Consider the following 72,089-nt stretch of genomic DNA (forward strand, 5'->3'; position numbering starts at 1 on the left):
CGGCCGGCGCTCAGGGGTTCCTGCTGGCTGTGCACTCGAGGATCATTCCTGGTGGATGCCAGGGATCAAATCGGGGTAGGTGCGTGCAAGATAGCGCCCTCCCGGCTGGACTGTCGATAGCCCCCACAACTTCGGAGGGTCAGCGATGGCACTTGCCTGCGGCCGCTTCATCGCGGTGCCCGGGGCGTGCTGGAGTTCGGAAGAACTGCTGGTGTGTGTCTGTGTGTTCCTTTTTTGCCCTTGGTGGTGTTCCCAGGGTGCCATCTTTGGGGCGCTGTAGGGGGTGCGAGGTCCCTCCAGACACACCTCTCACTGGTGGCCTTGTGTTTTGCTCCTCCTTAGGTGCAGCCAGTGACGGACCATCTAGATATCCCCCAGCAGCCGAAAATGAGTGGATCTCAGGTGTGTCTCCCTGCGGTGTAGCTGCCCCTTGGTTCCGTGATGCAGAATAGATTATGTGGATTGCGCTGTATTTATATTTTATTGTTTGGTTTTTTTTTTTTTTTTTGGTTTTGGGTCTCTGCCTGGCCTTACTTGTACTGTTGCTCTGGCCTCCTTTTAGGCGGTTCTTTTTTTCCTTTGTGTTTTGTTTTTCGGGCGCCACCTCTGGTGGTGCTTAGGGCTGACTCCTGACTCTGTGCTCAGGAGGAGTCTCTCCTTTGGGAACCAAGGGTAGTTTTGGGAGTCAAGTTCAGGTCAGCTGGGTGGGTGCAAGCAGCACTTTCCCCGCTGCCCTGTCCTGCCCGTGGAGTGGGGGTGCTGTTGGTGAAGGAGGGAGTGGGCATGGGAAAGCCAGTGTGAGGGCAGCTCAGCCCAAGTGTCTCCGTCACGGGTGTTTCCACATTCAGGGCTCATGCTGGCATCCGGGGTGTCACTTGGAGGCTGGTTTGTTATTGTAAGAAGTAATGGGAACTGCCCCCTGGAAAAAATGCCTGTTGTCAATAAGAGCTACCTGTGGGTTTTGGCATCTTTGGATTTGGGAGATTTCTTGGGGCTCAGAACCTTAAAAATTGCTAGGCCTGGGCTGACTTCTCTGATAATTGTTGGACCGTCTGGTCGGTACACAGAGCAGCCCAGGCCTGTGGTGTTACTAGAACTAAGGTGTGTTTTCCTGGTACCCGGACAGTCATTTAGACAGACGGACACGTTTCCAGATTCACTCTGGTAATGAAAATCCAGGCCTATATACAAGAGTACAGGATGTTTGGAGGCCCTGTGATAATTTGCATTACATTCGTCCCCATTTTTTAGCAGTTTTTCACAGATCCCCCAGCACATCAAGTGTTTCTCTGCAGGAGGTGGGAGGTGGCTATTCCCAGTGCCCAAGCCTTGCAGCTTGAAACTGGCACCAAATGTGCCAGGGGCTACCATGCTTCCCCCTTCGGTGCTCAGGCATCCGTGCAGTGATGGTGTTGAGGGTCATACTCAGGCCTTCCGCGTGTTAAGCAACTGCTCTATCACTTAAGGTACCGCGTAGGCCCCTGTTAGCATCTTTCTCAACATATTATTTTGAAAGAACGACAGATTTTCAGGAAAGTTGCAAGGATTTGAGGGGGAAATATTCTCTTTTTCCCCCCCTCCTTTTGGTTTTGGGGCCACACCAGATAGTGCTCAGAGTCCTCGCTCTGGGCTCAAGAGTGACCCCTGGTGGTCCTCGGAGGACCATGTTCAGTCAGGTGATTGATTGATTTTGCTCTTTGGGTCACACCTGATGATGCACAGGGGTTACTCCTCGCTCTGCACTCAGAAATGACTCCTGGCGGTGCTCAGGGGACCACATGGGATGCTGGGTATCGAACTCGGGTGGGCCACGTGCAAGGCAAACGCCCTACCCGCTGTGCTGTCGCCCCAGCCCCTGCGGTCAGGTGATTTCAATCGGGCTGGGATGGATGCAAGTAACTCCTCCACTGCCTCTCCAGTCCCCTTTGCTTTTTCTCATCCCACACTTGCTTGATCATGGTCAGTCTGTGAGTAATTTTTTCTTTCTCCTTCAGTTATTTCAGAGCCGATGTGGTAAGTCAGGTCCTTTGAGACTGGAGTGTTTCAGATCAGATTGCATTTCCTGAGAGTAAGGATTCCGGTTCGTATTCATGGTACAGCTTCTTATGTTCTTGCAGTAGTTGAATCTGCAATTCATCTACAAGGTTGCTTGTAGTCTTGGTACTTCTCTTTCTGTTTCTCTTGTGGGTTTGGGGTAAGGATGCATACAGTGCTTCTTGAGTCCTGTAGTGCTGGGCATTCCCTGGGGTACCCTGATAGTGGGGTCGAAGGGGCCTTTTTGGCTGCCCCTGTTGTGTGGGGGTCATGAAGTTGCAGGGATTGAGCTGAGGTGACCATAAGCAAGGCAGACTCTTTGACCCCATTAACATCTTTTCCCTGGCCGTGAGTGCTGTCTCTGGCCTCAGAATAACAAAGTACGTCTAGGAGGCCTCCCTTGCAGTGTTTTTGCTGTGGGTTTTGGTTCGTATTTTTCATTTTTAGGCCCCACCAGGGCTTGGGGGAATCCAATGGGGTGCCAGGGGTTGAATTGGGGTCAGCACGTGCAAGGGAAGTGTTGTACCGCTGGCCTGGTGCCTTCCTCTTGTGGTGCTTTAGTGCCTAGGGCTCTGACGGTTTGATGCTCAGGTGGGTGGGATGGTTCTCCTTGGTCCAGCAGTTCCGGGGCCTTCCGTCCTAGATTGCATTCTACCCTCTCGGCTCTCTCTGGGAGTAACTGTGTTTAGTCCTGTTAAAGGATCTTTCCTGACAAAAGGGCATTTCTCTTGCAAACTTTCAGTTGGTAAAAGGCAGAATCCTTTCTCAGTGTCCTCACAGGCATTTCACAGACTGTTCAGGAGAACACAGGCCAGTTCTTCACAGGAGCCTGTGGATCACGGCCTCTCGGGGTTCTTTGTGACTCGTGCACAGCAGATGCACAAATCAAGAGCCCCTCAACTGTGGCCGGGAGTATCCTCTCTGGGGGAAAGGGGGGTGCACGGGGAGTACCAGCTGCTCTGCTGCGGGTGTGGCGTGTTCTAGAAATGTGCATCGGGGAGTGTGGTTGAGGGCTGCTCTAGCCTTCCCATTTCCTCCTGCGTGGGCACTTGTCTCAACTGTTGGAAGAGCAGGTCAGGCAGATTGGAATCTTCTGCAGTTGTGGTTTTGTCTGTGTTTTGAAGCTCACGCCACTTTTTTCTTCACACCTCTATGGTCCTTGCCTGTGGCCAGAGCAGTGGGCAAAAAAGCCTTTTGGTGACAGAGGTGAACTCTGGTGCCTCCTGTGCTCTCCTGCAGTCCCCACTGTTCTCTCTTCCTGTTCTCTCTGTCAGTGTTTTGGGGTCACACCCACCTCAGTACTTCTGGTCATTCCTGGCAGTGCTGGAGGACCATGAGATGCCTGAGGTCATGAGAGCATGGGCGTGTCGTGGCGCATATGAAATGGCAAGGCAGATGCCTCACAGGCAGGGCATGGCCAAGGCCATGTGGGACAGGACCAGCCTGGGGCTCCATCTCCTCCTGTCTGTCCCCAGACCTCCAAGTGCCCAAGTCTGTCGCCGGGAGCCAGGGACAGATTCTGCCTTCAGAGGCACAGGCTGTGAGTGTGTGTGTGTGTGTGTGTGTGTGTGTGTGTGTGAGAGAGAGAGAGAGAGAGAGAGACTGGGAGGGGGGGCGGGGGGTTCCTAGCAAGGAAGGTGATGTCCCTTGGGAAGGGAAATGATTTGCTCCCTGGCTCCCTGCCTGTCCAGACCAGTTGGGAATAGCCTGCTGAGGCTGGAGAAGGGGGTTCTGTCTGGGGAATCACCCCACAGCACTCCCACGGGGCCTGAGTCCCCAGACCTTCCAGCTGGTGGTCACAGATCATCTGGGGACAGGGCATGGGAGGAGGTTATAGGAGTTTGGAGTCAGTTGAAAGACAGAAACCCCCAAGAACCCACCCGGGGAAGACAGGCTCGGCCCTGTTGGTGCTTTTAAAGGTGCGTGCTGCTGGGGTTGAGCCATAGGCTGACCCGGCTTGATCCCCAGTATCCCATTTAGTACCCCTAGGACTAATTCCTGAGTGCAGAGCCAGAAATACATGTGTGTGTGTGTGTGTGTGTGTGTGTGTGTTTAAGCCTGTCTCGAGTCTAGAGTGTGTCCAGTCCTCCTGTCATGATACCATCTCATACAAAAGAACCTATTTTACTCCCAAAGAAATGTTTGTCTTGGAGCTGGAGCTGTGATACAGCTCATAGGGTGTTTGCCTTGCACACAATCAGGGTTTGATCACTGGCACCCCATAAGTCCTCTGAGCACTGCCAGAAGTGATTCCTAAGTAGAGAACCAGAAGGACACCCTGAAAAACGCTGGGTATGATCCTTGTTTCTCGTTTTTTGGCCGTGCTGGGGATCAAATCCAGGAGTTTCACACGCGCTAATGAACTTTGCAGTGTACTAGCACAATTACTTAAAATACTAATTTTTTAATTTTATACACCTCTACAAAAAGGATTTTGAACTTTTTTTGGTTTTTGTCACACCTAGTGGTGCTCAGGACTCATTCCTGACTGCACTCAGGGATGCTCCTGGCCGGGCTTGGGGTACCATATGGGATGCAGGGTTCTAGGGATCCAACCTGGGTCAGTTTTGTGCAAGGAAGGTATCCTACCCACTACTGTACTATTTATCTGACTCTTCAAAAGGTAGTTTCTGGGGCTGGAGATGTAGTGCAGTGGGTAAGGTTCCTGCCATACTGGTGGCCAATCCCAGTTTGATCCCTGGCATCCTGCATGCTCCCCAGAACACCACGGGGAATAATTTCTAAATGAAGAGCCAGGAATAGCATTGCTGGGTATGGCCCCCAAGTAAACAAACGACAACAACAAAACTGAATAAAAACAAATACAAACAAAAAGCAAAGGGCTGTGTACTGACTGGGCCTCCTCCTGTGGGTACTGGGATGGTGCTGCACACGATTCCAAAGACAGCTGCCGACTCATGAGCATTGGCAGAATTTCACGATTAGTTCTCCACAATTCTCAAATCTGCCCTCTCCTTGTGATTGGGGGCGAGGAGATGGGACACTGCCTCCGTGTATGTGTGTGTGACACAGATAAGAGACGTCCACTCTAGGTGGCATTTCTGCAGTGGGCCTGGTGTGTGTATGTCCGATTTTGAAATATAGACTAGGATTCTGCCCAATTGTGTTCTGGACTAGAACCCACAGCCCTTGTACTGCAGCTCCCACCAAAACACTCGTGCAATGAATGTGTGTGTGTATGTGTGTACTAGTGTACTGAGTTCTTCATGTGCATCCTAGACCCCTCTCCGCCCTGTTCTGCAGGGTTTGAGACAGATGCCTGCATTTCAATCGGCAGTTTTGCCTAAACGATGTTGCTGTTGTTCCAAAATTCCTAACGGGGTCAGACCACCGTCTTCTTCGTGCAAAATTCTACCTCACAGAACGAGGAGAAAAGAATGCAAGGTTTAAGAAGATGACTCCCCGAACGACCACCAACTGGGAGCTCTTTGGCTCTGTTGCGGCAACATGGGAAGATGCAGTCATTGACAACATTGATGAGGAATACGATTGAATGATTCAACACCTCCATGATTGTGCGAGGAATGCCAAGAGAGAGATAACCACAAAAAACCGCCTTTCTTCGAACACTCTTGAACTTATTCACCAACGTGGCTTGGCACATGCCTCAGGCAACCACAAGCGAACATCCGAACTGGCAAAACAGTGCAGAGAAGCCATCAAGGATGACCTCAAAAGCAGGAGAGTGGCAGTACTGGTAGATGCGGCAGAAGCTGGGAAAAGCATTTGTAAAGCCCGCCTGTCCTTCACCAACTACAAAACCAAGATGACTGCCCTCCGACATCATGATGGATCTATCACATCTTCCAGAAGGGCAATGGAGAAGATTATTCATGACTTCTTCTCAGATCTCTTTAATAACCACGTTCACTTGCCCACATACCACATACCACATGATGGATATGTCGTTCCCAATGTTCTCCCTTCTGAAATCCAACATGCCATCTCGTCGGTAAAGAAACAAAGAGCACCTGGCCCGACAAGATCAGACCTGAACACCTGAAGAACTTACCATCAGTACTCATCAATACATTGGCTCGGCTCTTCACACGCTTCCTGTCTGAATGCAAGGTTCCATCCCAATGGAAAACCAGCAGGACTATACTACTATACAAGAAGGGAGACATCCACGACATTGGCAACTATCGCCCAATCTGCCTATTGTCTGTCGTCTACAAACCATTCACTCGAGTCATCCTGAATAGGATTAGCAGAACACTAGATGAAGGACAACCATGTGAACAAGCCGGATTCCGAAAAGAATTCAGTACCATCGACCATATCCACACGATTACTAAGCTCATTGAGGTTTCTCGGGAGTTCAAGATGCCGCTCTGTCTAACGTTCATTGATTTAAAGAAGGCCTTTGATTCTGTTGAGACGGAAGCGGTCATGGAAGCCCTAGCCAATCAGGGCATACAAACTCAATACATCAGGATCCTTCGTGAGCTCTATTGCGGATTCACTACCAAGATCTCACCATTCTACAAAGAAATAATCATCCATATCAAGAGAGGGGTTTGGCAGGGTGATACCATTTCACCAAAACTCTTCAGTGCCACCCTCGAGAACATCATGCGACGACTGGAATGGGAAAGCATAGGAGTGAAGATAGATGGTCGGCAACTACACCACCTCCGCTTTGCTGATGACATCTTTCTAATAACACCAAACATCAGCCAAGCGGCACAAATGCTGAACGACTTTAACCATGAATGTGAAAAGGTCGGACTACAGCTGAATCTTACGAAGACAATGTTTATGAGAAACAGCTTTGTTCCTGACGCTCCATTCGCTCTCAACGGAACCACCATCTCCGAATGCGGCAGTTATATATACCTAGGTCGAGAAATCAACATGATGAATGACCTGGCACCTGAGTTGCACAGGAGGAAGAGAGCGGCTTGGAATGCCTTCAAGAACATTGAAGAAATAACTAAAAGGACAAAGAACCTCCAGCTACACGCACATCTCTTTGATTCTACTGTTCTTCCTGCATTAACATATGCCTCAGAGACCTGGACCCTACGAAAACAGGATGAGAATGCTATTCGGGTCTCTCAAAGAGGAATCGAAAGAGCTATGCTTGGAATATCACGATTCACTCAAATGAGAGATAGAATCCGGAGTTCTCATCTTCGTCAACCCTCAAGAATCAGGGACGCTGTCTCATTTGCCAAGGCATCAAAAATCAAATGGGCTGGACACGTAATGAGGTTTACAGACAACCGCTGGACTAGAGCCATTACTGATTGGATTCCACGGGACATCAAAAGATCACGTGGACGCCCACCTACAAGATGGTCAGACTTCTTCGTTAAGACCCTGAATGATCGGTTTGAGGCTCTGCATGTTCCTAGAACGAACAGATACCATTGGGCTACGCTAGCACGCAACCGGGATGAATGGAGACGTTACTGGCACCCGCTCGAGTAAATCGATGAATAACGGGGATTAAGTGATTAAGTGATGATCCCTTCTACGCAAAGACTTCTATTTGAGAAATATTCTCTCTGCTCAGAGAACAGAACACATTTGATATATGGTTTGGGCTCCACCTGGTAGTGCTCTGGGCTTACTCCTGACTCTGTGTTCCGGGATCACTTTATGAGGGAGAATGATATGCAGTACTGAGACTTCAACCTGAGTCAGCCACATCCAAGGCTTGTCCGCTGTGCTATATCTCCAGTCCATATTTGTAATTGCACTGTAAACACTGTAGCACTATCCTCCCATTGTTCATCGATTGGCTCGAGTGAGCCAATTGTGAGACTTGTTGTTACTGTTTTTGGCATATCGAATACAGCACAGAGAACTTGTCAGGCTTTGCCATGCGGGTGGAATACTCTTGGTAGCTTGCCAGGCTCTCCAAGGGGCGGAAAAATCAAACCTGGGTCAGCCACGTGCAAGGGAAATGCCCTACTTGCTGTGCTATCACTCCAGCCCATATTTGCAATTATTTAAAATATTTTGAAACTCAGTTTGTCTGATAAAATAAACTTTTATTATTTCTTCATCTATGAAGTAGAGATAAAAATAAAATTGACTTTCTAGGATTGTCTGTGTTAGGGATTCAGTGGGAAAAGTTACATAGAAATCCCTAATAGGAACACAAAGTATATGGTTAAAAATTTAGTGAATATATCATTATTATTTTAACATTGTACAACAAAGTTCCACAGGCAAATATTTGGAGGCAATAGGGACCAATATAGAAAATAATCTGTTGTTCTCATTACATAAGGCTAGCTAGTTTTCTCCTGTGAACATGCCCCAGGATATTAGATATTACTTTGCGTTGAAAATGGTCACAAGATGTACAGAAATATTTCTCTTTCTTTTTACTCTTTTAACTTTGTAAGGGCTGGAGCGATAGCACAGCGGGTAGGGTGTTCGCCTTACACGCGGCCAACATGGCCGACCCGAGTTCAATTCCTCCGCCCCTCTCGGAGAGCCCGGCAAGCTACCGAGAGTATTCGATATGCCAGACACAGTAACAACAAAGTCTCCAATGGAGACGTTACTGGGCCCGCTCGAGCAAATCGACGATCAACGGGAGGGCCTTTACCTTTACCTTTACCTAACTTTGTAAACACATTTCACAGAACTTCCAAGCATAATGGATGGTGAGTGTCAGCCCCATGAGTTTGTAATAAAAATAAAATTATTGGTTGGAATACAATCATAAACCAGGAGCTAAAGCAATCAGTATAAGTAATTTAAGCTATTATTTACATGTATGGATTATTCTAAATCTATTAACGATATTAACTGCAGTGATTGTAGTGTGTGATTATTATAATATATATTATATTTCCATTTTACATGCAAGAAAATTGAGGCAAATATATAACAGTTTCAAGGTGACACTGATAATTAAATTTTACTTGAACATAAGTGATCTGATTCTGGAAGCCTCTTTGTTAACTGCACAGATTATTTTTATTATTATTTTTATTTATTATTATTATTATGCACAGATTATTATTTCACAAAACCAATGCATTTTAGTAAGAAGTTTAAAAATTACTTTATCTCAGACTTATTTTTGTGAGGGAGAGGTTATTTTTTTAGGGCTTTGACTAGATAAGAATGCAATAATTATAAAAATAAGGAAGAAAATGGTTCACATTTATATTTACTTGACTTACTGCTATTTTGCAATGCAAAATTGATTAAATATTTAGAAATTTTCTCTTCAGGATACTGAAAGATACAATAGGACAATAGGAATCAGGACCAAACTTCATACTTAAATAGCTCAGTGCATTATCTAACAAATTTGTATCTCATTTCTGAATAAAAAGATTTTTTTATGATTCATATGTGTAACTACTGTGCCTAGCAGAGTCCCTTGGAAAGAAAGCATTGGATGAAATGAGACTAACATGAAGGTTTTTATTATTTTAAATAAAACTTTTAAGTTGCCAAACGGAAGTAAAACGGAGCTTTTTTTTTCATACACATTGTATTGAGTTTGCAATGAACGTATATTTCTCTTAAAATTTTATTTTTAGCTCACAGCCAGTAGTGCTCAGGATTACTCCTGACTCTGTGCTCAAGGATCTCTCCTGGTGTTACTTGAACCATATGGGATGCCAGGCTCAAAACCATTCTGGATACATGTAAGGCTAGCACCAACTGTACTAACCTGCGGCGTCTAATAAGAAAAAGTCTATTTCTTAGCAGAAGTGGTAGTTCAGTGTGTAGAGTGCTTTACTTGTATGTGGCTGACCTGGGTTTGATGCCGCCACAGCACTACCTATTGTTCCCTGAGGCCCACCAAATAATCCCTGAGCAAAGAGGTGGACGTAATCCTGGAACACCAACAAGTGTGGCCAAAAAAGAAGATATGTCTTAAACCCAATGAAAACTTGATTGTCAAACAAACAAAAAATTAGAGTCACTGATAAGTGAAACAAATTCTGAATATCTGAGTAGGTGTACTTAAAGTGAGCTATTTTCAATATATTATTTTCATAGTTACAAAATATTATTCAAATATGATTTTTATGGTATGTAAATAATACCTCACTGTAAGCTTCTTAGAGGGATATATTTCATCATTATGGTGTGATAATATTTACATTTTCTATACCTTTTGAAATCCAAGAACTTCAATGTTTGATTCTCAATGCTTTTATTGAATTTATTATATCTAACATCAAATATTTAATAAACAAAAAAGCATCGTTGAATCTCTAGTTTGCAATCACCCACTCAACTTTCTCTTACTAAAGTCAATATCTCTTAGGTCTGTAACCAACACCCAGTCAAGTTAATTCAGATCATCAGAGAGAAAACCACAAGGTTTATTTTTTCTGTGATCCATAGAAAGAAGCAAAACATTAATCTTACTTATTTACACTATGCCACTGTAAGATGAACTCTGGTGTGACTAAAATAGCAGCAACATCTACACATCCAAATCTACTATACCCTAAGCTTATTAGATCAATGACCAGTGTTCAAAATTCAAGACATTTAGGGAAATTTCAAAGCTTATAATAGTTATCAAAAGAATTGAGTAGTTGGGCTGGAGTGATAGCATAGCGGGTACGATGTTTGCCTTGCATGCGGCCAAATCTGGGTTCCATTCCCAGCATCCTATAGGGTCCCCCGAGCACCACCAGGAGTAACTCCTGAGGGCATGTGCCAGGAGTCACCTCTGTGCATCACTGGGTGTAACCCAAAAGGCAAAAAAAAAAAAAAAATAGAATTGAGTAGTGGTTTTAGGAAAATCAACCTAAGCAAACAGTGCTGCTTATCAGGACTCAGAGGAGATGAAGACAGAGAACTAGAACATGGTCACAAAAATGTGTTTGTCTCTCTCTCTCTCTCTTTCTCTCTCTCTCTCTCTCTCTCTCTCTCTCTCTATATATATATATATATATATATATATACTTTTGTATATGGGCTGGAGCAATAGCACAGCAGGTAAGGTATTTGCCTTGCTTGCGTCTGACCTGGGTGACCGGGTTTGATTCCTCTGCCCCTCTTGAAGAGCCGGGTAAGCTACTGAGAGTATCCTGCCTGCATGGCAAAGCCTGGCAAGCTACCCATGATGTATTCGATATGCCAAAAACAGTAACCACAAGTCTCTCAATGAAGACTTACTGGGCCTGCTCAAGCAAATCGATGAACAATGGGAGGACAGTGATACAGTGCTACTTTTGTATATATTCATGTTTGAGGTCAATCTTTTGTTCCTGCTAACAGTCAGTCCCAAGCACTTATATTTTAATATCTGTACTTGACATATTAAATTGATCTGAAACAATTAGACATGACTGATATTAGTATCACTTTTACAATGGTGGAATATGGAATTCGTTGAAAATAAATATTATCTTCTGTTATATGTTCTTCTTTCCTCCCTTCACTGCTTCTCTCCTGTGTCTTTTCACTCTTGCCTTACTACCATCATCTTCTTCCACATCTTTATCTTTTCTCATAGTTCAGTAGTCTCACAGCTCTTTAAAGAAATTTTACCCTTAAGTATTTTTAAATGTAATTCTCTGACTTTAAAAATATATGTACAACATATACTCAGACCCTAAATATCTAGTTGTGACCTATAAGTTACTGACTTAACAAGTCTATAAAAAATTCAAACCCTTGGTAAATTTTTACTCATTTTAATAGCAATTGTTAGATTCTAACAATAATGATTTGTTCTATATTTATATCATGAATGGCTCAGAAAAAAAGCAAGTCTATTCTAAATGCAACCTTTTTGCTTAGTAAAGACACTAGCTATTTGAGATTCTTCTTCTTCTTCTTCTTTTTTAGTAAAACCTTTCAGAACATACATCCCATGTACTCTTACACAGAAAAGAATTAGAAGTCAAAATAAAATGATAGAGCCAAATTGAACATACAGTGGTTTATATAAGAGTCGCTGTTTATTCAGCTCACCTTTGGAATTCTGAGATACACATATCAAAAAATAAAAGTCCATAAATCAGAGTAAATTTTACTTTTATTTATGAATCTAATTAATTTTATTTTGAAGGTAAAAGAAACACAAAAGCAAAAACTTAGACATTGTTAGTTTTTGAAATTTCAGATATCTTGTCAGAATTAACAGGAAATCAAAGCAAGCAAGATTAAATAGCTAAAAAATCTAGGAATAAACATAGATCCATACAAGACAAAGATATTTGAGTAATGAGGTATGCACATTAAAATAATTAATATTGATTTGTTCTGCAAATTGTAGGAAATGTTGAGAAAATAAAGTTGTCTGTTAAAAATTAATTTGAAAGACTATATGGAAAATATAATGTAAATTGAGAGATTCATTATGACAACAAATTGGAACCCATTGAAGACAACAACAGGACATCATGAAACAGCAATAAAGAGGGGGTGAAAAAGGATAAAAATTGGGCAAGTAATGAGTGGTGCATGCCTAAAATTTTAATCTGAATATAATTAAAATTACAGACAGTGAAGAAAAAGGGAAATGAAGACAGAGTAAAATTCAAAAATAAAAAGTAGTCGAGAAATTTCTAAAACCAATTAAAGACAGATCCTGTTGAGTTAATATGATTTAAAGTTTTCTCTGAACAGAAGAAGGGTGATTATCATAAAAAGTCTAATTTAAAACAAGAAAATTTGAAAACCTAAAAAGTAACAAAGACACATTACTTTCAAGGAAGTATCAATGAGACTGACAGCTGACTCATGGATAGAATGATAAAGCTAGAATCTACACCTTGCATTGTTGAAGTGCTGAAAAGAAGGAGCCAACCTCAGATTCCACAGGGAGAAAAATGGATTCATTAGTAAGAAAAATGCAAAATAAAGCATTTTTAGACAAAGACAATTTCTTGTCAGCAGACACACACTTCAGAAATGACGAAAAGATTTCTCTTTAGACAGAAAGTCAAATGATCTTAGAACTACAGAAATGCAGAGAGTGAAAAAAAGTACCAGAAATAATAAATAATGGAAAATACTACTCGAATTCTGGGAATATTAGTCAATATCTTGCCAGGAGGGGAAAAACGGCTTATTATAGCAGAGAAAATTTAACGTAAAGATTTGTTCATTGGTTAAAAATAGCTAACTATAGAAAGTGTTGTAAAAGACTCCAAGGATCCGTAAGCAGCATGTGCAAACAAAACAAAACAAACAGATGGACAGAAACCAGCTGTTATTCCTCGGTGGAGGGAGAATAAAAAATAAAGTGAAAATTCAAGAGATAAAATCTCCCTATCCCTACCCTGCTTCATCCCAAAACTGAGATGGAAATTTCTGTTAATAGTGGTTACCATAGGGACCAGCTACCTCATTGTCCTAAGGAGAAACATCACAGGGCACAGAAAAGAGGAGGGGATTTAGAATTTATCTATGTTGAGGGGATAGCATGAGCAGACTGGAAATTAATAGAAAAAAATAACTAAGATGAAAAACACTGGCCTGAATATATGACCTGAGTTGTACAGATGCAGTCAGTAATGGAGTGAGGAAGAACATTTCCATCCTGACTGCCTAAACACAAACAGAGCTCTCAGAAACTGGGGAATATAAAGCCCAAGAAATAAAAATTTAAAAAAAGAGAACAAGAAAGTAGTTGAATGGTCTATGAGATCTGGAGACAAGTTTGCTCGTGGCTGCGTATCTCAATAGTCACTATATCTCAATTGTCACTATAATGTCCTCTACTGACAACGACTAACATTGTTCCAGAAGGCAAGAGGAAACTTTCAGAGGATAGAGTTTGAGTGTTACATAGCGAGCAAAGAGCAGATTGGAATTTGGAACCATAATTTGATAGTTGACCCACTGGTGATAAGTCCTGTGTAGTTGAATAATAAATATAACCACAGTGAATAGTAATTAGAAATGAAAACTGAGCATGGAATCAAAAGCTATTTTTAAGCTCTTTAGCATATCTCCCAAATGGAGAATGCATTTCTTTCAGGTCGAACGTATCCAATTGAAGATGTCCAATAGTTTCCCTATGGAACTGCTAGAAGAATAATAAAAGTCTAATAAGTTTAATAGGGGAAATGTTAAATCGAGCAAAGCATACTTATAGAATATAAAAAGAAAATGAAAAAAGTGTTGAACCAAAGAACAAAAATAGTACAGCAGATACAAACCCAAAGAAATGAGCATTTTTATTATGGGTATCAACTATCTATCATATTCACTGTAACGCTGTATCACTGTCATCCACTGTTCATCAATTTACTGGAGTGGGTGCCAGCAATGTCTCCATTAGTCCCAGACCTGAAATTTTAGCAGTCTCTCCTTACCTTTCCAAATGATTGGAGGCTCTTTCAGGGTCAAGGAAAAGAGACCCGTTATTGTTACTGTTTTTGTCATATTGATACACCACGGGTAGCTTCCCAGGCTCTGCCATGTGATATATATATCTCTCCACCACCTCCACTACCCAGCCGCCACCATGGTCTTGGACGCTTTCCGGACGCTCAGGCTGAGACTCACGCACGACTGAAGCCCCGCAGAACAAGATAAGCGAAACTCTGAGACTTTGAACTCCAAGCTCAACAGACCTGGGGACAGAGAAATTCTGCTTGCTCCCACCAACCACAGGTGATGAAGGGATTAAAACCTGGAGCCCCATCCTACCCTGCCCTGTCAGCTTCCACCAACAACCAGAGACCCAGGGATTGGATTGCACACAGAAGACTCACCCTACCCTTACCGGTACCAGATAAAAACATCAATGGCAGACCTCTACTACCCAGCCCATTCCTCAGAACATGCGATAAAAGAGGCATTGGAGGCGTCAGTGTCCTTGTCAACATAAACTTGGCCATGAGCATTGATTCATTTGAATGCCTAACAACCTGAATTGGACGTTTACACTTTAATAGATGTGGCTCACTGCCGGAAGTTTGGCAGTTTCTATCTTCGTTGTCTACTCATCAACATCCAATTATTATGAAGGAGAAATTGAGAAGTTCTACATGGAGCTGGAGAAGTTCTATAAAGAAGACCACACCTTCTACAAGATCATTGTTGGTGATTTTAATGCCAAGATAAGACCGTGAAGATCAGCTGAAGAACTCCACATCCGGACCCATGGCCTAGAATGGAACGAACAGGGTGAGAGACTGTCTGAGTTCATCATGTCAACCGAGACTATCCATGGTAACTCACAGTTCCAGAAGACCGAATCTAAATGTTGGACCTGGGAGTCTCCCGGACAGTTCCACAACGAAACTGACCACATCGGATTCAATCGATGGTTTTGCCTGACCAATGCTGCTGTTGTCACAAAATTCCAAACGGCATCAGACCACTGTCTCCTTCATGCAAAATTCTACTTCACAGAGCGGGGAGAAAGGGCTGCAAAGTTCAAGAAGAGAACTCCCAGAACAACCACCAACTGGGAGCTCTTTGGCACTATTGGTGCAACATGGGAAGATGCCATTGTTGACAACATTGACGAGGAATACGATTGACTGGTTCAGTACCTCCATGATTGTGTAAGGAACACCAAGAGAGAGATAGCCACAAAAAATGCCTGTCTTCGAAAACTCTCGAGCTCATTTGCCAACGTGGCTTGGCCCAAGCCTCAGGAAACTGCAAGCGAATGTCCGAGCTCACAAAACAGTGCAGAGAAGTGATAAAGGAAGACCTCAAAGAGAGAAAAGCAGCAGTGCTGGCAGTTTTGGCAGAAGCCAGGAAAAGCATTCTCAATGCCCACCTGTCCTTTGCCAACTACAAGACCAAAATGACTGCCCTCTGACATCCTGATGGCTCTATCACACCTTCTAGAAGGGCAATAGAGAAGATTATCCATGACTTCTACCCGGATCTCTTCAATAGCCACGTCCACCTTCCCACATACCAAATTCCGCAGGACAGATATGTTGTTTCTAACATTCTCCCTTCCAAAATCAGACATGCCATTTCGTCGGTACAGAAGTGAAAAACACCCGGCCCAGACAAGGTCAGACCCAAACACCTGAAGAATCTTCTGTCAGTACTCATCAATACACTGGCTCGGCTCTTCACACTCTACCTGTCTGAATGCAAGGTTCCCAATGGTAAACCAGCAGGACTGTAATACTGTATAAGAAGGGAGATATCCACGACATTGGAAAACTATCGCCCAATCTGCCTATTGTCTGTCATCTACAAGCTGTTCACTCGTGTCATCCTGAATAGGATCGGCAGAACACTCAATGAAGGACAACCATGCAAGCAAGCCGGTTTCCGAAAAGGATTCAGCACCATCGACCATATCCACACGATAACCAAGCTCATTGAGGTTTCTCGGGAGTTCAAGATGCTGCTCTGTCTAATGTTTATTGATTTAAAGAAGGCCTTTGATTCTGTTGAGATGAAAGCAGTCATTGAAGCCCTAGCCAATCAGGGCATTCAAACTCAATACATCAGGATTCTCCGTGAGCTGTATTACGAATTCACTACCAGGATCTCACCATTCTACAAAGAAATAATCTTCGATGTCAAGAGAGGGGTTCGCAAGGTGATACTATTTCACCGAAACTCTTCAGTTCCACCCTTGAGAACATCATGCAACGACTGGAATGGAAAGAAATGGGAGTGAAGATAGATGGTCAGCAACTACATCACCTTCGCTTTGCTGATGACATTGTAGTAATAACACCAAACATTAGCCAAGCAGCACAAATGCTGGCTGACTTTGACCGTGAGTGTGGAAAGGTCAGACTACAGCTGAATCTTACAAAGACAAAGTTTATAAGAAACAGCCTCATTCCTGTTGCTTCATTTGCTCTCAATGGACTGACCATCTTCGAATGCAACAGTTATGTGTACCTAGGTCGAGAAGTCAACATGATGAATGACTGGGCACCTGACTTACACAGGAGGAAGAGAACGGCTTGGAACGCCTTCAAGAGCATCGAAGAAATAGCTAAGAGGACAACGAATAAAAGAGATATGCTGGCTGTGGGCAGATCTCTTTGATTCCACTGTTCTTCCTGCATTAACATACGCCTCAGATCTGGGCCCTAAGCAAACAGGATGAGAGTACTATTCGGGTCTACCAAAGAAGAATCGAAAGAGCTATGCTTGGAGTATCACGTTTCACTCAAATGAGAGAAAGAATCCGGATTTCCAACCTCCGTCGACAATCAAGAATCAGGAACAATGTCTCGTTTGCCAAGGTGTCAAAAATCAGATGGGCTAGACACGTAATGAGATTTGGAGATGACCACTGGACTAGAGCTGTTACTGACTGGATTCCACGGGACATCAAAAGGCCGCATGGCAGCCCACCTACCAGATGGTCAGACTTCTTCATCAAGATCAAGAACAATCGGTTTGAGGCTCTTCATGTTCCTAGAATGAACAGATGCTATTGGGCTACACTAATTCACGACAGGGACAAATGGAGACATTACTGGTGCCCGCTCAAGCAAATTGCCGATTAACATATGTCAAGTGATTAAGTTATATATATATATATTATATCAGATATATATCAAATTGGCTAGTCACACCTGGTGATGCTCAGGAGTTTCTCCTGGCTCTGTATTTAGGAATCACTACTGGCAGCAGTGCTGAAGGGTTGTAGCATAACATTGTTTTGTCCTTCCTGCGTAGCCTCAGGGAGTTTAGGTTTATTAGGTGACTCCCATCACAGTACTCCCATTCCTCTGTGTGTATTTATAACTTCTTTCTTTGTGCTTTGTTGGCTTGTAAATGTTTTTTCTCTTCTCCCTAAGTCCTTTGCATAGTTTATTCAGAGCAATGTCCTTTTTGTATAAACACAGGAAGACAGTATATGCTATGTTTTTGTAATGTGACTCTCAGTATTATTTTCCTCCTGGGCATCTGTTCTCTCTACCTAAGCTTCAGCTGCCCTTACCTTCTAGCACCCCCAAAAGAAGGGTCTTGACAAGTGGCTGGATGGAACCAGGGCAAGCGATAAGCTATGTGCTACCTTGGCATGGAGATGGGCCTGGCCAAAATGCCATAATGCTTAACTATAAGTTAAGAGCTTGGTCATTGACAAATGCTGTCATGATCCAAAAAGGAATAACTAGACTCAGACCCTGCTAGTATTAGGAAAGACTAATTTGGCCTGAGCTCTCTAGTCTGAGTCTGTGGCACGATGTTCCCAGGAAAGCTGCCCTACAATCCTCAATGTATCTCTTATTTTGTCCATACAAAAATAACTAGTATTGAGATGTTGATAGTTATTGGACTGAGGAAAGGAGAAAAACACCTTAAGAGGTATTTTGCCCTTGGAGAGGCAGGAAGGGCTTTGGAATACTCCTAGGTATTCCACCCTTGAGTCTGGCAGTCAGGAAGGGCTTTCTTACAGTTGAATTGGCTACCTGACTGGGTGTGCATCAGCCCAGAGTGCAGGAGGGGTTAGAGAGAAGAAGTGTGGGAGAGAGAAGAGAGCTGGTGAGAGAGAGGAGACAGTGCAGGGCAGCAAGATGGAGTGCAGAGACAAGCAAGGGGAACAGAGTGAGAAGAATGTATAAGAAGAATACAGGAGCAGGCATGCGGAAAGAAAGAGAACCCAGGCTGCGAGATGGAGCACTGAAAGATGAGCAGGAGAGATGGGAGGAGACAGGAATGAGGGGAGTATGAGACTAGAATGGGAGACTCAGAGAGACTGAGGCAGCCGTGTGGGGAGAATGGAACAAACTGGCATCTGGTCAATTAGCCGGCTCGGCCCTTGTTTCCTCCTTCTGTCTGCCCCATGACCCAGGCTGTCCCGGGTGGGCAGTGTCCCTGGACCCATCTCAAATACGAGTGGCCAGGGGGAGAGCCAGTAGGCCCCTCCCCGGCTATCCCCTGAGATATTACACAAAGGATCATATGGAATTCCAGAGATTGAACCTAGTCAGTCACCTGCAAGGCAAGCACCTTACCTGCTGTACTTCTTCTGTGACCCCAGATAAAAATACATTTTTAAAAAGAAAGAAAACATCCGTTTATACTTGGAAATATCAGGAAAAGATCCAGGAAGGAAACAAGCATAAAGCAAAATTTGAAGAAATGGAGCAAAGTGGGGAGACAGAAAATGAAAAGACACATCTCTCAAGTTATATTGCACACTTTCCAAGAAAAATATAAATATATATACCCATGTTTCTGGAAGATACTTTAGTACAACAATGACATGAGGAGAAACCATGTGTCAGAAAAGAATATGAACTTTAATGGAGGAAAAATCTGCAAATATTCTATGTAGACTAGAATTCCGGCCAAAATAGGAGACAACATAAGTTAGAGAAGAACCAGGAAAGGAAAAGACACACTAGAAATGTTTTACATACAAGGAGAGTCCCAATTAAGAAACTGGCAAGTACATAGCTAAGAGTAATCATATTGATGACTAAAGAAAAAGTAGTTCCCAACTAACATATGCTACTTTTCAAGAACAAAGCTGTAGAGAAAACAGGTACAAATACATGGCTGGGGAGACAAGAGTTTAAAGGGTTGAGTACACGTACTGAGTGGCGAGTTTGATTCCTGGTGCACCCATTCAGAGTAATCTCAGAACACTGAGTCAGAAGCAGCCCCTGAACATTGCTGCCTGTGACCAAAAACAAGAGAAATACAATACAGTGAAAGAAAAGACAAATGCTGTATCAGAGACAGTTCAAGGGGTTGTGCATGATCAGAGCCTGGGCTGCATGCAGGAGGCCCTGGTACAAACCGCAATACTGCCTGATCCCAGAGCAATGCTGTCCAAGCTCAAACAACAACAAAAGTACAAGTTTTACTGATGAATTATCTCAACATCTCAAATCAAAATATGGAAATGTGTCTTGCATACATGTTTTCTTATCTATCATATTAGAAAGAACTATACTAAAACTGGAATAAAAATACTTAAAATGAAGTTTCAAAGTAAATTGATGAAGAAAAGAGATATGCTATAAGAATATAAAAGAAAGTGAAAAAAACTGCAAATAGACAAAATTGAAGTGTGGCTAGAGACAAAGCTAATTTTTCACAGTAATAAAAAGGTTAATTTTACAGAAACATAACATTCCATAATTTATTAAATTTGTCTCTAACCCTCCCGTTGATCATCGATTTGCTCGAGCGGGCCTAGTAACGTCTCCATTGGAGACTTTGTTGTTACTGTGTGTGGCATATCAAATACTCTCGGTAGCTTGCCGGGCTCTCCGAGAGGGGCAGAGGAATCGAACTCGGGTCGGCCATGTTGGCTGCGTGCAAGGCAAACGCCCTACCCGCTGTGCTATCGCTCCAGCCCATTAAGAGCATGGATCTAAAACACCCCATAGAAAATCTTTTAGGATTATAGAAGAAATAGGAAAATCATTATAGCTGAAGATTTTATCATACATCTATTAAATAAGAGAAAAAGAAAAGATAATAAAACTCAGTAGGAAATAGCTTAGACATCATGATTAATACAATATCTTAATTTACATGTTAAAAAGGAACATCAACCAATGCAGAATACACTTTATATTCAAGTATACATGGAACATTTACCAAAATTGACCAATTATTATGCCTCAAAGCAAGTCTCATCGTTAATTCATAGGATTTGGTCAGCACAGAGAATTTAAGCTAGTACTCAATAATAAAAGACAGCTAGAAAATCCCCTAAATCTTTGAAGTTAAGCCACACACTTATAAATAACCTGCGGGTTATTTCAGAATGAATTTTAGAATATATTTTTAATAAACCATATTTAAATGCTACTTATCAAAATATGGGCACAGCTAAAGGAACATGTTTAGCTATACATTATGTAAATTGGAAAATAAGAAAAGCTAAAATTAATTATTATAAGCAAGTAGGGCGTTTGCCTTGCACACAGCCAACCTGTGTTCAATTCCTTGGCCTCTCTTGGAGAGACTGGCAAGCTACCAAGAGTATCCCTCCCACATGGCAGAGCTAGGCAAGCTCCCAGCGTATTTGATATGCCAAAATCAGTAACAACAAGTCTCACAAAGAAGATGTTACTAGTGCCAGCTCGAGCAAATCGATGAACAACAGGACAACAGTGAATCTATCTCAAAAATCTACAAAAAAACACCTATTTCCAAAATGTGAAAAGGATATAATTGCTATTATATCTCATAAGAAAAATTGAATGAGATTAAAACAGACATACAATGAAGAGAGTCAAAAAAACTTCAAGGTGATTCTTCATAAAAGCACATCAATTATTCACCCCTAAATAGGACTAACCAAGGAAAAGAAGAAAATGAAGAAAATAATACACAATTTCAGAGATAAAAAAATCACAAGTATTAAGAATACAAAACCCAATATGTAACAAAAAGGTTTTGCAAGAAATTAAAATGTAAGTAAAATGGATATTTGATTAAGTCAATAAATAAAAAATTAAAGTCTTTCATAATCATGGTTCATTATAGTTTAATTTATAGTTAAAAACTTCCCTCTAAGAAGATGCAAGTGCCTCAATAGTGAATGAAACCATCTCTTTCATGTATGATAAACTTACACTTCTGAAGGAGCTTTATGACATCAGCATTGTGTTGGAAAGAAAATTTCAAAAGAGTGTTATTAGAGAAAGACAAATTACAGAACAGTTGACAAATTCTAAACAAAATATCCACAATGTGACCTGAGTAAACTGAGTTAGCTCAAGATTAATGTTTAATTTAACATTAGACAATCAAGGCACTGTGCCACATTAGCAAGATAAAGGAGAAATACACATGTTCATCTTACTAGGAAGAGCAAAAGTAATTGCTAGATTTAAAATCCATTCAAGTTAAACAGCATTAACTGTTTAACTAAGAATAGATGGGAATTTCCTTCATCATCTTAAATAGTATACAAAAAGTTTTGGAAATGGTATTATGAGCTGGGTGGAGGAGATGATAGTACAACAGGTAGGGTGTTTACCCTGCACATGGCCAACCCAAGTTAGATCTCCAGTATCCCATATGGTCCCCTGAAAACTGCCATGAGTGATTCCTGAATGCAGAGCCAGAAGTAACTCCTGAGCATCGCCATGTGACCCAAAAAAGCAAAAAATACAGAATTGGAGTTCTGAATTTCGAGCCTAGGCCACAGATTCTGTCACTGAGCTACATCCCTGTTTCCTGCGAAAACTAGATTTAATGGCCAATACACAGGCTTTTGTCTAAAGAAAAATATAAGGATTTATACTATCATATATTTCACTGGACTTGAAACTGAAACAAGCCATTCTGATATCCTAAGAAAAAACAATAGACCTCTCACAGCACTGGCCATGTTGACTCACCCATCAGCCCTGCACTACTGATTCAGGTCAAACGCTCTGAGGAAACACAAACCAAGAAAACTCAGTACACACAGGTCTTTTGGCTGACAACCTTGGAATACCCTCGGAACGGGGGCTGGCAAGTCCCTTGTACTGCCCAAACTCCAGCAACTGCACACATACCCCACCTCTGCAGCCACATCAAGGGCTCAACTCCCTATCTTCACTAATAATCCTTACAGAGACACCAAACCGGAAACAAACAACAACAAAAAAAGAGCTTCAGACTCAGGGATCTTCTCCAGTGGGAGCGTGCAGCCTCCCCAAAACCCCATACTTCCAAAACCCCAGCAGCAATGCCCACCTATAGATTCTGAAGTCTGTACTGCTCAAACACCCGTCTCCATTCCACGGTACTAAAATTCCAGTAGGAGCACAGGAAATTAGATGGGGAAAGTAACCCAGAAGCCAAGCAAACTAAACAAACAAAAACAATGACACACAAGGTTCAACTGGCATAAAATAGCTTAGTAAATCCTCAGACAAGTATTTAGTAAATCCTCACATTTAGTAAATCCTCACACTACCTTGGTGAGATGTAACAATTTTATTTTATTGAAGTTTTTTTAAATAATTTCTTTACCCATTTAGTTATAACAAGCAACATAAAATACATTCTCATATGTGTACTGCCACAGTGGGTAGGGCGTTTGCCTTGCAAGCGGTCAACATGGCTGACCCGAGTTCGATTCCTCTGCCCCTCTCGGAGAGCCCGGCAAGCTACTGAGCGTATCTCTCCCGCATGGCAAAGCCTGGCAAGCTACCTGTGGCATATTTGATATGCCAAACACAGTAACAATTGTCACAATGGAGACGTTACTGGGCCCGCTCGAGCAAATCGATGAACAATGGGAGGACAGTGACAGTGTCAGTATGGTGCTAAGGGATCAGGGTTGGATAATGGGGACAGTGGGGGAAAGAAGGTCACTCTGCCCTTGGGATTCTGTTGGATTATTGAAATCCTGTAAGAATTGCACTATGAACAACTTTGTAAACCACAGCATTTAAGTAAAGTGTTTTATTATTTTTTTAAGAAAATCAAATCTAAATGTCTATGATGATGAAAAGAAGAAAAATCAGTAAATGCAAAGAGGATAAATTTTTAATTATTCATTTTAAGTCTGCATTGTGGATAAAGAAAATGCAAAATAAACTCCAAATAAACAATTCAATCTATTGAATGGATTTACAAAGTCACTGGACACAAGGAAAGCATTAAAATAAAATATTTACGTTCTAATCACTACCAGAAAGAGAGTAGGGTTGGAAAGTATCTGCCCATTGATCAATTTAACAATACACATCATTGTCATTAAAAGGAAACATTAAGAATCAGCCCACATGTGAAGAAATAATTCTTTCAAAATTATTTATCCAAAGAGAACTAGGTAATTAATAATTCAATTAATGTCAGGTTAGGGTCTTTCTTCTACTCTGGGGCTCATACCTAAGCAGCAAACAGTTTATCAATTATGCCTGCTATCAGATGGTCCTGGCTGAATTTTCAGCTCCGTAACTTACTGGCTATGTAACTTTTGGGAAATGACGTAATTTGGGTACCTCTGCTCTCTCAGTTTCCCTATTATTAGGTGAGTGAGCAATTATAGTGAATGATCTACCATCGGGCTAGAGCAATAGCACAGCGGTAGGGCGTTCGCCTTGCACGCAGCCAACATGGCCGACCCGAGTTCGATTCCTCCGCCCCTCTCGGAGAGCCTGGCAAGCTACCGAGAGTATCTCGCCCGCACGGCAGAGCCTGGCAAGCTACCTGTGATGTATTCAATATGCCAAACACAGTAACAACAAAGTTTCCAATGGAGATGTTACTGGGCCCGCTCGAGCGAACCAATGATCAACGGGAGGGCCTTTACCTTACCTTTACCGATCTACCATCAGTCTAAAGTGAATACTGGTCACACACATTACTTTGTCGCTTTATCAGTTTAAATTTTGTGTCTGCACACTTTTTAGTGGAATGTGGCTAGAAAAATACATTTTTATTTTCTCATTCCTCATTTTCTTCATATGATTGTTCTAAGGATCAACTATGTATCATATTAGTGTAGTACATTTGTGTACGAGAAATGGGGTGGGGTTTATTCATATGAGATATGTCATGAGAGAGAGATCAACCTAAATTTAAGTCTAGGGCATGTTTCTTAAACTTTATAAGCCTTTCTAGGAAAGAACAAAATCATGCAATCTACAGTAATGTAGAGGAAACTAAATAATATAATGATCAGTGAAGTCAATAAGAAGGAAAGGGATAGACACAGGATGGTCTCTCTCATATGTGGGACTTAAAGATGCACAGTATGGGAGCAACAAATGACCAACTGAAACAGAACAGGAGATCTGACCCACACAATTGAGTTGGTTGGTGGGTGGATGGATGGGGGAGTGTTGTGAGGGACGGGCAATGGGGTCTGTGAGGGAGGGAAGTAGTTACACTGGTGATGAGTATAGTATTGGAATTATGTGCTCAAGAAACTATAAGTAACAGTATTGTTTATCACAGAATCTTGATTTTAATTTCAAAATTTTCTGAGCCTCAATTTCCTCTTTGGAAAATAGGGGTACTGAGGCAATATTATTAGATCAATGAACAATTACAGTGAACGACCTAGCATCAGTATAAAGTGAATGTTACCCACACACATTACTTTATGGCTTTATTAGTCTAAATTTTGTGAGGCTGCACACTTTTTAGTGGAATGTGACTGGCAATGTAATGATGGGCTGGACATGTAATGAGGTTTACAGACAACCGCTGGACTAGAGCCATTACTGATTGGATTCCACGAGACATCAAAAGATCACGTGGACGCCCACCTATAAGATGGTCAGACTTCTTCGTCAAGACCCTAAATGATCGGTTTGAGGCTCTACATGTTCCTAGAACGAACAGATACCATTGGGCTACGCTAGCACGCAACCGGGATGAATGGAGACGTTACTGGCACCCGCTCGAATAAATCGATGAATAACGGGGATTAAGTGATTAAGTGATTAAGTGAAGTGACTGGCAAAATACATTTTTATTCTATTATTGATTATATGTAATTAGTGTTCTCTTAACATACTCTAGACTCAGCAGTGAGTGAACATGTGTCCATTACCTCCTTCTGCCAGTACAGTAGCAGATTAGTCTTCATTCAATGGAAAGAGCTCTGGGGATCTGGTGTTGGAACTTGTTCCCTACGAGACTGAGGATGCACCGCATGAATTGAATCATAACAATAGTCATGAACGAGAGAAAGCTGAATATAGTTGAGTGGCCTCACAGAACATAAAGGGGAAATTTTCATCCGACTTAGAGAATAGAAAATGTTTCTATGGAAAATAGCAATTAAATAAATTAGGTTAAATTAGATTAAATAGCCTTGGAAGTTTAGCAGAATTGCAAAGAACAGTGAAAACAGATAAATTGAAAGTGATGAGAAGACAACATGAGTTGACACAAAAGGAGCTACAGGGTATGATTGAGAATACAGAGCTTCTACCCAGAGAGAAACTGTCTTCAGGAATCTTCCAATGATTCTAGCTCAGTTTCGTACTCAATTTTGTTTGAGTGTTTGTGATTGTTTAAAAGAAAACCAAAAATTATAAAGTAAATTTAGTGAAAAACTGAGGTCTTACTGCACAACTGTCACCGTCACTGTCACTGTCCTCCCATTGTTCATTGACTTGCTTGAGCAGGCCCAGTAATGTCTCCATTGTGACAATTGTTACTGTGTTTGGCATATCAAACATGTCATGGGTAGCTTGCCAGGCTTTGCGCTGTGGGCGAGATACTCTCGGTAGCTTGCCGGGCTCTCCGAGAGGGGTGGAGGAATCGTACTCGGGTTGGCCATGTTGGCTGCTTTCAAGGAAAATGCCCTACTCGCTGTGCTATTGCTCCATCCCCCTGCACAACTAAGGGATTTTATATATATATTTAAATTGGTAACAAGGTATTTAGGGAGAAAAGAAAGCAAAATGATGGCAAAAAAGACTTTAACAAGAGATGGGAAATATGAACAATGTTTGTAATATGCACCATAAAGTGTGTGCATATTACACACAACCACTGAAATTATAAGTATCGTGAAACATCTTGATTGTGGTATATTAGAGAATCATCTATAATTTTAACTTTGTAGGCAGTATAGCATCTTGGTTAGGGGAAAGCCCTCTGAAGTCAGATTACCTAGGTTGACAAATCTAGATCTAATATTTATGAACTTGGTGCCCTTAACTAACTTAATTGACATTTTGTTTATCTCATTTTCTATCTATAAAAATAGTATCTGCTTCATACAGTACACATGAAGATTAATGAATTGATACTTTTAAAGCAGTTCATCCAACATTGTTTCATAAAAATAAGATACTTGTATTTGAATACAAAACTTTCCTGTTGGTAGGATAAGAGATATTGGCTGTGTTTTACTCAGCAATATCGACCTATCTATTAAAAAAACTGGACATATAATTAATGGTCAGCAAAGACATGGTGATTACTAACAAGTTGACAGAATCTCAGGAAAGGAAGAATTAATGTAGTCCACTCTAAAACAGAAATCTATTTTAGATGTCTTAAAAATTTCTCTATACTATTACTTTCACAAGCATATCTCTAATTAAAAGAGTTTTGTTGGAAATATAAGAAAATTCTCTCTAAAATAAAAATGGGGGGGGGGTGGAGCGATAGCACAGCCGGTAGGACTTGCACGCAGCTGACCTGGGTTCAATTCCCAGTATCCCATATGGTCCTCCAAGCATCACCAGGGGTAATTCCTGAGTGCATGATCCATGAGTAATCCCTGTGTATTGCTGACTGTGACCCAAAAAAAACCCCAAAAATAAATAAATAAATAAAAAGCAGTGGCTGAAGAGATCTAGTACAGTGGTAGAACATTTGTCTTGTACGCAATCAACACAGGTTTTGTCCCTGCTGTCCTATCTGGTCTCTGAGTCAGTCAAGAGTGATCTCTGCAAAAAGAACCAGGACTAATCCCTAAGCATAGCTGAGTAGCACTGTAGTACTGTTGTCCCATTGTTCATGGATTTGCTGGGGCGCGGGCACCAGTAAAGTTTCCACTGTGAGACTTGTTGTTACTGTATTTGGCACATCGAATATGTCACAGGGAGCTTGCCAGGCTCTGCCATGCGGGCAGGATACTCTCAGTATCTTGTCAGGCTCCCTGAGAGGGACCGAGGAATCGAACCCAGGTCGGCCGCATGCCCCTAAATGAAAATAGCACTGTAGCACTGTAGCACTGTCCTCCTATTGTTCATCGATTTGTTCGAGCAGGTCCAGTAATGTCTCCATTGTGAGACTTGTTGTTACTGTGTTTGGCATATCGAATACGTCAGGGGTAGCTTGCCAGGCTTTGCCGTGCAGGTGAGATATTCTCGGTAGCTTGCCGGGCTCTCCAAGAGGGGCGGAGGAATCGAACCTGGGTTGGCCGGGTCAGCCAGGTCAGCTGCATACAAGGCAAATGCCCTACCACTGTGCTATAGCTCCAGCCCAAAACAAAAATAAATTAAATTAATAGAAAAAGCATTATAGAAGAGGATATCTAGAAACTATATCCACTGAGATTAGATGGGAGGAAGTAGGTAACCATTCTTCATCCAAACTGGCAGTGACAATAGTTCCAGCAAAGCCTTCTTACTGAGTTTTAAGTAGAGACTATAGAAAGGCTAAAGGCCATTCACTTCCTGCTAAAAAGTAGAGGTGGTAGCTGCTGGAATCTCCCTGATGTAATCTTCTTTGTGTGAGTTCTTGGGCTTCTGTGGAATGATGATGACTTATCATGGCGTTTAAGCTAATGGCAGTAACACAATCTGATTTTCTTCTAGCTCTCCAACATTTTGTGATCTAATACCTGCATAAAATTCAAATCTACTTAAGAAACTCTTGAGTTATTTCAGTTTTTCTTTTTATATAATTTTATTTTATAAAATTTTGCACAATAATTTATTACATTCAATATCCCAACACCAATCCCACCACCATTACACCTCCTCACCACCATTATTTCAAATTTTCCCAACCACCACCAAAGCCTGCCCCAATAGCTGACCCTAAATAATTTATTTTGTATTTCTTCCTATGAATAATCTCCTTAAAAAATGATCAAAAAAGTATGTGAATGTTGTTGTATCTCACCCTGAAATCACTGATCCCTTGTATAAGAAATTACTTACATGTTGTTACTTACAGGTTGAGCCTTGTGTGCTAATGTATTTTTCCTTTGATTGAGATAGATTGCCTTCTATTTTATACTCCATTCAATGTGATATGCTACTCCTTGTATATCAATGGTATTGTATGAGACGTCTTGTGCTCCAGGAATTCTAAAGTTATAAACAGGGTGATAAAGCTGGGGTTAAATGTTTAACTGGATGGTGACTCTGGGGCTTGGAGGCATCTCTGCAGCATGTTGATCTCTTTTCTAATTCTCTTTTTCTTAGTCAACATTTTATCTAAGACCAATATTCTTAGGCTTTTTAATTGCCAGTTATTTTGTCCCTTATCTCCATCTCTTAAGCAGTGACTGTGATGAACGATTTCATGAGAGAAGGAAGTGCTAGCATACAGGATGCATCGAAGATTTTCATGTGAATTATCAGAAAATTTGTTAGTTTTTTTGGTTTTGTTTTTCTGTTTTATTTTATTTTGGGGCCACAACTTGCAAGGCTCAGGGGTTACTCCTGCTTCTGCACTCAGGAATCACTCCTGATGGTGCTCAGGAGACAAAAGAGATAACAGGGATCAAATGTGTGTCTGCTGTGTGCAAGACAAATGTCCAACTCACTGTACTTTCTCTGGCCTGAGAATTATGGATAATTTGCATTAAGTTTTGCTTTGTCTTTTATATTAATGCAATGTTTGTTAATTAGTGGGGCATTGACGATCAGAATGTGTACATATGGGTGGATTCAGATAAATATGAGATCTTTTAACCACCCTATTACCAAGAGCAGTCTCTAATTTAGTTCCTTTGGTTAGTCTAAAATTGATTACAGACATAATGCAGTTCTCATTTGGTTATTTTAAAATCTTATAGTTGACTAAAATTCATGACTAGAAATTGCCTGATAAAGTAAAATAGAGCACACAAGAGTTCAAATAAAAGTCATGCAAAGGCTTATAACACAGATGATTAACTCCACTATCCAAAATCTGTCTTGATAAGTCAATATTGAAAAAGAAATTTTTTAATTTTTAACAACTTTCCAAATGATGTTAAGAATATTGGTACAGAGGACATAATTTAAGAACTGCCTTGGTAAAAAACAAAACAACAACAACAAAAACCCCCAACAACAACAACAACAACAACAACAAACCCCAACAACAAAAAAACATGGATATTCTTCTCATTAAAGAATTTTTCAACTCAAGAGAGGTACCTGGTGGGGTGGAGAGACTAGAAGGTGGGGTGGGGAAAAGAGAAACTGGAGACATTGGACTGGGAAATATCTACTGGTAGGGGGATGGGTGTTGGAACGTTGTATGACTAAAACCAAATCATAAACAGTTTTGCAATGTTCTAGCTCACGGTGATTCAGTTTTTTAAAAAAGTGCATCACATAACTGTATTGAAAACCATAACGTCCAAAAGAACTCGGGGAAAGAGGAAAGGTAACTGCCATAGAGGCAGTCTGGGGGTGGAGGTGGTAGTGGGAGGGACTCTGGGGACATTGGTGGTGGGAAATGTACACTAGTGGGGGGATAAATAGTGGAACATTGTATGACAGAAACCCAATCATGAACAGCTTTGTGACAGTGTATCTCATAGTGATTAAATAAAAAAAAATAAAATAAGTAAAGAGAATAAAAGAATTTCTCAACTCTCTGGGAAAGGGAGAATTTGAATGCAATAAAAGTTTTAGAGTAGATTTCTTCTGCAGATGAGATGAGCAGGAGACAATGAGAAGAATAGGATGCTGGTGCAATAAATGTCTGGAGGCGATGCTACAAAAGATTCATAGAAAATGGGATAGCTAACACAACAGGCAGCACATTCAGAGAAAAATCAGAATGCTTCAGCTACAGGAGTTTCAGCAGTGCTTAACCAATCACATTGTTCCTAGAAATAGATGTGATGCACAGTTTACTCAAATATTGCTTGATAAAAATAACATAGATACAAAAATTCTGGTTCTGGTAAACAGAGTTGTCACAAAGTGGTTTTGCAAGCTCCAATTGATGGATCAAAGCCAATTTCTTGATCAAGTTATTTTATTGAAGGGGGATCTGGTTCCCTTGCACAAGTAATATTGTACATTTTCAAAATATTTAAATCAATGGAATATCAGCAGAAATACCTATATTTTGGTATAATTATTAAATAATAGCTCAGGTTTGGTACTAATAGCATGGTCTTAAAATAACACCAAAGTTCAAGAGTAGGGTAATATGGATACCAGATACAAAGTCCAAGTTTGATCTAAAGCTTTCTCTAAGCTAATCCTAGTAATTATGTAGGCATAAGTGTTTCCTATAAGTATATTTAAAACAGACATTTTTCACAACTTGTAAAATGCCACATTAGTTTATGACCCATACCATTTTCATGCAAGGGATGGTCAAATAGAAGCTATTGAAGTTCCACAAACAAAATAGGAAACCAAATATAATATTGCATCCTGGGAACATTTCAGGAAGTTTTATAAAATTTTTGAAAATACAGGGCAGTGACTCCTATAACATCTTACCTTAATTTTATCCTTTGCTTTTGAAATAAATACCGATGAGTTCTGGAGAATAACTATGTGTTTTCATAAACATAACCAGGTGGCTACTCCAACTGCAGTTTCCATTCTAGATTGATTTTTTTAATTGAAGTAGATCAGCCCCATCTCTGTTACTTGGTACAGAATTATTGAGTGGAAAATGCATTTTTATACTAGTAAAGACCATAATAAGCAATTTGGTTTCTTCTGACCGCAATAATGACACAGTCTTCCTGTATTATCTCAGTGCTAACTTTGACCCTCTTTTCTTGGATATATAAATGCCGAGAGTTTTACCTTCAAAACATCCTTGGAATGATACTCAGCCATATGAAAAGATGAAATCATTGAATGTGAAGCTACATGGATGGAGTTAGAGGATCCATGCTGAGTAGAGAGTCAGAAGAAGAGAATTTGATATGAAATGAGATCTCTCTCTCTCTCTTCTGTGGAGTATAAAAAAACCTAGAAATGAAGCAAAAAATGACTAAAACAATAGAAATGGAGAGTTGGTTTATGTAACTGAATTTCTCTGGGTATGGTGAAGGATGAGAGGAGTCTTTGGATGTTTATGGAGAGAAGCAGGCACTACAGTGGTGGGAGTGGTGTTAGAATAATGGTAAAGGTAAAAGGTAAAGGCCCTCCCGTTGTTCATCGATTTGCTAGAGCGGGCCCAGTAACGTCTCCATTGGAGACTTTGTTGTTACTGTGTCTGGCATATCGAATAAGTCACGGGGAGCTTGCCAGGCTCTGCCATGCGGGCGAGATACTCTCGGTAGCTTGCCGGGCTCTCCAAGAGGGGCGGAAGAATCGAACTCGGGTCGGCCATGTTGGCTGCGTTAGAATAATGAATGCACAAAAATACAGTTAACTGTATTACAAATTTCTGTGCCTCAATAAGAATTGAAGACAAACATCATATTGATATTCTCATCAGAAATGGGGAACACCCAGCCCACGAACCATATGAGGCACACATAATGATGTGATCTGGCCCTGGTTGATGACAGGACAGACACATATCCTTCTGGTCAGCTGTCCCTGGCCAGTCTGCCTATATTGTACAGTACATGAATTATATAAATATTCCAGTGACCTTTTGCAAGAAAAGGGCTTCCCACCACTGTGTTGGTGAGATCATGCTATTTGGATATTATAGCAGGAAATGTTCCAAACAACTTGATAAGACATGAAAAATTGATGTGGTTTGTACATTTATGAAACTTGAGGAGCATGTAGTAATTTTTGATTATATACCTATGATCTGGGGCATGAATAAATTAAGAAACAAAATATATCTTCTTTTATAATTAAGATAGAAACACAACACTTGGTTGGCCTATTTAGATTTTAGAGACAACATATATCTAAATTTATGAATGATTTACTTGATTGTCATGATTTACTTAATCCATAACTCACCAGCTTTAATATCCAATATCTAATATCCAGAAAGAATTTGCAACAGATCATTAAGCAAACAGTGTTCCTACACTGGAAATTCATGTCTGAACAGATTAGATAATGTTGAGGGTGTAGTTAAATGCACAGACAAATTTTATTGGTACAAGTTAAGCTTTTGGGGGAATCATAGGATTTGAACTCCGACAGTCTCTCATCCTGTTCATTCCATTCTAGGCCATGGGTCCCGATGTAAAGTTCTTCAGCTGATCTTCTCGGTCCTATCTTGGCCAAGTTTCTGTTGACAAGGACACCGATGCCTCCGACGCTTCTGAGTTCATCGTGTCGACCAAGACCATCCATGGTAACTCACAGTTTCAGAAGGCCGAGTCTAAATGTTGGACAAGGGAGTCTCCCATGTGTCAGACTGGGGGTGAGGGGGGCGGGGGTTCTAGCAAGGAAGGTGATGTACCTTGGGAAGGGAAATGATTTGCTCCCTGGCTCCCTGCCTGTCCAGACCAGTTGGGAATAGCCTACTGAGGCTGGAGAAGGAGGTTCTGTCTGGGGAATCACCCCACAGCACTCCCACGGGGCCTGGGTCCCCAGACCTTCCAGCTGGTGGTCACAGATCATCTGGGGACAGGACTTGGGGGTGCATCCTGAGACTCTCCAGCTTGTCTCGGGGCTTCTGGGATCCTGGGGTTCCAGGACCACACACTGCAGCGATGGGGTGCGGGTCTTCGGCTCCCTTGAGCCCTCTCCCACCCCATCTCTCTTCTTCTGCTGCATCTCCGAAGTGTTTGGGGCCCCATTTCTCCCCACCCTGTCACATGAGGGCTGGACAGCCACATCCGGGTCTACAGGAGCCTGCCCTGTGGCCTACTGCCAGCCCTGCTGTGCCCCCTACCCTGGCTCCTCTTGGGGTTCACTCCGTGTCCATGCTGCTTGGCTGCTAGCTCTGTTCCCCGAGTCCCTCTGTCACTACTCCAGGCTTTGCAAGAACCAGAGCCACATCCAGTGGTGCTCAGGGACCCAGGTGGCAGGGACCAAACTCGGGGCCTCTCACGTGTTACGTCCAGGCTCAGGTCACTTGGGGCTGCTTCTGTGACTCCTCAACACCCCATTAAGTGCCGGGATCGCTGCTCACAGGCAGCCACACCCCCTGGTCACGGGGTCTGTGTCAGAAGCACGGCTTTCCCACAATTCCCAGGAGGCTCCCTGGCCTCCCCTCTCCTCCCAGGTGACCCAAAACGCTTGGGGATGGGGTCATCAGCTGTCAAGATGGGATGGAGCTCTGATTCTGCCCATGTCTTCCCCTGACCACTTCTCCCCTAGCAAGAGCCTCAAACGTTAAGGAAAAGATTTATTTTCAATATCCCAGTTAAAACTCAAAAGACTTGAACATAAAACCAAAATTATCTTTATTGAAGAAACGAGACATAAACAAGAATAAGCATCACAAAACTAAAGCAACAGCATGTTAGCTGGCGATGTCAATTTAGGATGCCTTAAATATAAACTATGAGAACTATTTCTATGGCAAACATTGTGAGACCGCTATTCACCAGCGGTCAGCACACAGGGCTCAGTGTCCCCCAGCAGGTCTAGCCAGACCTAACTGTTCCTGCCCCTCGCAGCCCCTTTTCTTCAAGCTGGGGCTAAGGTTCTCACGTTCCAGGACAGTGGACTCAGGCATTTGATCTGAAATTGGGGAAACTTGCCAGATCATGGAACATAACAGAAAGTGGAGTTTTTGGTTGCCTTTGGCCAGACTCCTGAAGTGCGCCCAACTCTTAACATAATATTCTAGGATATTCTGGATTTTTCTAGATTGTCGACATAGGAGGCTGAAATCGGGCAGAGTCCGGACTTTTTCCTCGTTGGTACCTTGTAGCAGGTGGTCTGAAGGGGTTGGGGGACAGGTGTGTGGGTCTTCACCTGTAACCCAAGTGCCCGTAGGCTGCTTCTAGGTGAATTCCTCTCTCCCTTGGGCCAGTTTTCCGGTGTCTTGGGCATCCGATGACAGTCCTGGTGGCGATGCTCTGGGCACGGGCAGGCCCTGGACCGATGGAAATGATCTTTGACAGTCTGAGGGCATGTGGAACTTCCCTCGCCCTGAACCCAGTTCCCGTCTCTGCTCCTAAAGCCTCTTGGCCTTGACCCGAGGGTGATCCCAGTGCCAGGAACAGGACCTCTGGGGGTCCGGCTGGAACCCCCCTGCAACTCTCCATCACCCCAGGGAAGCAGACGTGAGTGTGCTGGGGGCCAGCACTGGGATCTGGTGGCTAAGGCAGGAGATGAGGTCTAGGCACAGCACTCCTTTGGGCTTCCCTGACAGATTGGCTGTGGTCTGCACCCCAGGGCCCCACTTACCCCCTCATCCCGTGCCCCGCCTCCTGGCCCGGATCTAGGGCAGATTGGCGCGGTCTCGGCCCCACACCCACAGCTCAGGGTCGTAGGCCTGGATCTGCGAAGACACATGGGGCCCATGTTGCTGACTCGCTCGGCCTCTCCAGCCTGCGGACAGCGCCCCTCCAGGACCCCCTGCAGTCCTACCTGTTCGCACTCCTCCCGGCTCACCCAGGCTCTCCAGCCCATGGAGCGCAGCATTTGGAGACGGAGCCGGTGGAACATGGGCCGCTGCAGGCGGCTGTCGCCATACAGGAAGGCGAAGATGTTCTGCTTGTGTGCCTGGTTGTCCTCCTCCATATCGTTGGCCAGGTAGCTGTGGACAGCACACCACCTGTGTTCACACCTACCTCCTTCCTTCAGGGAGCTGCGGCGGAGGGCCCCCAGGGATTGATGGAGGCTGATGGGGTCCCAGCGTGGCTGTGTCGGGGCTCCCTGGGATCAGTACTCACAGTGCCAGAAAGAAGTGAATGCGTCGGATCTGCCAGCTGAAGAGGCCAGAGCGGCTGAAGTAGGCGATGACCATGGCCAGCAGGTACTGGGGAGACACGGGGACAGGTCACCAGGGCTGGGCGGAGGGGAAGGAGATCCACGAACTCGGGAAGCAGGACGAAGGGGAGGACTTTGTGGGTGTTTGCTGAATCAAGAGGAGAGGGACCCCAGAGACACGACCCAGAGAGACTGGGGTGCCTGTGCCCCAGGAGTGGGCAGCGAAGAGCTGCATCAGTGACCGCACCTCCCCTATCCAGTGGCCCCCAAGTTTTACGCTCACCCCCCCAAAGAGCAAAAAGAGCAAAGGTACCCGGGCAGGGTGAGCTTGGTGGGTCCCCGGGACAGTGGCGTAGTGACCCCCAACAGGTACCTTATCAGAGACCAACAGGTGCCGGTCCCAGGCCAGGAATCTTTTGATCACAGGGTCCTCTGTGGGAAGGCGGGGTTGTGAACGTCAAATTCACAGCCCACCCCCAACCCTGCAGTGCGGTTTCCAGCCAGGAGGAAGGGTTATTCCCCACCGTCGGGGCAGCAACACTGGGCCCCTCTCAGCCCCAGGTGGGAGTAGGGGTGCGGGAGCCCCTTCCTTGGGTGGCTCAGCCCAGGCAGCCCGGCACTGCAGCCCCTGTCCGGGCAGGGGCCACCTCTTCCCCACCATGGGACACTGCATCCCTAACGACCGCCTGTGTCCAGGTGGGAGACTCGGGCCCGGGGCTCCTACCCAGCAGCTTGCGGAAGACTTGGTGGTGCTCGGGGAGCACGGGGCTCTCCTGTCGCTGCCGCTTCCTGCGCAGCCCACATGGCTGCTCCTCGTCCTCCTGCTGCTCCTCGTCCTCCGACTCATCCCTCTTCCTCCGAACAGCACCCTGAGGCCGGGGGCTGGCCTGAAGCCCACTGTGCTGAGCCTGGGAGGCTGCGTCCCCCTTTTCTTCCTCTTCCTCCTCCACCTTCTCCAGCGCCTCTGGATCCTCCGGATCCTCCACCTTCTCCGGTTCCTCCTCCTGTTCCTCCACCGGCTCCCCTTGCTCCTCTGGCTCCTGCTCTTCCTCCACCTCCGGTGATGACCACATCCTCCTCTTCTGGCCTCGGGAAGGCACACCTGCAGCATGGCTCATCATCTCCAGTACTCCAGGGGTCTCCTCTTCCTCCTCCTCCTCCTCTTCTTCCTCCTCCTCCTCTTCCTCCTCCTCCTCTTCCAACTCCTCTTCATAGAGCAGTTGCTCCCTCTTCCTCTTGCGACCACCAACAATGGCCCAGGGGCCTCCGTAGGATTCTGAAGGAGAGAACAGACTCAGTAACAGCAAGTCCTCTGTGGGAAGACGGGGTTGTGAACCTCAAATTCACAGCCCGCCCCCAATATTCCCCACCGTCGGGACGGCAACACTGGACCCCTCACAGCCCCAGGTGGTAGTAGGGGTGGGGGAGACCCTTCCTTGGGTGGCTCAGCCCAGGCAGCCCGGCACTGCAGCCCCTGTCCGGGCAGGGGCCACCTCTTCCCCACCATGGGACACTGCATCCCTAACGACCGCCTGTGTCCAGGTGGGAGACTCGGGCCCGGGGCTCCTACCCAGCAGCTTTTGGAAGACCTGGTGGTGCTCGGGGAGCACGGGGCTCTCCTGTCGCTGCCGCTTCCTGTGCAGCCCACATGGCTGCTCCTCGTCCTCCTGCTGTTCCTCGTCCTCCGACTCATCCCTCTTCCTCCGAACAGCACCCTGAGGCCGGGGGCTGGCCTGAAGCCCACTGTGCTGAGCCTGGGAGGCCGCGTCCCCCTCTTCTTCCTCTTCCTCCTCCACCTTCTCCAGCGCCTCTGGATCCTCCGGCTCCTGCTCCTCCTCCAACTCCGGCGATGACCACATCCTCCTCTTCTGGCCTCGGGAAGGCACACCTGCAGCATGGCTCATCATCTCCAGTACTCCAGGGGTCTCCTCTTCCTCCTCCTCCTCCTCTTCCTCCTCCTCCTCCTCTTCCAACTCCTCTTCATAGAGCAGTTGCTCCCTCTTCCTCTTTCGGCCATCAACAATGGCCCAGGGGCCTCCGTAGGACTCTGGACGGAGAGACCAGACTCAGTCCCAGCAATTCTTCACCTGCCCATGTACTCCCAGACCCCCAAGCTTCTCTTTCTCCATCTTCTCCCACACATCTTATCATGGTCCACACCCCTGTGACCTTCAGTCTCTTCCTCAGGGTAGAATTTCTCCCTGGGGACACAGAGGGGCACCTCCATTTCCCTATTTCCCCCATCCCGGCTCCCCTTCCTTGTCCTGGCTGTCAGTCCATACCCCAAGAGCCTGTTCTGTGCCGCTCCTTCCGACCTCTCAGTGTCTCCCCAACACTCCTGTCTGCGCAGCTCCCAGCCCCGCTGACCCCAATACCTACCTGAAGGTCCCGGCATCATTTCCTCCGGCGCCACCTCCAGGGGGTATCCCGAGGTGCTGGACTCAGGGCTCTGGTACTCAGACTCAGGACTCTGCCTACGGCTGGCCATCCCAGGTCCACTCTCTCCCCCGATAGCTCAGGTTCTCCCTCAATAACAGCAGTGCCTGCCGTCGAGGAGCTGAGCAGACGAGGCTTTGGGCTCTCAAGCCAAAGGCTACTGTTGCCTACTTGAGCTTCAGGTTCTGGAGCTCTGGGATCTTCCAATCAGCACAGTCGGAAGTTCTGATGTCATCAGAAACCCCCTGCACCCCCACCAGCAACGAGTTTGAAAAAAAACCCTCAACTGCCAGGGGGCTTCTCCAGAAGTCAGGGGGCAGTACATAGGTGGCCCTGGCCCCGGGCCAGACCCCAAACCAGTCTGCAGGATTACATCCCTGTTTTCCACACTGTGTGCCACACTTCTCCCCTGGGGACATTGATGAGAGGGGCCTGGGAGGAGGTTATAGGAGTTTGGAGTCAGTTGAAAGACAGAAACCCCCAAGAACCCACCCGGGGAAGACAGGCTCGGCCCTGTTGGTGCTTTTAAAGGTGCGTGCTGCTGGGGTTGAGCCATAGGCTGACCCGGCTTGATCCCCAGTATCCCATTTAGTACCCCTAGAACTAATTCCTGAGTGCAGAGTCAGAAATACATTGTGTGTGTGTGTGTGTGTGTGTGTGTGTGTGTGGTTATGCCTGTCTGTCCAGCCCCCTCTCATGATACCATCTGATACAGAAGACCCTATTTTACTCCCAAAGAAATGTTTGTCTTGGAGCTGAAGCTGTGATACAGCTCATAGGGTGTTTGCCTTGCACACAATCAGGGTTTGATTACTGGCACCCCATGAGTCCTCTGAGCACTGCCAGAAGTGATTCCTAAGTAGAGAACCAGAAGGACACCCTGAAAAACGCTGGGTATGATCCTTGTTTCTCGTTTTTTGGCCGTGCTGGGGATCCAACCCAGGAGTTTCACACGCGCTAAAGAACTTTGCAGTGTACTAGCACAATTACTTAAAATACTAATTTTTAAATTTTATACACCTCTACAAAAAGGATTTTGAACATTTTTTTGGTTTTTGTCACACCTAGTGGTGCTCAGGACTTATTCCTGACTGCACTCAGGGATGCTCCTGGCAGGGCTTGGGGTACCATATGGGATGCACGGTTCTAGGGATCCAACCTGGGTCAGTTTTGTGCAAGGAAGGTATCCTACCCACTACTGTACTATTTATCTGACTCTTCAAAAGATAGTTTCTGGGGCTGGAGAGGTAGTGCAGTGGGTAAGGTTCCTGCCATACTGGTGGCCAATCCCAGTTTGATCCCTGGCATCCTGCATGCTCCCCAGAACACCACCAGGAATAATTTCTAAATGAAGAGCCAGGAATAGCATTGCTGGGTATGGCCCCCAAAGAAACAAACGACAACAACAAAACTGAATAAAAACAAATACAAACAGAAAGCAAAGGGCTGTGTACTGACTGGGCCTCCTCCTGTGGGTGCTGGGATGGTGCTGCACACGATTCCAAAGACAGCTGCCGACTCGTGAGCATTGGCAGAATTTCACGATTAGTTCTCCACGATTCTCAAATCTGCCCTCTGCTCGTGATTGGGGGCGAGGAGATGGGACACTGCCTCCGTGTATGTGTGTGTGACACAGATAAGAGACGTCCACTCTAGGTGGCATTTCTGCAGTGGGCCTGGTGTGTGTATGTCCGATTTTGGAATATAGACTCGGATTCTGCCCAATTGTGTTCTGGACTAGAACCCACAGCCCTTATACTGCAGCTCCCACCAAAACACTCGTGCAATGAATGTGTGTGTGTACGTGTGTACTAGTGTACTGAGTTCTTCATGTGCATCCTAGACCCCTCCCCGCCCTGCTCTGCAGGATTGGGACAGCTGCCTGCCAGGCTCTCATTTCTCCTTTCCATGTTAGGTGGCTTTTTTCGCCCGTCCATTCTTGTTTGGTGTTCAGGGTTTTCCCCACGGCTTGGAAGCCGTCCTCGCATGCTGGGAGGAAAGGCAGCTCAGATAGAGAAGGGAACACCAAGTAAAGGGTGTTTGGAGGACCCGCTCGGGATGGGAGATGCATGCTAAAAGTAGACTATAGGATTCTCTAAGATAGTATCATGTTATCTGCGTAAAATGAGAGCTTGACTTCTTTTTTTTTCCTGGATGCCCTTAATATCCTTTTCTAAATGCTAGTACTATATTGAAAAGGTGACAAGAGTAGGCAACCTTGTCTTGTGACTGATCTTAGAGGGAAGACTTTTAATTTTTCCTCATTGAAGATGGTGCTTGCTTGTGGTAGATGGTTTTGACCATTTTGAGGAAAGTTCTTTTAACTGACATTTTGTTGAGAGTATTTTTTATAATTAATGAGTGCTGATCTTGTTGAATGCTTTCTCTCCATCTATTGATAGGATTATATGGTTTTTATCCTTTTTTATTGATATGGTGTATCATATTGATTGACTTGCGAATGTTAATCCATTCTTGCATCCTGTGATAAGTCCCACTTGGTCATCGTGTATGATCTTTTTGATGAGTTGTTGGGTTCCATTTGCTAGTATTTTGTTGAGAATCTTTGCAGAAAAGCTCCTTGGCTCTGCAAGCAAAGATCGCTCCCGTGACGCTCAGGGGACCTTGTGGGGTGCCGGGGATGGAACCTGCGCGGAAGGCCAGTGCCTTCCCCTCGATGCTCGGGCTCGGCCCCCTGGGTCAGGCTTTCCCGGGCGTGGCGGCCCATTGCCTGCCTGGAAATGCAGTCCGGGCCTACGGCTCCCTGCGCGGCCCCGTGGTCGGTTTCCGAGGCGTGGGCTCGCGCAGGCGCACTGCCGCCGCGCGACCCGCTTCTGGTCAGCGCCCGGTTGCCATTGGCCCCCGCTGCGGCCTCCGGCCTCCGGCGTTGCGGGCTGCGGGACAGGCTGGGTGGACCCGGCTTCGCGTGCGCCCGCCAGAGGCGCGAGCGCGGCCATCGGGTGCGAGCTGGAGCAGGCGGGGAGGCCCAGACACCGATCGCCCGCCGGGGCCGGCCCGATGCCTGCGGGGTAGGTCAGGGTTTGCAACCCCAAGGCCGCGGCCTGGCCAGGGGCAGCGCGGCGAGGCCTCCCCGTGGGCTGGTGTCACCGTCCCTCCGGCTCCGTGTCTCCGCGGAGGCGTGTCCGGCAGCACCTTTGTTCTGTGCCCCGGGACCCCGTGGTGCGGAGGGTCAGGGCTGCGGGTCAGGAACGGCGGGGCAGTGGGTGCACCTGCTGGTCCGCGTCCGAGTCCTCCCGAGGTCCCTGCGCTGCATCGCTGGTTGCTGAGCCACGACATTTGTCCAGTGGACCCAGCCGGGTGCCTTAAGCCAAGTCACGCAGTTGCCATTGCTTGCATTGGGGGGAGCGCCTGTCTGCCTTCCCCTGCGTTCTGGACGGTAGGGAGATGCGGCCGGCGCTCAGGGGTTCCTGCTGGCTGTGCACTCGAGGATCATTCCTGGTGGATGCCAGGGATCCAATCGAGGTAGGTGCGTGCAAGATAGCGCCCTCCCGGCTGGACTGTCGATAGCCCCCACAACTTCGGAGGGTCAGCGATGGCACTTGCCTGCGGCCGCTTCATCGCGGTGCCCGGGGCGTGCTGGAGTTCGGAAGAGCTGCTGGTGTGTGTCTGTGTGTTGCTTTTTTGCCCTTGGTGGTGTTCCCAGGGTGCCATCTTTGGGGCGCTGTAGGGGGTGCGAGGTCCCTCCAGACACACCTCTCACTGGTGGCCTTGTGTTTTGCTCCTCCTTAGGTGCAGCCCGTGACGGACCATCTAGATATCCCCCAGCAGCCGAAAATGAGTGGATCTCAGGTGTGTCTCCCTGCGTTGTAGCTGCCCCTTGGTTCCGTGATGCAGAATAGGTTATGTGGATTGCGCTGTATTTATATTTTATTGTTTGGGTTTATTTATTTATTTATTTTTTTTTTGGTTTTGGGTCTCTGCCTGGCCTTACTTGTACTGTGGCTCTGGCCTCCTTTTAGGCGGTTCTTTTTTTCCTTTGTGTTTTGTTTTTCGGGCGCCACCTCTGGTGGTGCTTAGGGCTGACTCCTGACTCTGTGCTCAGGAGGAGTCTCTCCTTTGGGAACCAAGGGTAGTGTTGGGAGTCAAGTTCAGGTCAGCTGGGTGGGTGCAAGCAGCACTTTCCCCGCTGCCCTGTCCTGCCCGTGGAGTGGGGGTGCTGTTGGTGAAGGAGGGAGTGGGCATGGGAAAGCCAGTGTGAGGGCAGCTCAGCCCAAGTGTCTCCGTCACGGGTGTTTCCACATTCAGGGCTCATGCTGGCATCCGGGGTGTCACTTGGAGGCTGGTTTGTTATTGCAGTAAGAAGAAATGGGAACTGCCCCCTGGAAAAAATGCCTGTTGTCAATAAGAGCTACCTGTGGGTTTTGGCATCTTTGGATTTGGGAGATTTCTTGGGGCTCAGAACCTTTAAAATTGCTAGGCCTGGGCTGACTTCTCTGATAACTGTTGGACCGTCTGGTCGGTACACAGAGCAGCCCAGGCCTGTGGTGTTACTAGAACTAAGGTGTGTTTTCCTGGTACCCAGACAGTCATTTAGACAGACGGACACGTTTCCAGATTCACTCTGGTAATGAAAATCCAGGCCTATATACAAGAGTCCAGGATGTTTGGAGGCCCTGTGATAATTTGCATTACATTCGTCCCCATTTTTTAGCATTTTTTCACAGATCCCCCAGCACATCAAGTGGTTCTCTGCAGGAGGTGGGAGGTGGCTATTCCCAGTGCCCAAGCCTTGCAGCTTGAAACTGGCACCAGATGTGCCAGGGGCTACCGTGCTTCCCCCTTCGGTGCTCAGGCATCCGTGCAGTGATGGTGTTGAGGGTCATACTCAGGCCTTCCGCGTGTTAAGCAACTGCTCTATCACTTAAGGTACCGCGTAGGCCCCTGTTAGCATTTTTTTCAACATATTATTTTGAAAAAACTACAGGGTTTCAGGAAAGTTGCAAGGATTTGAGGGGGAAATATTCTCTTTTTTCCCCCCTCCTTTTGGTTTTGGGGCCACACCAGATAGTGCTCAGAGTCCTCGCTCTGGGCTCAAGAGTGACCCCTGGTGGTCCTCGGAGGACCATGTTCAGTCAGGTGATTGATTGATTTTGCTCTTTGGGTCACACCTGATGATGCACAGGGGTTACTCCTCGCTCTGCACTCAGAAATGACTCCTGGCGGTGCTCAGGGGACCACATGGGATGCTGGGTATCGAACTCAGGTGGGCCCCGTGCAAGGCAAACGCCCTACCCGCTGTGCTGTCGCCCCAGCCCCTGCGGTCAGGTGATTTCAATCGGGCTGGGATGGATGCAAGTAACTCCTCCACTGCCTCTCCAGTCCCCTTTGCTTTTTCTCATCCCACACTTGCTTGATCATGGTCAGTCTGTGAGTATTTTTTTCTTTCTCCTTCAGTTATTTCAGAGCCGATGTGGTAAGTCAGGTCCTTTGAGACTGGAGTGTTTCAGATCAGACTGCGTTTCCTGAGAGTAAGGATTCTGGTTCGTATTCATGGTACAGCTTCTTATGTTGTTGCAGTAGTTGAATCTGCAATTCATCTTCAAGTTTGCTTGTAGTCTTGGTTCTTCTCTTTCTGTTTCTCTTGTGGGTTTGGGGTAAGGATGCATACAGTGCTTCTTGAGTCCTGTAGTGCTGGGCATTCCCTGGGTTACCCTGATAGTGGGGTCGAAGGGGCCTTTTTGGCTGCCCCTGTTGTGTGGGGGTCATGAAGTTGCAGGGATTGAGCTGAGGTGACCATAAGCAAGGCAGACTCTTTGACCCCATTAACATCTTTTCTCTGGCCGTGAGTGCTGTCTCTGGCCTCAGAATAACAAAGTACGTCTAGGAGGCCTCCCTTGCAGTGTTTTTGCTGTTGGTTTTGGTTCGTATTTTTCATTTTTAGGCCCCACCAGGGCTTGGGGGAATCCAGTGGGGTGCCAGGGGTTGAATTGGGGTCAGCACGTGCAAGGCAAGTGTTGTACCGCTGGCCTGGTGCCTTCCTCTTGTGGTGCTTTAGTGCCTAGGGCTCTGACGGTTTGATGCTCAGGTGGGTGGGATGGTTCTCCTTGGTCCAGCAGTTCCGGGGCCTTCCGTCCTAGATTGCATTCTACCCTCTCGGCTCTCTCTGGGAGTAACTGTGTTTAGTCCTGTTAACGGATCTTTCCTGACAAAAGGGCATTTCTCTTGCAAACTTTCAGTTGGTAAAAGGCAGAATCCTTTCTCAGTGTCCTCACAGGCATTTCACAGACTGTTCAGGAGAACACAGGCCAGTTCTTCACAGGAGCCTGTGGATCACGGGCTGTCGGGGTTCTTTGTGACTCGTGCACAGCAGATGCACAAATCAAGAGCCCCTCAACTGTGGCCGGGAGTATCCTCTCTGGGGGAAAGGGGGGTGCACGGGGAGTACCGGCTGCTCTGCTGCGGGTGTGGCGTGTTCTAGAAATGTGCATCGGGGAGTGTGGTTGAGGGCTGCTCTAGCCTTCCCATTTCCTCCTGCGTGGGCACTTGTCTCAACTGTTGGAAGAGCAGGTCAGGCAGATTGGAATCTTCTGCAGTTGTGGTTTTGTCTGTGTTTTGAAGCTCACGCCACTTTTTTCTTCACACCTCTATGGTCCTTGCCTGTGGCCAGAGCAGTGGGCAAAAAAGCCTTTTGGTGACAGAGGTGAACTCTGGTGCCTCCTGTGCTCTCCTGCAGTCCCCACTGTTCTCTCTTCCTGTTCTCTCTGTCAGTGTTTTGGGGTCACACCCACCTCAGTACTTCTGGTCATTCCTGGCAGTGCTGGAGGACCATGAGATGCCTGAGATCATGAGAGCATGGGCGTGTCGTGGCGCATATGAAATGGCAAGGCAGATGCCTCACAGGCAGGGCATGGCCAAGGCTATGTGGGACAGGACCAGCCTGGGGCTCCATCTCCTCCTGTCTGTCCCCAGACCTCTAAGTGCCCAAGTCTGTCGCCGGGAGCCAGGGACAGATTCTGGCTTCAGAGGCACAGGCTGTGTGTGTGTGTGTGTGTGTGTGTGTGTGTGTGTGCGTGTGTGTGTGTGTGTGTGAGAGAGAGAGAGACTGGGGGGGGGGGCGGGGGGTTCCTAGCAATTAAGGTGATGTCCCTTGGGAAGGGAAATGATTTGCTCCCTGGCTCCCTGCCTGTCCAGACCAGTTGGGAATAGCCTGCTGAGGCTGGAGAAGGGGGTTCTGTCTGGGGAATCACCCCACAGCACTCCCACGGGGCCTGGGTCCCCAGACCTTCCAGCTGGTGGTCACAGATCATCTGGGGACAGGACTTGGGGGTGCATCCTGAGACTCTCCAGCTTGTCTCGGGGCTTCTGGGATCCTGGGATTCCAGGACCACACACTGCAGCGATGGGGTGCGGGTCTTCGGCTCCCTTGAGGCCTCTCCCACCCCATCTCTCTTCTTCTGCTGCATCTCCGAAGTGTTTGGGGCCCCATTTCTCCCCACCCTGTCACATGAGGGCTGGACAGCCACATCCGGGTCTACAGGAGCCTGCCGTGTGGCCTACTGCCAGCCCTGCTGTCCCCCCTACCCTGGCTCCTCTTGGGGTTCACTCCGTGTCCATGCTGCTTGGCTGCTAGCTCTGTTCCCCGAGTCCCTCTGTCATTACTCCAGGCTTTGCAAGAACCAGAGCCACATCCAGAGGTGCTCAGGGACCCAGGTGGCAGGGACCAAACTCGGGGCCTCTCACGTGTTACGTCCAGGCTCAGCCCACTTGGGGCTGCTTCTGTGACTCCTCAACACCCCATTAAGTGCCGGGATCGCTGCTCACAGGCAGCCACACCCCCTGGTCACGGGGTCTGTGTCAGAAGCACGGCTTTCCCACAATTCCCAGGAGGCTCCCTGGCCTCCCCTCTCCTCCCAGGTGACCCAAAACGCTTGGGGATGGGGTCATCAGCTGTCAAGATGGGATGGAGCTCTGATTCTGCCCATGTCTGCCCCTGACCACTTTCCCCCTAGGAATGAGCCTCAAATGTTAAGGAAAAGATTTATTTTAAATATCCCAGTTAAAACTCAAAAGACTTGAACATAAAACCAAAATTATCTTTATTGAAGAAACGAGACATAAACAAGAATAAGCATCACAAAACTAAAGCAACAGCATGTTAGCTGGCGATGTCAATTTAGGATGCCTTAAATATAAACTATGAGAACTATTTCTATGGCAAACATTGTGAGACCGCTATTCACCAGCGGTCAGCACACAGGGCTCAGTGTCCCCCAGCAGGTCTAGCCAGACCTAACTGTTCCTGCCCCTCGCAGCCCCTTTTCTTCAAGCTGGGGCTAAGGTTCTCACGTTCCAGGACAGTGGACTCGGGCATTTGATCTGAAATTGGGGAAACTTGCCAGATCATGGAACATAAAAGAAAGTGGATTTTTTGGTTGCCTTTGGCCAGACTCCTGAAGTGCGCCCAACTCTTAACATAATATTCTAGGATATTCTGGATTTTTCTAGATTGTCGACATAGGAGGCTGAAATCGGGCAGAGTCCGGACTTTTTCCTCCTTGGTACCTTGTAGCAGGTGGTCTGAAGGGGTTGGGGGACAGGTGTGTGGGTCTTCACCTGTAACCCAAGTGCCCGTAGGCTGCTTCTAGGTGAATTCCTCTCTCCCTTGGGCCAGTTTTCCGGTGTCTTGGGCATCCGATGACAGTCCTGGTGGCGATGCTCTGGGCACGGGCAGGCCCTGGATGGATGGAAATGATCTTTGACAGTCTGAGGGCATGTGGAACTTCCCTCACCCTGAACCCAGCTCCCGTCTCTGCTCCGAAAGCCTCTTGGCCTTGACCCGAGGGTGATCCCAGTGCCAGGAACAGGACCTCTGGGGGTCCGGCTGGAACCCCCCTGCAACTCTCCATCACCCCAGGGAAGCAGACGTGAGTGTGCTGGGGGCCAGCACTGGGCTCTGGTGGCTAAGGCAGGAGATGAGGTCTAGGCACAGCACTCCTTTGGGCTTCCCTGACAGATTGGCTGTGGTCTGCACCCCAGGGCCCCACTTACCCCCTCATCCCGTGCCCCGCCTCCTGGCCCGGATCTAGGGCAGATTGGCGCGGTCTCGGCCCCACACCCACAGCTCAGGGTCATAGGCCTGGATCTGCGAAGACACATGGGGCCCATGTTGCTGAATCGCTCGGCCTCTCCAGCCTGCGGACAGCCCCCCTCCACGCCCCCCAGCAGTCCTACCTGTTCGCACTCCTCCCGGCTCACCCAGGCTCTCCAGCCCATGGAGCGCAGCATTTGGAGACGGAGCCGGTGGAACATGGGCCGCTGCAGGCGGCTGTCGCCATACAGGAAGGCGAAGATGTTCTGCTTGTGTGCCTGGTTGTCCTCCTCCATATCGTTGGCCAGGTAGCTGTGGACAGCACACCACCTGTGTTCACACCTACCTCCTTCCTTCAGGGAGCTGCGGCGGAGGGCCCCCAGGGATTGATGGAGGCTGATGGGGTCCCAGCGTGGCTGTGTCGGGGCTCCCTGGGATCAGTACTCACAGTGCCAGAAAGAAGTGAATGCGTCGGATCTGCCAGCTGAAGAGGCCAGAGCGGCTGAAGTAGGCGATGACCATGGCCAGCAGGTACTGGGGAGACACGGGGACAGGTCACCAGGGCTGGGCGGAGGGGAAGGAGATCCACGAACTCGGGAAGCAGGACGAAGGGGAGGACTTTGTGGGTGTTTGCTGAATCAAGAGGAGAGGGACCCCAGAGACACGACCCAGAGAGACTGGGGTGCCTGTGCCCCAGGAGTGGGCAGCGAAGAGCTGCATCAGTGACCGCACCTCCCCTATCCAGTGGCCCCCAAGTTTTACGCTCACCCCCCCAAAGAGCAAAAAGAGCAAAGGTACCCGGGCAGGGTGAGCTTGGTGGGTCCCCGGGACAGTGGCTTAGTGACCCCCAACAGGTACCTTATCAGAGACCAACAGGTGCCGGTCCCAGGCCAGGAATCTTTTGATCACAGGGTCCTCTGTGGGAAGGCGGGGTTGTGAACGTCAAATTCACAGCCCACCCCCAACCCTGCAGTGCGGTTTCCAGCCAGGAGGAAGGGTTATTCCCCACCGTCGGGGCAGCAACACTGGGCCCCTCTCAGCCCCAGGTGGGAGTAGGGGTGCGGGAGCCCCTTCCTTGGGTGGCTCAGCCCAGGCAGCCCGGCACTGCAGCCCCTGTCCGGGCAGGGGCCACCTCTTCCCCACCATGGGACACTGCATCCCTAACGACCGCCTGTGTCCAGGTGGGAGACTCGGGCCCGGGGCTCCTACCCAGCAGCTTGCGGAAGACTTGGTGGTGCTCGGGGAGCACGGGGCTCTCCTGTCGCTGCCGCTTCCTGCGCAGCCCACATGGCTGCTCCTCGTCCTCCTGCTGTTCCTCGTCCTCCGACTCATCCCTCTTCCTCCGAACAGCACCCTGAGGCCGGGGGCTGGCCTGAAGCCCACTGTGCTGAGCCTGGGAGGCCGCATCCCCCTCTTCTTCCTCTTCCTCCTCCACCTTCTCCAGCGCCTCTGGATCCTCCGGCTCCTGCTCCTCCTCCAACTCCGGCGATGACCACATCCTCCTCTTCTGGCCTCGGGAAGGCACACCTGCAGCATGGCTCATCATCTCCAGTACTCCAGGGGTCTCCTCTTCCTCCTCCTCCTCCTCTTCCTCCTCCTCCTCCTCTTCCAACTCCTCTTCATAGAGCAGTTGCTCCCTCTTCCTCTTTCGGCCATCAACAATGGCCCAGGGGCCTCCGTAGGACTCTGGACGGAGAGACCAGACTCAGTCCCAGCAATTCTTCACCTGCCCATGGACTCCCAGACCCCCAAGCTTCTCTTTCTCCATCTTCTCCCACACATCTTATCATGGTCCACACCCCTGTGACCTTCAGTCTCTTCCTCAGGGTAGAATTTCTCCCTGGGGACACAGAGGGGCACCTCCATTTCCCTATTTCCCCCATCCCGGCTCCCCTTCCTTGTCCTGGCTGTCAGTCCATACCCCAAGAGCCTGTTCTGTGCCGCTCCTTCCGACCTCTCAGTGTCTCCCGAACACTCCTGTCTGCGCAGCTCCCAGCCCCGCTGACCCCAATACCTACCTGAAGGTCCCGGCATCATTTCCTCCGGCGCCACCTCCAGGGGGTATCCTGAAGTGCTGGACTCAGGGCTCTGGGGCTCAGACCCAGGACTCTGCCTACGGCTGGCCATCCCAGGTCCACTCTCTCCCCCGATAGCTCAGGTTCTCCCTCAATAACAGCAGTGCCTGCCGTCGAGGAGCTGAGCAGACGAGGCTTTGGGCTCTCAAGCCAAAGGCTACTGTTGCCTACTTGAGCTTCAGGTTCTGGAGCTCTGGGATCTTCCAATCAGCACAGTCGGAAGTTCTGATGTCATCAGAAACCCCCTGCACCCCCACCAGCAACGAGTTTGAAAAAAAACCCTCAACTGCCAGGGGGCTTCTCCAGAAGTCAGGGGGCAGTACATAGGTGGCCCTGGCCCCGGGCCAGATCCCAAACCAGTCTGCAGGATTACATCCCTGTTTTCCACACTGTGTGCCACACTTCTCCCCTGGGGACATTGATGAGAGGGGCCTGGGAGGAGGTTATAGGAGTTTGGAGTCAGTTGAAAGACAGAAACCCCCAAGAACCCACCCGGGGAAGACAGGCTCGGCCCTGTTGGTGCTTTTAAAGGTGCGTGCTGCTGGGGTTGAGCCATAGGCTGACCCGGCTTGATCCCCAGTATCCCATTTAGTACCCCTAGAACTAATTCCTGAGTGCAGAGTCAGAAATACATTGTGTGTGTGTGTGTGTGTGTGTGTGTGTGTGTGTGTTTATGCCTGTCTGTCCAGCCCCCTCTCATGATACCATCTGATACAGAAGACCCTATTTTACTCCCAAAGAAATGTTTGTCTTGGAGCTGAAGCTGTGATACAGCTCATAGGGTGTTTGCCTTGCACACAATCAGGGTTTGATTACTGGCACCCCATGAGTCCTCTGAGCACTGCCAGAAGTGATTCCTAAGTAGAGAACCAGAAGGACACCCTGAAAAACGCTGGGTATGATCCTTGTTTCTCGTTTTTTGGCCGTGCTGGGGATCCAACCCAGGAGTTTCACACGCGCTAAAGAACTTTGCAGTGTACTAGCACAATTACTTAAAATACTAATTTTTAAATTTTATACACCTCTACAAAAAGGATTTTGAACATTTTTTTGGTTTTTGTCACACCTAGTGGTGCTCAGGACTTATTCCTGACTGCACTCAGGGATGCTCCTGGCAGGGCTTGGGGTACCATATGGGATGCACGGTTCTAGGGATCCAACCTGGGTCAGTTTTGTGCAAGGAAGGTATCCTACCCACTACTGTACTATTTATCTGACTCTTCAAAAGATAGTTTCTGGGGCTGGAGAGGTAGTGCAGTGGGTAAGGTTCCTGCCATACTGGTGGCCAATCCCAGTTTGATCCCTGGCATCCTGCATGCTCCCCAGAACACCACCAGGAATAATTTCTAAATGAAGAGCCAGGAATAGCATTGCTGGGTATGGCCCCCAAAGAAACAAACGACAACAACAAAACTGAATAAAAACAAATACAAACAGAAAGCAAAGGGCTGTGTACTGACTGGGCCTCCTCCTGTGGGTGCTGGGATGGTGCTGCACACGATTCCAAAGACAGCTGCCGACTCGTGAGCATTGGCAGAATTTCACGATTAGTTCTCCACGATTCTCAAATCTGCCCTCTGCTCGTGATTGGGGGCGAGGAGATGGGACACTGCCTCCGTGTATGTGTGTGTGACACAGATAAGAGACGTCCACTCTAGGTGGCATTTCTGCAGTGGGCCTGGTGTGTGTATGTCCGATTTTGGAATATAGACTCGGATTCTGCCCAATTGTGTTCTGGACTAGAACCCACAGCCCTTGTACTGCAGCTCCTACCAAAACACTCGTGCAATGAATGTGTGTGTGTACGTGTGTACTAGTGTACTGAGTTCTTCATGTGCATCCTAGACCCCTCCCCGCCCTGCTCTGCAGGATTGGGACAGCTGCCTGCCAGGCTCTCATTTCTCCTTTCCATGTTAGGTGGCTTTTTTCGCCCGTCCATTCTTGTTTGGTGTTCAGGGTTTTCCCCACGGCTTGGAAGCCGTCCTCGCATGCTGGGAGGAAAGGCAGCTCAGATAGAGAAGGGAACACCAAGTAAAGGGTGTTTGGAGGACCCGCTCGGGATGGGAGATGCATGCTAAAAGTAGACTATAGGATTCTCTAAGATAGTATCATGTTATCTGCGTAAAATGAGAGCTTGACTTCTTTTTTTTTCCTGGATGCCCTTAATATCCTTTTCTAAATGCTAGTACTATATTGAAAAGGTGACAAGAGTAGGCAACCTTGTCTTGTGACTGATCTTAGAGGGAAGACTTTTAATTTTTCCTCATTGAAGATGGTGCTTGCTTGTGGTAGATGGTTTTGACCATTTTGAGGAAAGTTCTTTTAACTGACATTTTGTTGAGAGTATTTTTTATAATTAATGAGTGCTGATCTTGTTGAATGCTTTCTCTCCATCTATTGATAGGATTATATGGTTTTTATCCTTTTTTATTGATATGGTGTATCATATTGATTGACTTGCGAATGTTAATCCATTCTTGCATCCTGTGATAAGTCCCACTTGGTCATCGTGTATGATCTTTTTGATGAGTTGTTGGGTTCCATTTGCTAGTATTTTGTTGAGAATCTTTGCAGAAAAGCTCCTTGGCTCTGCAAGCAAAGATCGCTCCCGTGACGCTCAGGGGACCTTGTGGGGTGCCGGGGATGGAACCTGCGCGGAAGGCCAGTGCCTTCCCCTCGATGCTCGGGCTCGGCCCCCTGGGTCAGGCTTTCCCGGGCGTGGCGGCCCATTGCCTGCCTGGAAATGCAGTCCGGGCCTACGGCTCCCTGCGCGGCCCCGTGGTCGGTTTCCGAGGCGTGGGCTCGCGCAGGCGCACTGCCGCCGCGCGACCCGCTTCTGGTCAGCGCCCGGTTGCCATTGGCCCCCGCTGCGGCCTCCGGCCTCCGGCGTTGCGGGCTGCGGGACAGGCTGGGTGGACCCGGCTTCGCGTGCGCCCGCCAGAGGCGCGAGCGCGGCCATCGGGTGCGAGCTGGAGCAGGCGGGGAGGCCCAGACACCGATCGCCCGCCGGGGCCGGCCCGATGCCTGCGGGGTAGGTCAGGGTTTGCAACCCCAAGGCCGCGGCCTGGCCAGGGGCAGCGCGGCGAGGCCTCCCCGTGGGCTGGTGTCACCGTCCCTCCGGCTCCGTGTCTCCGCGGAGGCGTGTCCGGCAGCACCTTTGTTCTGTGCCCCGGGACCCCGTGGTGCGGAGGGTCAGGGCTGCGGGTCAGGAACGGCGGGGCAGTGGGTGCACCTGCTGGTCCGCGTCCGAGTCCTCCCGAGGTCCCTGCGCTGCATCGCTGGTTGCTGAGCCACGACATTTGTCCAGTGGACCCAGCCGGGTGCCTTAAGCCAAGTCACGCAGTTGCCATTGCTTGCATTGGGGGGAGCGCCTGTCTGCCTTCCCCTGCGTTCTGGACGGTAGGGAGATGCGGCCGGCGCTCAGGGGTTCCTGCTGGCTGTGCACTCGAGGATCATTCCTGGTGGATGCCAGGGATCCAATCGAGGTAGGTGCGTGCAAGATAGCGCCCTCCCGGCTGGACTGTCGATAGCCCCCACAACTTCGGAGGGTCAGCGATGGCACTTGCCTGCGGCCGCTTCATCGCGGTGCCCGGGGCGTGCTGGAGTTCGGAAGAGCTGCTGGTGTGTGTCTGTGTGTTGCTTTTTTGCCCTTGGTGGTGTTCCCAGGGTGCCATCTTTGGGGCGCTGTAGGGGGTGCGAGGTCCCTCCAGACACACCTCTCACTGGTGGCCTTGTGTTTTGCTCCTCCTTAGGTGCAGCCCGTGACGGACCATCTAGATATCCCCCAGCAGCCGAAAATGAGTGGATCTCAGGTGTGTCTCCCTGCGTTGTAGCTGCCCCTTGGTTCCGTGATGCAGAATAGGTTATGTGGATTGCGCTGTATTTATATTTTATTGTTTGGGTTTATTTATTTATTTATTTATTTTTTGGTTTTGGGTCTCTGCCTGGCCTTACTTGTACTGTTGCTCTGGCCTCCTTTTAGGCGGTTCTTTTTTTCCTTTGTGTTTTGTTTTTCGGGCGCCACCTCTGGTGGTGCTTAGGGCTGACTCCTGACTCTGTGCTCAGGAGGAGTCTCTCCTTTGGGAACCAAGGGTAGTGTTGGGAGTCAAGTTCAGGTCAGCTGGGTGGGTGCAAGCAGCACTTTCCCCGCTGCCCTGTCCTGCCCGTGGAGTGGGGGTGCTGTTGGTGAAGGAGGGAGTGGGCATGGGAAAGCCAGTGTGAGGGCAGCTCAGCCCAAGTGTCTCCGTCACGGGTGTTTCCACATTCAGGGCTCATGCTGGCATCCGGGGTGTCACTTGGAGGCTGGTTTGTTATTGCAGTAAGAAGAAATGGGAACTGCCCCCTGGAAAAAATGCCTGTTGTCAATAAGAGCTACCTGTGGGTTTTGGCATCTTTGGATTTGGGAGATTTCTTGGGGCTCAGAACCTTTAAAATTGCTAGGCCTGGGCTGACTTCTCTGATAACTGTTGGACCGTCTGGTCGGTACACAGAGCAGCCCAGGCCTGTGGTGTTACTAGAACTAAGGTGTGTTTTCCTGGTACCCAGACAGTCATTTAGACAGACGGACACGTTTCCAGATTCACTCTGGTAATGAAAATCCAGGCCTATATACAAGAGTCCAGGATGTTTGGAGGCCCTGTGATAATTTGCATTACATTCGTCCCCATTTTTTAGCATTTTTTCACAGATCCCCCAGCACATCAAGTGGTTCTCTGCAGGAGGTGGGAGGTGGCTATTCCCAGTGCCCAAGCCTTGCAGCTTGAAACTGGCACCAGATGTGCCAGGGGCTACCGTGCTTCCCCCTTCGGTGCTCAGGCATCCGTGCAGTGATGGTGTTGAGGGTCATACTCAGGCCTTCCGCGTGTTAAGCAACTGCTCTATCACTTAAGGTACCGCGTAGGCCCCTGTTAGCATTTTTTTCAACATATTATTTTGAAAAAACTACAGGGTTTCAGGAAAGTTGCAAGGATTTGAGGGGGAAATATTCTCTTTTTTCCCCCCTCCTTTTGGTTTTGGGGCCACACCAGATAGTGCTCAGAGTCCTCGCTCTGGGCTCAAGAGTGACCCCTGGTGGTCCTCGGAGGACCATGTTCAGTCAGGTGATTGATTGATTTTGCTCTTTGGGTCACACCTGATGATGCACAGGGGTTACTCCTCGCTCTGCACTCAGAAATGACTCCTGGCGGTGCTCAGGGGACCACATGGGATGCTGGGTATCGAACTCAGGTGGGCCCCGTGCAAGGCAAACGCCCTACCCGCTGTGCTGTCGCCCCAGCCCCTGCGGTCAGGTGATTTCAATCGGGCTGGGATGGATGCAAGTAACTCCTCCACTGCCTCTCCAGTCCCCTTTGCTTTTTCTCATCCCACACTTGCTTGATCATGGTCAGTCTGTGAGTATTTTTTTCTTTCTCCTTCAGTTATTTCAGAGCCGATGTGGTAAGTCAGGTCCTTTGAGACTGGAGTGTTTCAGATCAGACTGCGTTTCCTGAGAGTAAGGATTCTGGTTCGTATTCATGGTACAGCTTCTTATGTTGTTGCAGTAGTTGAATCTGCAATTCATCTTCAAGTTTGCTTGTAGTCTTGGTTCTTCTCTTTCTGTTTCTCTTGTGGGTTTGGGGTAAGGATGCATACAGTGCTTCTTGAGTCCTGTAGTGCTGGGCATTCCCTGGGTTACCCTGATAGTGGGGTCGAAGGGGCCTTTTTGGCTGCCCCTGTTGTGTGGGGGTCATGAAGTTGCAGGGATTGAGCTGAGGTGACCATAAGCAAGGCAGACTCTTTGACCCCATTAACATCTTTTCTCTGGCCGTGAGTGCTGTCTCTGGCCTCAGAATAACAAAGTACGTCTAGGAGGCCTCCCTTGCAGTGTTTTTGCTGTTGGTTTTGGTTCGTATTTTTCATTTTTAGGCCCCACCAGGGCTTGGGGGAATCCAGTGGGGTGCCAGGGGTTGAATTGGGGTCAGCACGTGCAAGGCAAGTGTTGTACCGCTGGCCTGGTGCCTTCCTCTTGTGGTGCTTTAGTGCCTAGGGCTCTGACGGTTTGATGCTCAGGTGGGTGGGATGGTTCTCCTTGGTCCAGCAGTTCCGGGGCCTTCCGTCCTAGATTGCATTCTACCCTCTCGGCTCTCTCTGGGAGTAACTGTGTTTAGTCCTGTTAACGGATCTTTCCTGACAAAAGGGCATTTCTCTTGCAAACTTTCAGTTGGTAAAAGGCAGAATCCTTTCTCAGTGTCCTCACAGGCATTTCACAGACTGTTCAGGAGAACACAGGCCAGTTCTTCACAGGAGCCTGTGGATCACGGGCTGTCGGGGTTCTTTGTGACTCGTGCACAGCAGATGCACAAATCAAGAGCCCCTCAACTGTGGCCGGGAGTATCCTCTCTGGGGGAAAGGGGGGTGCACGGGGAGTACCGGCTGCTCTGCTGCGGGTGTGGCGTGTTCTAGAAATGTGCATCGGGGAGTGTGGTTGAGGGCTGCTCTAGCCTTCCCATTTCCTCCTGCGTGGGCACTTGTCTCAACTGTTGGAAGAGCAGGTCAGGCAGATTGGAATCTTCTGCAGTTGTGGTTTTGTCTGTGTTTTGAAGCTCACGCCACTTTTTTCTTCACACCTCTATGGTCCTTGCCTGTGGCCAGAGCAGTGGGCAAAAAAGCCTTTTGGTGACAGAGGTGAACTCTGGTGCCTCCTGTGCTCTCCTGCAGTCCCCACTGTTCTCTCTTCCTGTTCTCTCTGTCAGTGTTTTGGGGTCACACCCACCTCAGTACTTCTGGTCATTCCTGGCAGTGCTGGAGGACCATGAGATGCCTGAGGTCATGAGAGCATGGGCGTGTCGTGGCGCATATGAAATGGCAAGGCAGATGCCTCACAGGCAGGGCATGGCCAAGGCCATGTGGGACAGGACCAGCCTGGGGCTCCATCTCCTCCTGTCTGTCCCCAGACCTCCAAGTGCCCAAGTCTGTCGCCGGGAGCCAGGGACAGATTCTGGCTTCAGAGGCACAGGCTGTGTGTGTGTGTGTGTGTGTGTGTGTGTGTGTGCGTGTGTGTGTGTGTGTGTGAGAGAGAGAGAGACTGGGGGGGGGGGCGGGGGGTTCCTAGCAATTAAGGTGATGTCCCTTGGGAAGGGAAATGATTTGCTCCCTGGCTCCCTGCCTGTCCAGACCAGTTGGGAATAGCCTGCTGAGGCTGGAGAAGGGGGTTCTGTCTGGGGAATCACCCCACAGCACTCCCACGGGGCCTGGGTCCCCAGACCTTCCAGCTGGTGGTCACAGATCATCTGGGGACAGGACTTGGGGGTGCATCCTGAGACTCTCCAGCTTGTCTCGGGGCTTCTGGGATCCTGGGATTCCAGGACCACACACTGCAGCGATGGGGTGCGGGTCTTCGGCTCCCTTGAGGCCTCTCCCACCCCATCTCTCTTCTTCTGCTGCATCTCCGAAGTGTTTGGGGCCCCATTTCTCCCCACCCTGTCACATGAGGGCTGGACAGCCACATCCGGGTCTACAGGAGCCTGCCGTGTGGCCTACTGCCAGCCCTGCTGTCCCCCCTACCCTGGCTCCTCTTGGGGTTCACTCCGTGTCCATGCTGCTTGGCTGCTAGCTCTGTTCCCCGAGTCCCTCTGTCATTACTCCAGGCTTTGCAAGAACCAGAGCCACATCCAGAGGTGCTCAGGGACCCAGGTGGCAGGGACCAAACTCGGGGCCTCTCACGTGTTACGTCCAGGCTCAGCCCACTTGGGGCTGCTTCTGTGACTCCTCAACACCCCATTAAGTGCCGGGATCGCTGCTCACAGGCAGCCACACCCCCTGGTCACGGGGTCTGTGTCAGAAGCACGGCTTTCCCACAATTCCCAGGAGGCTCCCTGGCCTCCCCTCTCCTCCCAGGTGACCCAAAACGCTTGGGGATGGGGTCATCAGCTGTCAAGATGGGATGGAGCTCTGATTCTGCCCATGTCTGCCCCTGACCACTTTCCCCCTAGGAATGAGCCTCAAATGTTAAGGAAAAGATTTATTTTAAATATCCCAGTTAAAACTCAAAAGACTTGAACATAAAACCAAAATTATCTTTATTGAAGAAACGAGACATAAACAAGAATAAGCATCACAAAACTAAAGCAACAGCATGTTAGCTGGCGATGTCAATTTAGGATGCCTTAAATATAAACTATGAGAACTATTTCTATGGCAAACATTGTGAGACCGCTATTCACCAGCGGTCAGCACACAGGGCTCAGTGTCCCCCAGCAGGTCTAGCCAGACCTAACTGTTCCTGCCCCTCGCAGCCCCTTTTCTTCAAGCTGGGGCTAAGGTTCTCACGTTCCAGGACAGTGGACTCGGGCATTTGATCTGAAATTGGGGAAACTTGCCAGATCATGGAACATAAAAGAAAGTGGATTTTTTGGTTGCCTTTGGCCAGACTCCTGAAGTGCGCCCAACTCTTAACATAATATTCTAGGATATTCTGGATTTTTCTAGATTGTCCACATAGGAGGCTGAAATCGGGCAGAGTCCGGACTTTTTCCTCCTTGGTACCTTGTAGCAGGTGGTCTGAAGGGGTTGGGGGACAGGTGTGTGGGTCTTCACCTGTAACCCAAGTGCCCGTAGGCTGCTTCTAGGTGAATTCCTCTCTCCCTTGGGCCAGTTTTCCGGTGTCTTGGGCATCCGATGACAGTCCTGGTGGCGATGCTCTGGGCACGGGCAGGCCCTGGATGGATGGAAATGATCTTTGACAGTCTGAGGGCATGTGGAACTTCCCTCACCCTGAACCCAGCTCCCGTCTCTGCTCCGAAAGCCTCTTGGCCTTGACCCGAGGGTGATCCCAGTGCCAGGAACAGGACCTCTGGGGGTCCGGCTGGAACCCCCCTGCAACTCTCCATCACCCCAGGGAAGCAGACGTGAGTGTGCTGGGGGCCAGCACTGGGCTCTGGTGGCTAAGGCAGGAGATGAGGTCTAGGCACAGCACTCCTTTGGGCTTCCCTGACAGATTGGCTGTGGTCTGCACCCCAGGGCCCCACTTACCCCCTCATCCCGTGCCCCGCCTCCTGGCCCGGATCTAGGGCAGATTGGCGCGGTCTCGGCCCCACACCCACAGCTCAGGGTCATAGGCCTGGATCTGCGAAGACACATGGGGCCCATGTTGCTGAATCGCTCGGCCTCTCCAGCCTGCGGACAGCCCCCCTCCACGCCCCCCAGCAGTCCTACCTGTTCGCACTCCTCCCGGCTCACCCAGGCTCTCCAGCCCATGGAGCGCAGCATTTGGAGACGGAGCCGGTGGAACATGGGCCGCTGCAGGCGGCTGTCGCCATACAGGAAGGCGAAGATGTTCTGCTTGTGTGCCTGGTTGTCCTCCTCCATATCGTTGGCCAGGTAGCTGTGGACAGCACACCACCTGTGTTCACACCTACCTCCTTCCTTCAGGGAGCTGCGGCGGAGGGCCCCCAGGGATTGATGGAGGCTGATGGGGTCCCAGCGTGGCTGTGTCGGGGCTCCCTGGGATCAGTACTCACAGTGCCAGAAAGAAGTGAATGCGTCGGATCTGCCAGCTGAAGAGGCCAGAGCGGCTGAAGTAGGCGATGACCATGGCCAGCAGGTACTGGGGAGACACGGGGACAGGTCACCAGGGCTGGGCGGAGGGGAAGGAGATCCACGAACTCGGGAAGCAGGACGAAGGGGAGGACTTTGTGGGTGTTTGCTGAATCAAGAGGAGAGGGACCCCAGAGACACGACCCAGAGAGACTGGGGTGCCTGTGCCCCAGGAGTGGGCAGCGAAGAGCTGCATCAGTGACCGCACCTCCCCTATCCAGTGGCCCCCAAGTTTTACGCTCACCCCCCCAAAGAGCAAAAAGAGCAAAGGTACCCGGGCAGGGTGAGCTTGGTGGGTCCCCGGGACAGTGGCTTAGTGACCCCCAACAGGTACCTTATCAGAGACCAACAGGTGCCGGTCCCAGGCCAGGAATCTTTTGATCACAGGGTCCTCTGTGGGAAGGCGGGGTTGTGAACGTCAAATTCACAGCCCACCCCCAACCCTGCAGTGCGGTTTCCAGCCAGGAGGAAGGGTTATTCCCCACCGTCGGGGCAGCAACACTGGGCCCCTCTCAGCCCCAGGTGGGAGTAGGGGTGCGGGAGCCCCTTCCTTGGGTGGCTCAGCCCAGGCAGCCCGGCACTGCAGCCCCTGTCCGGGCAGGGGCCACCTCTTCCCCACCATGGGACACTGCATCCCTAACGACCGCCTGTGTCCAGGTGGGAGACTCGGGCCCGGGGCTCCTACCCAGCAGCTTGCGGAAGACTTGGTGGTGCTCGGGGAGCACGGGGCTCTCCTGTCGCTGCCGCTTCCTGCGCAGCCCACATGGCTGCTCCTCGTCCTCCTGCTGCTCCTCGTCCTCCGACTCATCCCTCTTCCTCCGAACAGCACCCTGAGGCCGGGGGCTGGCCTGAAGCCCACTGTGCTGAGCCTGGGAGGCTGCGTCCCCCTTTTCTTCCTCTTCCTCCTCCACCTTCTCCAGCGCCTCTGGATCCTCCGGATCCTCCACCTTCTCCGGTTCCTCCTCCTGTTCCTCCACCGGCTCCCCTTGCTCCTCTGGCTCCTGCTCCTCCTCCACCTCCGGTGATGACCACATCCTCCTCTTCTGGCCTCGGGAAGGCACACCTGCAGCATGGCTCATCATCTCCAGTACTCCAGGGGTCTCCTCTTCCTCCTCCTCCTCCTCTTCTTCCTCCTCCTCCTCTTCCTCCTCCTCCTCTTCCAACTCCTCTTCATAGAGCAGTTGCTCCCTCTTCCTCTTGCGACCACCAACAATGGCCCAGGGGCCTCCGTAGGATTCTGAAGGAGAGAACAGACTCAGTAACAGCAAGTCCTCTGTGGGAAGACGGGGTTGTGAACCTCAAATTCACAGCCCGCCCCCAATATTCCCCACCGTCGGGACGGCAACACTGGGCCCCTCACAGCCCCAGGTGGTAGTAGGGGTGGGGGAGACCCTTCCTTGGGTGGCTCAGCCCAGGCAGCCCGGCACTGCAGCCCCTGTCCGGGCAGGGGCCACCTCTTCCCCACCATGGGACACTGCATCCCTAACGACCGCCTGTGTCCAGGTGGGAGACTCGGGCCCGGGGCTCCTACCCAGCAGCTTTTGGAAGACCTGGTGGTGCTCGGGGAGCACGGGGCTCTCCTGTCGCTGCCGCTTCCTGTGCAGCCCACATGGCTGCTCCTCGTCCTCCTGCTGTTCCTCGTCCTCCGACTCATCCCTCTTCCTCCGAACAGCACCCTGAGGCCGGGGGCTGGCCTGAAGCCCACTGTGCTGAGCCTGGGAGGCCGCATCCCCCTCTTCTTCCTCTTCCTCCTCCACCTTCTCCAGCGCCTCTGGATCCTCCGGCTCCTGCTCCTCCTCCAACTCCGGCGATGACCACATCCTCCTCTTCTGGCCTCGGGAAGGCACACCTGCAGCATGGCTCATCATCTCCAGTACTCCAGGGGTCTCCTCTTCCTCCTCCTCCTCCTCTTCCTCCTCCTCCTCCTCTTCCAACTCCTCTTCATAGAGCAGTTGCTCCCTCTTCCTCTTTCGGCCATCAACAATGGCCCAGGGGCCTCCGTAGGACTCTGGACGGAGAGACCAGACTCAGTCCCAGCAATTCTTCACCTGCCCATGGACTCCCAGACCCCCAAGCTTCTCTTTCTCCATCTTCTCCCACACATCTTATCATGGTCCACACCCCTGTGACCTTCAGTCTCTTCCTCAGGGTAGAATTTCTCCCTGGGGACACAGAGGGGCACCTCCATTTCCCTATTTCCCCCATCCCGGCTCCCCTTCCTTGTCCTGGCTGTCAGTCCATACCCCAAGAGCCTGTTCTGTGCCGCTCCTTCCGACCTCTCAGTGTCTCCCGAACACTCCTGTCTGCGCAGCTCCCAGCCCCGCTGACCCCAATACCTACCTGAAGGTCCCGGCATCATTTCCTCCGGCGCCACCTCCAGGGGGTATCCTGAAGTGCTGGACTCAGGGCTCTGGGGCTCAGACCCAGGACTCTGCCTACGGCTGGCCATCCCAGGTCCACTCTCTCCCCCGATAGCTCAGGTTCTCCCTCAATAACAGCAGTGCCTGCCGTCGAGGAGCTGAGCAGACGAGGCTTTGGGCTCTCAAGCCAAAGGCTACTGTTGCCTACTTGAGCTTCAGGTTCTGGAGCTCTGGGATCTTCCAATCAGCACAGTCGGAAGTTCTGATGTCATCAGAAACCCCCTGCACCCCCACCAGCAACGAGTTTGAAAAAAAACCCTCAACTGCCAGGGGGCTTCTCCAGAAGTCAGGGGGCAGTACATAGGTGGCCCTGGCCCCGGGCCAGATCCCAAACCAGTCTGCAGGATTACATCCCTGTTTTCCACACTGTGTGCCACACTTCTCCCCTGGGGACATTGATGAGAGGGGCCTGGGAGGAGGTTATAGGAGTTTGGAGTCAGTTGAAAGACAGAAACCCCCAAGAACCCACCCGGGGAAGACAGGCTCGGCCCTGTTGGTGCTTTTAAAGGTGCGTGCTGCTGGGGTTGAGCCATAGGCTGACCCGGCTTGATCCCCAGTATCCCATTTAGTACCCCTAGAACTAATTCCTGAGTGCAGAGTCAGAAATACATTGTGTGTGTGTGTGTGTGTGTGTGTGTGTGTGTGTGTTTATGCCTGTCTGTCCAGCCCCCTCTCATGATACCATCTGATACAGAAGACCCTATTTTACTCCCAAAGAAATGTTTGTCTTGGAGCTGAAGCTGTGATACAGCTCATAGGGTGTTTGCCTTGCACACAATCAGGGTTTGATTACTGGCACCCCATGAGTCCTCTGAGCACTGCCAGAAGTGATTCCTAAGTAGAGAACCAGAAGGACACCCTGAAAAACGCTGGGTATGATCCTTGTTTCTCGTTTTTTGGCCGTGCTGGGGATCCAACCCAGGAGTTTCACACGCGCTAAAGAACTTTGCAGTGTACTAGCACAATTACTTAAAATACTAATTTTTAAATTTTATACACCTCTACAAAAAGGATTTTGAACATTTTTTTGGTTTTTGTCACACCTAGTGGTGCTCAGGACTTATTCCTGACTGCACTCAGGGATGCTCCTGGCAGGGCTTGGGGTACCATATGGGATGCACGGTTTTAGGGATCCAACCTGGGTCAGTTTTGTGCAAGGAAGGTATCCTACCCACTACTGTACTATTTATCTGACTCTTCAAAAGATAGTTTCTGGGGCTGGAGAGGTAGTGCAGTGGGTAAGGTTCCTGCCATACTGGTGGCCAATCCCAGTTTGATCCCTGGCATCCTGCATGCTCCCCAGAACACCACCAGGAATAATTTCTAAATGAAGAGCCAGGAATAGCATTGCTGGGTATGGCCCCCAAAGAAACAAACGACAACAACAAAACTGAATAAAAACAAATACAAACAGAAAGCAAAGGGCTGTGTACTGACTGGGCCTCCTCCTGTGGGTGCTGGGATGGTGCTGCACACGATTCCAAAGACAGCTGCCGACTCGTGAGCATTGGCAGAATTTCACGATTAGTTCTCCACGATTCTCAAATCTGCCCTCTGCTCGTGATTGGGGGCGAGGAGATGGGACACTGCCTCCGTGTATGTGTGTGTGACACAGATAAGAGACGTCCACTCTAGGTGGCATTTCTGCAGTGGGCCTGGTGTGTGTATGTCCGATTTTGGAATATAGACTCGGATTCTGCCCAATTGTGTTCTGGACTAGAACCCACAGCCCTTGTACTGCAGCTCCCACCAAAACACTCGTGCAATGAATGTGTGTGTGTACGTGTGTACTAGTGTACTGAGTTCTTCATGTGCATCCTAGACCCCTCCCCGCCCTGCTCTGCAGGATTGGGACAGCTGCCTGCCAGGCTCTCATTTCTCCTTTCCATGTTAGGTGGCTTTTTTCGCCCGTCCATTCTTGTTTGGTGTTCAGGGTTTTCCCCACGGCTTGGAAGCCGTCCTCGCATGCTGGGAGGAAAGGCAGCTCAGATAGAGAAGGGAACACCAAGTAAAGGGTGTTTGGAGGACCCGCTCGGGATGGGAGATGCATGCTAAAAGTAGACTATAGGATTCTCTAAGATAGTATCATGTTATCTGCGTAAAATGAGAGCTTGACTTCTTTTTTTTTCCTGGATGCCCTTAATATCCTTTTCTAAATGCTAGTACTATATTGAAAAGGTGACAAGAGTAGGCAACCTTGTCTTGTGACTGATCTTAGAGGGAAGACTTTTAATTTTTCCTCATTGAAGATGGTGCTTGCTTGTGGTAGATGGTTTTGACCATTTTGAGGAAAGTTCTTTTAACTGACATTTTGTTGAGAGTATTTTTTATAATTAATGAGTGCTGATCTTGTTGAATGCTTTCTCTCCATCTATTGATAGGATTATATGGTTTTTATCCTTTTTTATTGATATGGTGTATCATATTGATTGACTTGCGAATGTTAATCCATTCTTGCATCCTGTGATAAGTCCCACTTGGTCATCGTGTATGATCTTTTTGATGAGTTGTTGGGTTCCATTTGCTAGTATTTTGTTGAGAATCTTTGCAGAAAAGCTCCTTGGCTCTGCAAGCAAAGATCGCTCCCGTGACGCTCAGGGGACCTTGTGGGGTGCCGGGGATGGAACCTGCGCGGAAGGCCAGTGCCTTCCCCTCGATGCTCGGGCTCGGCCCCCTGGGTCAGGCTTTCCCGGGCGTGGCGGCCCATTGCCTGCCTGGAAATGCAGTCCGGGCCTACGGCTCCCTGCGCGGCCCCGTGGTCGGTTTCCGAGGCGTGGGCTCGCGCAGGCGCACTGCCGCCGCGCGACCCGCTTCTGGTCAGCGCCCGGTTGCCATTGGCCCCCGCTGCGGCCTCCGGCCTCCGGCGTTGCGGGCTGCGGGACAGGCTGGGTGGACCCGGCTTCGCGTGCGCCCGCCAGAGGCGCGAGCGCGGCCATCGGGTGCGAGCTGGAGCAGGCGGGGAGGCCCAGACACCGATCGCCCGCCGGGGCCGGCCCGATGCCTGCGGGGTAGGTCAGGGTTTGCAACCCCAAGGCCGCGGCCTGGCCAGGGGCAGCGCGGCGAGGCCTCCCCGTGGGCTGGTGTCACCGTCCCTCCGGCTCCGTGTCTCCGCGGAGGCGTGTCCGGCAGCACCTTTGTTCTGTGCCCCGGGACCCCGTGGTGCGGAGGGTCAGGGCTGCGGGTCAGGAACGGCGGGGCAGTGGGTGCACCTGCTGGTCCGCGTCCGAGTCCTCCCGAGGTCCCTGCGCTGCATCGCTGGTTGCTGAGCCACGACATTTGTCCAGTGGACCCAGCCGGGTGCCTTAAGCCAAGTCACGCAGTTGCCATTGCTTGCATTGGGGGGAGCGCCTGTCTGCCTTCCCCTGCGTTCTGGACGGTAGGGAGATGCGGCCGGCGCTCAGGGGTTCCTGCTGGCTGTGCACTCGAGGATCATTCCTGGTGGATGCCAGGGATCCAATCGAGGTAGGTGCGTGCAAGATAGCGCCCTCCCGGCTGGACTGTCGATAGCCCCCACAACTTCGGAGGGTCAGCGATGGCACTTGCCTGCGGCCGCTTCATCGCGGTGCCCGGGGCGTGCTGGAGTTCGGAAGAGCTGCTGGTGTGTGTCTGTGTGTTGCTTTTTTGCCCTTGGTGGTGTTCCCAGGGTGCCATCTTTGGGGCGCTGTAGGGGGTGCGAGGTCCCTCCAGACACACCTCTCACTGGTGGCCTTGTGTTTTGCTCCTCCTTAGGTGCAGCCCGTGACGGACCATCTAGATATCCCCCAGCAGCCGAAAATGAGTGGATCTCAGGTGTGTCTCCCTGCGTTGTAGCTGCCCCTTGGTTCCGTGATGCAGAATAGGTTATGTGGATTGCGCTGTATTTATATTTTATTGTTTGGGTTTATTTATTTATTTATTTTTTTTTTGGTTTTGGGTCTCTGCCTGGCCTTACTTGTACTGTTGCTCTGGCCTCCTTTTAGGCGGTTCTTTTTTTCCTTTGTGTTTTGTTTTTCGGGCGCCACCTCTGGTGGTGCTTAGGGCTGACTCCTGACTCTGTGCTCAGGAGGAGTCTCTCCTTTGGGAACCAAGGGTAGTGTTGGGAGTCAAGTTCAGGTCAGCTGGGTGGGTGCAAGCAGCACTTTCCCCGCTGCCCTGTCCTGCCCGTGGAGTGGGGGTGCTGTTGGTGAAGGAGGGAGTGGGCATGGGAAAGCCAGTGTGAGGGCAGCTCAGCCCAAGTGTCTCCGTCACGGGTGTTTCCACATTCAGGGCTCATGCTGGCATCCGGGGTGTCACTTGGAGGCTGGTTTGTTATTGCAGTAAGAAGAAATGGGAACTGCCCCCTGGAAAAAATGCCTGTTGTCAATAAGAGCTACCTGTGGGTTTTGGCATCTTTGGATTTGGGAGATTTCTTGGGGCTCAGAACCTTTAAAATTGCTAGGCCTGGGCTGACTTCTCTGATAACTGTTGGACCGTCTGGTCGGTACACAGAGCAGCCCAGGCCTGTGGTGTTACTAGAACTAAGGTGTGTTTTCCTGGTACCCAGACAGTCATTTAGACAGACGGACACGTTTCCAGATTCACTCTGGTAATGAAAATCCAGGCCTATATACAAGAGTCCAGGATGTTTGGAGGCCCTGTGATAATTTGCATTACATTCGTCCCCATTTTTTAGCATTTTTTCACAGATCCCCCAGCACATCAAGTGGTTCTCTGCAGGAGGTGGGAGGTGGCTATTCCCAGTGCCCAAGCCTTGCAGCTTGAAACTGGCACCAGATGTGCCAGGGGCTACCGTGCTTCCCCCTTCGGTGCTCAGGCATCCGTGCAGTGATGGTGTTGAGGGTCATACTCAGGCCTTCCGCGTGTTAAGCAACTGCTCTATCACTTAAGGTACCGCGTAGGCCCCTGTTAGCATTTTTTTCAACATATTATTTTGAAAAAACTACAGGGTTTCAGGAAAGTTGCAAGGATTTGAGGGGGAAATATTCTCTTTTTTCCCCCCTCCTTTTGGTTTTGGGGCCACACCAGATAGTGCTCAGAGTCCTCGCTCTGGGCTCAAGAGTGACCCCTGGTGGTCCTCGGAGGACCATGTTCAGTCAGGTGATTGATTGATTTTGCTCTTTGGGTCACACCTGATGATGCACAGGGGTTACTCCTCGCTCTGCACTCAGAAATGACTCCTGGCGGTGCTCAGGGGACCACATGGGATGCTGGGTATCGAACTCAGGTGGGCCCCGTGCAAGGCAAACGCCCTACCCGCTGTGCTGTCGCCCCAGCCCCTGCGGTCAGGTGATTTCAATCGGGCTGGGATGGATGCAAGTAACTCCTCCACTGCCTCTCCAGTCCCCTTTGCTTTTTCTCATCCCACACTTGCTTGATCATGGTCAGTCTGTGAGTATTTTTTTCTTTCTCCTTCAGTTATTTCAGAGCCGATGTGGTAAGTCAGGTCCTTTGAGACTGGAGTGTTTCAGATCAGACTGCGTTTCCTGAGAGTAAGGATTCTGGTTCGTATTCATGGTACAGCTTCTTATGTTGTTGCAGTAGTTGAATCTGCAATTCATCTTCAAGTTTGCTTGTAGTCTTGGTTCTTCTCTTTCTGTTTCTCTTGTGGGTTTGGGGTAAGGATGCATACAGTGCTTCTTGAGTCCTGTAGTGCTGGGCATTCCCTGGGTTACCCTGATAGTGGGGTCGAAGGGGCCTTTTTGGCTGCCCCTGTTGTGTGGGGGTCATGAAGTTGCAGGGATTGAGCTGAGGTGACCATAAGCAAGGCAGACTCTTTGACCCCATTAACATCTTTTCTCTGGCCGTGAGTGCTGTCTCTGGCCTCAGAATAACAAAGTACGTCTAGGAGGCCTCCCTTGCAGTGTTTTTGCTGTTGGTTTTGGTTCGTATTTTTCATTTTTAGGCCCCACCAGGGCTTGGGGGAATCCAGTGGGGTGCCAGGGGTTGAATTGGGGTCAGCACGTGCAAGGCAAGTGTTGTACCGCTGGCCTGGTGCCTTCCTCTTGTGGTGCTTTAGTGCCTAGGGCTCTGACGGTTTGATGCTCAGGTGGGTGGGATGGTTCTCCTTGGTCCAGCAGTTCCGGGGCCTTCCGTCCTAGATTGCATTCTACCCTCTCGGCTCTCTCTGGGAGTAACTGTGTTTAGTCCTGTTAACGGATCTTTCCTGACAAAAGGGCATTTCTCTTGCAAACTTTCAGTTGGTAAAAGGCAGAATCCTTTCTCAGTGTCCTCACAGGCATTTCACAGACTGTTCAGGAGAACACAGGCCAGTTCTTCACAGGAGCCTGTGGATCACGGGCTGTCGGGGTTCTTTGTGACTCGTGCACAGCAGATGCACAAATCAAGAGCCCCTCAACTGTGGCCGGGAGTATCCTCTCTGGGGGAAAGGGGGGTGCACGGGGAGTACCGGCTGCTCTGCTGCGGGTGTGGCGTGTTCTAGAAATGTGCATCGGGGAGTGTGGTTGAGGGCTGCTCTAGCCTTCCCATTTCCTCCTGCGTGGGCACTTGTCTCAACTGTTGGAAGAGCAGGTCAGGCAGATTGGAATCTTCTGCAGTTGTGGTTTTGTCTGTGTTTTGAAGCTCACGCCACTTTTTTCTTCACACCTCTATGGTCCTTGCCTGTGGCCAGAGCAGTGGGCAAAAAAGCCTTTTGGTGACAGAGGTGAACTCTGGTGCCTCCTGTGCTCTCCTGCAGTCCCCACTGTTCTCTCTTCCTGTTCTCTCTGTCAGTGTTTTGGGGTCACACCCACCTCAGTACTTCTGGTCATTCCTGGCAGTGCTGGAGGACCATGAGATGCCTGAGATCATGAGAGCATGGGCGTGTCGTGGCGCATATGAAATGGCAAGGCAGATGCCTCACAGGCAGGGCATGGCCAAGGCTATGTGGGACAGGACCAGCCTGGGGCTCCATCTCCTCCTGTCTGTCCCCAGACCTCCAAGTGCCCAAGTCTGTCGCCGGGAGCCAGGGACAGATTCTGGCTTCAGAGGCACAGGCTGTGTGTGTGTGTGTGTGTGTGTGTGTGTGTGTGTGCGTGTGTGTGTGTGTGTGTGAGAGAGAGAGAGACTGGGGGGGGGGGGCGGGGGGTTCCTAGCAATTAAGGTGATGTCCCTTGGGAAGGGAAATGATTTGCTCCCTGGCTCCCTGCCTGTCCAGACCAGTTGGGAATAGCCTGCTGAGGCTGGAGAAGGGGGTTCTGTCTGGGGAATCACCCCACAGCACTCCCACGGGGCCTGGGTCCCCAGACCTTCCAGCTGGTGGTCACAGATCATCTGGGGACAGGACTTGGGGGTGCATCCTGAGACTCTCCAGCTTGTCTCGGGGCTTCTGGGATCCTGGGATTCCAGGACCACACACTGCAGCGATGGGGTGCGGGTCTTCGGCTCCCTTGAGGCCTCTCCCACCCCATCTCTCTTCTTCTGCTGCATCTCCGAAGTGTTTGGGGCCCCATTTCTCCCCACCCTGTCACATGAGGGCTGGACAGCCACATCCGGGTCTACAGGAGCCTGCCGTGTGGCCTACTGCCAGCCCTGCTGTCCCCCCTACCCTGGCTCCTCTTGGGGTTCACTCCGTGTCCATGCTGCTTGGCTGCTAGCTCTGTTCCCCGAGTCCCTCTGTCATTACTCCAGGCTTTGCAAGAACCAGAGCCACATCCAGAGGTGCTCAGGGACCCAGGTGGCAGGGACCAAACTCGGGGCCTCTCACGTGTTACGTCCAGGCTCAGCCCACTTGGGGCTGCTTCTGTGACTCCTCAACACCCCATTAAGTGCCGGGATCGCTGCTCACAGGCAGCCACACCCCCTGGTCACGGGGTCTGTGTCAGAAGCACGGCTTTCCCACAATTCCCAGGAGGCTCCCTGGCCTCCCCTCTCCTCCCAGGTGACCCAAAACGCTTGGGGATGGGGTCATCAGCTGTCAAGATGGGATGGAGCTCTGATTCTGCCCATGTCTGCCCCTGACCACTTTCCCCCTAGGAATGAGCCTCAAATGTTAAGGAAAAGATTTATTTTAAATATCCCAGTTAAAACTCAAAAGACTTGAACATAAAACCAAAATTATCTTTATTGAAGAAACGAGACATAAACAAGAATAAGCATCACAAAACTAAAGCAACAGCATGTTAGCTGGCGATGTCAATTTAGGATGCCTTAAATATAAACTATGAGAACTATTTCTATGGCAAACATTGTGAGACCGCTATTCACCAGCGGTCAGCACACAGGGCTCAGTGTCCCCCAGCAGGTCTAGCCAGACCTAACTGTTCCTGCCCCTCGCAGCCCCTTTTCTTCAAGCTGGGGCTAAGGTTCTCACGTTCCAGGACAGTGGACTCGGGCATTTGATCTGAAATTGGGGAAACTTGCCAGATCATGGAACATAAAAGAAAGTGGATTTTTTGGTTGCCTTTGGCCAGACTCCTGAAGTGCGCCCAACTCTTAACATAATATTCTAGGATATTCTGGATTTTTCTAGATTGTCCACATAGGAGGCTGAAATCGGGCAGAGTCCGGACTTTTTCCTCCTTGGTACCTTGTAGCAGGTGGTCTGAAGGGGTTGGGGGACAGGTGTGTGGGTCTTCACCTGTAACCCAAGTGCCCGTAGGCTGCTTCTAGGTGAATTCCTCTCTCCCTTGGGCCAGTTTTCCGGTGTCTTGGGCATCCGATGACAGTCCTGGTGGCGATGCTCTGGGCACGGGCAGGCCCTGGATGGATGGAAATGATCTTTGACAGTCTGAGGGCATGTGGAACTTCCCTCACCCTGAACCCAGCTCCCGTCTCTGCTCCGAAAGCCTCTTGGCCTTGACCCGAGGGTGATCCCAGTGCCAGGAACAGGACCTCTGGGGGTCCGGCTGGAACCCCCCTGCAACTCTCCATCACCCCAGGGAAGCAGACGTGAGTGTGCTGGGGGCCAGCACTGGGCTCTGGTGGCTAAGGCAGGAGATGAGGTCTAGGCACAGCACTCCTTTGGGCTTCCCTGACAGATTGGCTGTGGTCTGCACCCCAGGGCCCCACTTACCCCCTCATCCCGTGCCCCGCCTCCTGGCCCGGATCTAGGGCAGATTGGCGCGGTCTCGGCCCCACACCCACAGCTCAGGGTCATAGGCCTGGATCTGCGAAGACACATGGGGCCCATGTTGCTGAATCGCTCGGCCTCTCCAGCCTGCGGACAGCCCCCCTCCACGCCCCCCAGCAGTCCTACCTGTTCGCACTCCTCCCGGCTCACCCAGGCTCTCCAGCCCATGGAGCGCAGCATTTGGAGACGGAGCCGGTGGAACATGGGCCGCTGCAGGCGGCTGTCGCCATACAGGAAGGCGAAGATGTTCTGCTTGTGTGCCTGGTTGTCCTCCTCCATATCGTTGGCCAGGTAGCTGTGGACAGCACACCACCTGTGTTCACACCTACCTCCTTCCTTCAGGGAGCTGCGGCGGAGGGCCCCCAGGGATTGATGGAGGCTGATGGGGTCCCAGCGTGGCTGTGTCGGGGCTCCCTGGGATCAGTACTCACAGTGCCAGAAAGAAGTGAATGCGTCGGATCTGCCAGCTGAAGAGGCCAGAGCGGCTGAAGTAGGCGATGACCATGGCCAGCAGGTACTGGGGAGACACGGGGACAGGTCACCAGGGCTGGGCGGAGGGGAAGGAGATCCACGAACTCGGGAAGCAGGACGAAGGGGAGGACTTTGTGGGTGTTTGCTGAATCAAGAGGAGAGGGACCCCAGAGACACGACCCAGAGAGACTGGGGTGCCTGTGCCCCAGGAGTGGGCAGCGAAGAGCTGCATCAGTGACCGCACCTCCCCTATCCAGTGGCCCCCAAGTTTTACGCTCACCCCCCCAAAGAGCAAAAAGAGCAAAGGTACCCGGGCAGGGTGAGCTTGGTGGGTCCCCGGGACAGTGGCTTAGTGACCCCCAACAGGTACCTTATCAGAGACCAACAGGTGCCGGTCCCAGGCCAGGAATCTTTTGATCACAGGGTCCTCTGTGGGAAGGCGGGGTTGTGAACGTCAAATTCACAGCCCACCCCCAACCCTGCAGTGCGGTTTCCAGCCAGGAGGAAGGGTTATTCCCCACCGTCGGGGCAGCAACACTGGGCCCCTCTCAGCCCCAGGTGGGAGTAGGGGTGCGGGAGCCCCTTCCTTGGGTGGCTCAGCCCAGGCAGCCCGGCACTGCAGCCCCTGTCCGGGCAGGGGCCACCTCTTCCCCACCATGGGACACTGCATCCCTAACGACCGCCTGTGTCCAGGTGGGAGACTCGGGCCCGGGGCTCCTACCCAGCAGCTTGCGGAAGACTTGGTGGTGCTCGGGGAGCACGGGGCTCTCCTGTCGCTGCCGCTTCCTGCGCAGCCCACATGGCTGCTCCTCGTCCTCCTGCTGCTCCTCGTCCTCCGACTCATCCCTCTTCCTCCGAACAGCACCCTGAGGCCGGGGGCTGGCCTGAAGCCCACTGTGCTGAGCCTGGGAGGCTGCGTCCCCCTTTTCTTCCTCTTCCTCCTCCACCTTCTCCAGCGCCTCTGGATCCTCCGGATCCTCCACCTTCTCCGGTTCCTCCTCCTGTTCCTCCACCGGCTCCCCTTGCTCCTCTGGCTCCTGCTCCTCCTCCACCTCCGGTGATGACCACATCCTCCTCTTCTGGCCTCGGGAAGGCACACCTGCAGCATGGCTCATCATCTCCAGTACTCCAGGGGTCTCCTCTTCCTCCTCCTCCTCCTCTTCTTCCTCCTCCTCCTCTTCCTCCTCCTCCTCTTCCAACTCCTCTTCATAGAGCAGTTGCTCCCTCTTCCTCTTGCGACCACCAACAATGGCCCAGGGGCCTCCGTAGGATTCTGAAGGAGAGAACAGACTCAGTAACAGCAAGTCCTCTGTGGGAAGACGGGGTTGTGAACCTCAAATTCACAGCCCGCCCCCAATATTCCCCACCGTCGGGACGGCAACACTGGGCCCCTCACAGCCCCAGGTGGTAGTAGGGGTGGGGGAGACCCTTCCTTGGGTGGCTCAGCCCAGGCAGCCCGGCACTGCAGCCCCTGTCCGGGCAGGGGCCACCTCTTCCCCACCATGGGACACTGCATCCCTAACGACCGCCTGTGTCCAGGTGGGAGACTCGGGCCCGGGGCTCCTACCCAGCAGCTTTTGGAAGACCTGGTGGTGCTCGGGGAGCACGGGGCTCTCCTGTCGCTGCCGCTTCCTGTGCAGCCCACATGGCTGCTCCTCGTCCTCCTGCTGTTCCTCGTCCTCC

This window comes from Sorex fumeus, unplaced genomic scaffold (genome assembly GCF_029834395.1).
Source record: "Sorex fumeus unplaced genomic scaffold, SorFum_2.1 ptg000064l, whole genome shotgun sequence".
NCBI classification, from domain to species: Eukaryota; Metazoa; Chordata; class Mammalia; order Eulipotyphla; family Soricidae; genus Sorex; species Sorex fumeus.